This window comes from Lynx canadensis, chromosome E3, assembly GCF_007474595.2.
Source record: "Lynx canadensis isolate LIC74 chromosome E3, mLynCan4.pri.v2, whole genome shotgun sequence".
Taxonomy (NCBI): Eukaryota; Metazoa; Chordata; class Mammalia; order Carnivora; family Felidae; genus Lynx; species Lynx canadensis.
In genome coordinates, this window is record NC_044318.1 from 1,811,591 (window position 1) to 1,877,255 (window position 65,665).

Below are 65,665 nucleotides of genomic sequence, written 5' to 3' on the forward strand. Positions count from 1 at the left end.
TTTTCCTTGCCTGTGGCTTACCAATTAAAAAAAAAAAAAAAAAAAACCTTGGGGCGCCTGGGTGGCTCAGTCGGTTAAGCGGCCGACTTCGGCTCAGGTCACGATCTCGCGGTCCGTGAGTTCGAGCCCCGCGTCGGGCTCTGTGCTGACAGCTCGGAGCCTGGAGTCTGTTTCGGATTCTGTGTCTCCCCCTCTCTCTGCCCCTCCCCTGTTCACGCTCTGTCTCTCCCTGTCTCAAAAATAAATAAAAAACGTTAAAAAAAAAAAATTAAAAAAAAAAAAAACCTTGTCCTTTGAAACGTGAAAGTTTAGTGAAGTCCAGCTTACTGAGGTTTTTTGTGTTTCATGCTTTTTGTGTGCCTAACCCAAGATCACAAAGTTCTTCTGATCAAGAGACAGAGTACCTTCCCATTTACTCACATCTTCCTTAAGTTTTCTAAACTTGACGCTATTTTTTTAACTTTAACGTTTATTATTTTCACACAGAGCAAGAGAGCGAGCGTGAGCAGAGAGAGAGAGAGACAGAGAAGCCCAAGCAGGATACTTGCTCATCACCAGCCTGATGTGGGGCTTGAACTCACAACCTTGAGATCACGACCTGAGCCGAAAGCAAGAGTTGGACACTTAACCGACTGAGCCACCCAGGTGCCCCTTGTGTTTTTGATAAAATAGTTTCTACTTATGTTATTAGTTTTGGTGCTGTTGTGAATGAAGTGGTCTGAATTTCATTTCCAGGTGGTCATGAGCAGGTAGAAAGATCCCGTATTTCTCTTACCGATCTTGTGTCCGGGACCGTCAAACTCACCGGCCAGGTGTGTGCGTGTATCTGGATTCCGTAGGACCCTATCAGCTGTGACTAAGAACGTGTTCGCTTGTTCTCTCCAGTCTGTGTACTACCCCTTTTCTGTTCCTCTCTGTGCCTCACTGCACGCCCAGTACGATGTGGAGTACGGAGGCGAGAGCACACCTCCCTCGCCTGCTCCTGGTGCTGGAGGTGAGCAGTCGGCCCGTCACCATGACTTCTGATGCTCTGACAGGCGGAATGATGCTCTCGAAGATACCCTGTCCTTCCGCCGGAATCCGGACTGTGTCGGGTTACACGGGCAAAGGGAATGGAGGTGCCGATCGGCCTGGATAGTGAGACTAACCTGGGTTTTCCAGATGGACCCAGTGTCACCACAGGGGTCCTTGACGGTGGAGGCGGGGGGGGTCAGGAAGGGCGGGCGTAGGCAGTGAGAGGACCCCAACCACGGGTGGGGAGTAGACAGGGAGGAGGCCAGGAGCCGAGGAACGTGGGCGCCTCCGGCAGTAGGACGCCTCCGGGAGGACGCAGCCCCGCAGGCACTGTGGTCCGGCGTGGCCCGGGTCCGACTCAAGGCTGCCGGCACGAGGTCCGCGAGGAAACTTCGCACGGGTGTCTTTTATCCTGAGGCCAAGGAAGCTGCCTTCCCGTGGTTGGACACCTCTCACCACGAACGTGCCGGGTTTCGTTCCTTGTTTCGCTGCGTCCGTTGAGTTGATCCCGTGCATTTTGTCCTTCATTCCCCTAGGATGGGCCGCGACGTCTGTGGGTTTTCAGGTGTGCGGCTGATGGTGCAAGTGCTGCCGTATTTGGGTTACTGATGCTGTGTTACAAAGTTAACATCTGGGTTCACCAGGGACCCCGACGTCTAGTCTTCTGTCAGGCCCAGGCTTGCGTCGCAAAGGAGCTGGGAAGCGTCCCTCTGTCTTCTGAAAGAGTTTGTGAGTGATGGGTGTTATTGACCGAATGCTCCGTGAAGTCACCAGGCTCTTCCTTTGTGTGAACTTTAGACTTTCTGTGTTAATTCGGTTTCTTATTACAGGTCTGTGGTGTTTTTCTGGTTTTTTCTGAGTCCATTTAAGTGATTTGTGTCTGTAGGAATTCATCGGTGTCGTTCACTCGCATTCCTGGAGAGGCCTTGACGTTTATTTCTGCAGGGTGGGTGGTCCGGTCCCGTCTCCCGCGTGAATTCAGGAACCTGGGTGTTGTATCACTGTGGGTCTGTCAACTTGATGATCTTTTCAGAGAGTTTTGGGTTTACTGTCCGGCTGATTTCCTGTCTTCTTCTTCTTCCTTTGTGTTTCTCTTGCTCTTCTCTAGTTTCCTGAGGTAGAAGCCTTTTCTGTGCAGGTGTAGCAGGCCCTGGGCTTGTCTGTGTCTGACAGACGCTGGTGTCCGCTTTTGCTTATTTTGACCCCCAAGCTTAGAGGTCTGCTACTTCACTTCTAAACGGGGGAGGTTTTCCTCACTTCGTTCCGCCACAGGTAACTAATTCCGCTGGGGTCAGAGGACGTACTTTGTATGCGTTGGCTTCTGGAAACTTAGGACGACTTGTTCCGTGGCCGGAGTTGTGGTCTGTGCCTGAGGCCGCCGCTGCGCGGGCCTTTCTGAACCCAGGCGGGTTCCGTCGAGCAGTCGCGCGCCGTGCTCCTTCCGCGTCCTTGGCGATGGCATCGACGCGGTCTGGCTCTTGCCGAGAATCAAGACCTCTAATCCTTACCGCTACGTTACTTATCTTCCTTGCGATTTCTCAGTTGTACTCTTGCGTACGCTGTACATACGAAGTGTTCTTTGTCCCCAGGGGCTGCCACGCCCACTCAGTGGACAGGAGCCGTTTGCTGCTTCATCAGAGGACTCTTAGAAAGTCAGGGTTCCAGGTGACACATAATTATGACACCTGTCTGAGCTGGCAGCCGGGGAAGGAAGACACAGGATGTGGTGTCCTGCCTCCTCGCCCCCCCCCCTCCCCGCCTACACACACCCACCTGGCCGCGGTGGGACCCCGGATGGGCTTGACCCCCACCTCTGCTAAGGGCTGACCTGTGATGCAGACAGAGCCCCGGCGGCACATGGGCACAGGGTGTCTCGCCGTCTTGATCTGTGGGCCCCATACCAGACCACGTCCCAGGCCTCCCTGCTGCCCCGGCCCAGGATCGGCACCCTGGGGAGACGGACCAAGAGAAGCCTCTGCTTTTATGGTTTCACTGACACGTTGATGATGAAAAGTTCAGGGGGCTACACCACGATGAATGTCCTCAAAGGCCCTGAAACACACACTCGGGTCACTGCTGTGAACCTCACCTGGTACACAGAGACATGTGGTAGGTTCTGATTAGTAAGGCCCGGTCACTGCTAGGACCCCAGCGCCTTCCTAGCTGGAGAGCAGCACCACAGCAGGGCAGACAGACCTCAGCCAGGAAAGCAGGCGCACGGCCCTAGGGAGAGACTTCAGCACTCCTCCCCGGGCCGCGGGGGCCCTGGGCTCGTGCCCGATGGGAGGAGGACGGGCCGCCTCAGAGCCCCTACGTGTCAGGGAAGAGGTGAAGGAGAGAAGCCACGCCAGGCCCCAGCCACACCGCCGTGCCCCGCACCGCACGCTTCGGACAGGCTCCCAGCTTCGCATCCGTGCTCAGAAAGGCGACACCTAGGAGCCCAGGAGGCGGGAGCCGCAGCAAGAGATCGGCGAGCAGGAGGGCACCCCTGACCCCTTCAGGAAATGCTGGAAGGAGGGTGCCTGGCTGGCTCAGTAGGGTGTGAGTTCAAGCCCCACACTGGGTATGGAGATTTAATTCTTGAAAAGAGAGAAGAGAAAATGTTGCAAAGAAAGACGTCTTCCCAAGTGGCTGAAACCCACGGAGGGACAGCCCATAACCGTTTACGAAGGGAGCCGGTGGTGTGAAAAAGTGCACAGAGCGAGCACCAGGCTCCCTGCAGAATCACCTCCTTCGAGCTCCCCACGAGTGAAGAGACCTCCCCCTGCCACCCGCCCCCCCATGTTGCCGTCATTTAGAGGAAGCAGACCGGGCTTGTACAAGGAAGGCCAGAGTGCAGCCGCCGACACACTCACGTAGAGTCGGCCAGACCAGAGGAAAGCGTGTGACGAAGCCCGGTTCCCCTGGGGGTGACTTCGGCCACACTTCTGCGTGTCCTGCCACCTGCCGGCACCCCAGCGTCCCCACCTCACTGTCCCGCTAGCGCGCCCAGCCTCCCGGGTGCTGGCGACTCCCGAGGGCGCGCTTCGGCCTGGACCCGCCCCCCGCCCCAGTGGACACAGCTGGACCCCCCACAACTGCGTGCTCACTGCTCGGCTCACGCTGTGAACCCCTTGGCCTCCCCTGCGGCCCCACACGCACTCGAGATCCCGTGGAGACCTGCCCGCCCCCACCTCCGCACGGCTGCGAGTGGCCCCCAGGGTCCCCCCGCACCCTGTCCAGCGACCCGCCTGCCACCGCTCCCCAGTCGCCTCCCCTCACGCCTCAGCCACACTGGGCTCCCGTCGCGCACTTCTGCCCCAGGGCCTCGGCACTCGCTGGTCTCTCCCAGAGATCAGCAAGGCCCTCTCCCTGAACCTTTGGTTTTTGCTCACGTCACCTCCCTGGCCACAAGGCTTCCCGCTTGCTCCTTGCCCACTTTATTTTCCTTAGTGCTTCCTCAGTCCGAGCTGCCCAGGATGTCCATCTTGTCACTCCGTCCCTCTACCGGGACAGAAATTCGACAAGGGCAGGGCTTTCTGTGTTCACTCAACCCCGAGGGTAGCTCGGCCTCAGCCCCCAGGTGTTTGTCAAACCGGTCACTGGGGTTCAGGACGAGGAGCAGTGCCCCGCTCCCCTCCCCCCACCTCAATACGGGAGACCCACGGGACAAAAGGCCAAGCAGCAAGACCGCAGAAAGTTCACAAAGGAAACGGAGCCCACATGGGGAAAAGGAGGTTCCCTAAACAAAGCTCACTGCGCTCCTTTACGTTCCTGAGCACTGACGTGATCTGAAAAAGATGCCATTTACGACAAGAACAAAGTAGACTGGGACTGACGTTCCCGGAGAACCGACGTCCGGGAAGGAAGCCGTGACACCCGACGTCACCCAGGCAAGTGCTGCGTGGCGTTCTGCCTTCCCCTGGGTTGGGCAAGGAGTCTCTACTTCCTTGGAATTTCCCACATGGTCACAGCAGCCTCAACACACCTGAATTTACCTTAACGCGGTCACTCGAGGGGGACAGTCCTACCAAAAGGACCCACCCGGTGGCAAGAGTTCACTCGCAGGGCCAGGGATGACACAGTGACCCCAGAGCACCTCAACACAGGCTCCCGTGTGCCACAGCGGGCACAGCCCACGTTCCGGGCCCTGTTTGCTTGGCTGTGCCCATTATAATCACACTGCGAAATCATCACGGTGGCACTTCTCTGAGTTCTAGGAGTCATGCTGGTGACCTACGGAAGGTGAGGGGTCAGTGGGAATGCGTGGAAGTCGCCGCCAGTTGGTCAGAAGGGCAGGAGGCCTGGGGGGGGGGGGCAAGCTTACAGCCATCTGAGGGGACAGTCTCCTTGGGGACCGCGAGCCTCCGTCACAGGGCCACGCGGACACTGGCACTACACGAGTTTTAGCAGCAGGAAGAGCAGCAGAGACCCTAATGCCAGTCGGGGGGGCATGTCTATGGCCTGACACTTGTCACAAGTCCAGAAATCCGGTGAACCCTATTCCGGCCCAAACCACAGCCGTCAATACTCTTAACGTTCGTACATACGGGCAAAGGACCAGGTGGGGCCGTGTCCCTTCCTAGAAACGAAGACTTATTCTAAAGCTGTAGTAAGGGGGAATGTGGGGCCTCAGAACGGGTCTGCAGCCCCGGATGCGGGCCCTCGGGCTGGCGGTGCAGATGAGCAGGGGGGACGTAAAGTGCCTCCAGGGAGGCAAACCACTGACCGCCGGCATAACAGCATCTTCACGTGAATTACAAACACGAGTGTCAGAAGCAAGCACGTAACCAGGAGGGCAGCAGAGGACGGAAAGTAGGAGACACGAACTTGACTCCATCAAAGATTTCTTCAATAAGACGACAGGGTGCAGAGCAACCAACTCAAACACGTGTGACCGGAGCACGGCTGACCCTCAACGGGGAAGGTCGGCGAGGAGCAAAGCCAGCAGAACACTGGCCAGAAGCCCGAGGAGAGGCAGCCCGGGGTCGGAAACGCACACGGCCAGCCTCCCCCGTCCCCACCGGTTCTCGTGCAGCCTCCACGGAGCACCCCGCTCGCTTCCCGGGGGGCCGCAGACACCAGCACACGCGAGGCCCGCGGAGCAGCCCCAGGGCGGTCCACACCCTCGTGCGGCGGACAAGACTCCTCCACCGGATGGGCCAACACATTCTCCCGCGTGGAAGTGCCCGTCCTCCACGGCCAGCTGGGGCCCACGTGAGAGCGTTTGAGCCGCGCCACAGCCCAAGGGCCAGTGGGGGTGGCCCAGCGGGTCCCACCACCAAGGACAACACGTGCAAAGGGAGTTGCTATCCGGGGCTCCCGGGGTGGGGAGAGGCCGGGTGCAGGGGCGCGCTTCTGTGTTCGTACGTTTCAGAAACGTTTATTTCTCTTCTTTGGCATCTGAATGTGCAGTCGGTAACACGCAAACTAAGGAAACACATCCCCATGGGGTGGGGGGGGAGGTGGGCTGGGGAGGCGGTGGCCATGGGGTCCCTGGCTACACGCGAACTGCTCACGCACAGGGCCCGGCCGGAGGGGGCACAGCAGAGGGCCACACCAGATACCCGCGCTCTCCGGTACCGACAGGCCTCGCAAAGCACCACGACGCATCCTGAGACGCCCACGCCACTACGCCCAGTTGGTACAGAGCTACAAAATGAAGCATCTAGAAGGACCCACAGAAACCCCATTCCCTGACACACCTGGGGGTGCAGGGGGGCTGAGGCTCCACCTAAGGCATCCTCCTCTTTGGACAAGGGTGACTGCTCCCGGGCCGCACGGCACCGTGGCCACACGGGCAGCTGCGGAGCCAGGACCTGCACAGGTCCTTGGCGACCGGAGGCCGTCTGAGGAGAGTGGCGGGAGACCACCTCAGCTGGACGAGAAGCACTAACCGTGGGCCGTCCAGCAGGAGAGGGTGAGGCAGGCAGGGCCTCGGGCGCCGTGCGTCGCAGGGCAGAGCCGAGCGGAGGAGGTCGGGTCGGAACCGGGAAGACCTCCGGGTGCACACGTGAGCAGCCCGTCCTGCCCCTGGCTGGGCCCCGAGCCTCATCCCTCCCCGTCCCGCCTCTGGGTCCTCCCGCTACCCCCACCTGGGCTGAGGCTCGGTGCAGCCAGAGCCCGCCCCGCTCCCCCAGCCCGGGTCAGGCCTGTGGCGGCTGGCTAAGGAGATGGCCGCTGCCTGGGAGAGCAGCTTTCGGGGTTTCCTCCGGCAAAAGCAGAGGGAACTCAGGGCAAGGACACGCAGGTCAGGGACCCGGCCTCCCCGCACTTCGGCCAGGGGGAAGGTGATGGGGGCCTCTCCCTGCAGGGGGGCCAGATGGATCAAACCTCAGCGGGGGCGGCAAGGTGCCGGCGGTCGCGTCGGAGAGCTCCTTCATCCACACGAGGCACGGTGTCCACGCCTGTCCCTGCGGGCGGCCCAGGACCAGGCACCCAGGGATCGGGGCACCGCGGGGCGGAGGCCCCAAGCACAGAAACGCTGTGTCAACGAACCCTTCGCTGCCCCGGCCCAGGCCGGTGCCCCAGGTGGGGCTGGGGTTCTACTCCACGTCCACACGGAAACGGCTCTGTGAAGAGGACGCCACAGGACCCACCAGAGAAGGAGTGAGGGCGACGCCGTCCCCCAGGAGTCCTGCTCTGGGGGGCACGGGGCGGGGAGGGGGCCCGCTCTCACAGGGCACCATGTGGGGCTCACACGGCGAGGACCAGGGCCCCACCGAAGGCCAGAGAGAACAGAGAGTCCGCAAGCAGAGCATCAGGGAATAATACACTTTCTAGACTTCTCTTATAAATATGCATTAGAACATCTGATAACACGGGCAAAGGGCTCTGAAATTAATTTAAAATTAAGCCAAGATTGAATTTCCTGCACTCCTGGCAGGAAATTCACCTAAAACATCTGAACACCCAAAGTGTGCTTGAAGGCGGCAGCGGCCACGGGCGCCCCAGGCCCTACGGCCACCTCAGTCCCGGGGCACCTTGAAATGGTCCTTCTCTTTGCGGATGGCCCTCATGGTGGTCACCGGGTCCGTCTCGCCGGCATGCTGCTGCACCGTCTTCTCCCTGCGGAAGCCGAAGGCCAGGCTGCAGGCCGCACGTGGTGCCCCCCGGCCCACCGCCCGCCCCAGGGCCCCTGGGGTCCCGGGGCCCCAGGGAAGAAAAGAGCAGGCAGAAGTCGGGACATTCTTCGAAACGAAAGGCCGGCACTAACGGCCAACTCGCGTGTTCCTAACGGTAGAAGGCCTGCTGGCCAAGCCGTCCTGCCAGTGACCCAGAGACGGGGGACACGGACTCCACACGGGCTCCCGGCAGCGCCCCGGTGACAGAGCTCCACGAGATTCCCGGGGACCGTGCCTGCCCACGCGTGGATCCTGACTGCAGTGTCAGAAAGGACCCCACACCCTGGCCACGTGTAAGGAGAGCACCCCTGACAAAGCCGCCTGCTTCCTAGGCTCAGGGCACTTGCTAAGACCCCGTGGCGTCGCCTGAGCCTGAGCTGCAGGGACTGGTGAGCGGGCCCCCGCTGGCGGCACGAGGGCGACCCAGAGGTGCCCACGCCCCTCACCTCACTCTCATGAACGGGTTGTAGGTGAACTCCTCCGCGATGGTGGACGGCACTGTGGGCTCCCCGATACCGTACTTCTCCTGCAGAGGACAGAGGTCACGTGAACACGGAAACGTCTAAAGGAACATTTCAGAGTACTTTCTATTCTTAAAATATCATCCAACTCAGAAGGCAAAGTGAACGGGGTCAGGTCAGTGCAAGGACGGGCCCCTTCCCGCTGTGGACACGCGAGTGTCCCGGCCACCACCGACAAGTTGTCCCTTCTCCCCTTGCTGTCCTGGAAGTGGAGGGGGACGCGAAAACTTTTACGCTGATATGAAGTGTGTGTTTTACATGACAAAATAACCAGCAAAAACGCAGAAAACGCAGAAGAAAACACCACCAGCCCTGCACCAAGACCAGTCATGGGCCACGCACAGCTCACTGCTTGCAAGAGCGAGGTGACAGGTGCCCGTGGTCCCTGCCCTGGGCTCACAGCCCCTCTAGAAGACGGCAAGCTCTCGTCACAGGCTCCCCAGGAGAAAAACCCAGGACAAGCCCTCCGGTCGGGATGGTTTCACTCCTGATCAGCACCATCTGGCCCACTGGTCACTCCTGTACGGACCTGTGCGGGACGTCAGCTGGCAGCTGGGGGTCTCCGCCCTCCCTGCGGCCCCTGCCCTTCTTCTGCCGGGCTGATCTCAAGGGCCACAGGGTCAGAGCTTGGACAGCACCTGTCAGCACCCACACGCAGGGCCCTCAGACCCGAGGGTCCCGGTGCCACCCCCAAACGTGACCAGTGGTGGCAAGAGGTGATCCTTCAACCACTGGTGGGATGCCAAGTAGGGGTCTGGCGGGAGGTCAAGATGAAGGCTTGTCGCTAATCTCTGATCCTCCCCTTCTGGTGAAAACAAGCTGGGTGTTTTAGAATATTCCCTGCTTCCTCCAGTATTCACTCCTCCTGAGAATTCCTTCTCCACCTCCTATGAGGGAAGGAAACAAGTTAATGCTTCTAAGGATAATTCTAAAACACGTCTTGACACGTATAGTCAGAGGACCATACACGGTCATCACCTTGTAGATTATCTATTAAAATGAGTGCTGGGGCGCCTGGTTAAATGTCCGACTTCAGCTCGGGTCATGATCTCACGGTTCATGAGTTCGAGCCCCACATCAGGCTCTGTACTGACAGCTGAGAGCCTGGAGCCTGCTTCGGATGCTGTGTCTCCCTCTCTCTCTCTGCCCCTCTCTCAAAAATAAGTGTCAAAAAAAAATTTTTTTTTAATGTTTTTTGAACTTGGGTAAAGCAAATATTTCTTAGATAAGAGATAAAAAGTATGAACCATAAAAAAGTTAATATGCTGGACTTGATTATCAAAATTAAAACTGTTTGCTCTTCAAAAAACATTGTCAAAAAAATAAAAGGCAATCCACAGAACGAGAGAAACCAGCCGACAGAGGACTTGCGTCCAGCATATACTTACAAAATTCTCTTGTGATCGAAAATTAGACCGTTCAAATTTTTAAATGGCCAAAAGATTTGAACACACAGTTCACAAAATGGCCAATAAGCACATAAAAAGACGCTCAACGTTTTGAGACACTAGGGAAATGCAAGCTAAAACCACAATGCGACTGCACTACGTACCCATTAGAATGACTAAAACCACAACAAGTGACGATGCCGAGGGCTGGCGAGCTTGTGGAACGAGTGGAACTCTCACACTCGGCTGACACGAATGTAAAATGACAGCCACTTAGGAAGCCAACTCGGCACTTTCTTTACAAGTCAAACATACACCGCTACCACCTACCCGTTTCACTCCTAGGTATTTACTCGAGAGAAACGAAAGGGTGTGTCACACACGGATTTGTGCGCAGAGGTTCACAGCAGCCAACGCCCGGAAACAGCACAAACATCTAAGGACGGGGGAACGGATAAACCCAACAATGGAATACTGCTCGGCGGTGAAAAGGAATCAACTCCTGACACGCAGCAGCGGGGGTGCACCTCCGAATCCTGCTGCTGAGTGAACAGGAGACCGTGCATAAGGTACCTTCCGTTTACATGAAATTCTAAAAACCGCAACGGCTCTAGGGCACCCAGCAGATCGGTAGGTGTCCGGAGCCGCGAAGACAGTGAGGCGTGAAGAAGCCTTTTGGGGGTGGTGGAACGTTCTGTATCTTCATCATAATGGTCGTCGTTTCAGTGGTGTCAGTTTATCTGTCAGAATTCACTCGGCCCTTCACTTGAAACTGATGCGGTTTATCACATGTGAACTGTACCACCACAAAGTTGACACTCGAGAAAGACAGCATGAAAACCGTCAACAAATTTGAAAACCTTGACAAAATGTACACAGTTCCTTGAAAGACAGAAGCTGCTAACAAAATGGACTCAAGAAGATGCAAACATCTAGGAGCCCTACACAAAAGACAGACACCACTTCTGACAACGACGACGACATCTTTCCACAAAGAGAATTCAACGTCCAGATGGTTCCAATGGTGAATTCTAACATTAAAGGAAAAAAATAGTATCACAGAAAGATTCTTTCAGAAAATACGAGGAAACACCTTCCGAGTCACTTAATGAGGCCAGCTCTGCCCCAGTACTAAGACCAAACACGTTACAAGAAAATAAAACTACAGGCCAATATCCCTTGTGAACACAGACACAGAGGGACTGTGGCAGCGTAACACAGCATGACAAAATCTGTCCAGAAAGCAAGGTGGGTTTAACATTTGAAACCAACTGAGGGGGCACCCGGGGGGCTCAGCCGGTTAAGCACCCGAATCTCGGTTTCTCAGGTCATGGTCTCACAGCCGTGGGATCAGGCCCCGCATCAGCACGGAGCCTCTCTCTGCCTCTCTGTCCAAAGAAATTAAAAAAAAAATGAAACCAATCGATGTACCCCGCCATATTAACAGTAAAAACAAAATATGGTTACACACTAGAGAAAAAGTCAGTTTGCAGAATTCAACACCCACTCGTGATTAAAACTCTGAGAAAACCAGGAATGGAAGGGAACGCCCTTAACCTAAGAAAGATCACAAAAAACTTGCAGCTAACGTACGGGTGACACACCGAATGCTTCCCCGCCGAGACCGGGAACAAAGCAGAGGTGTCCGCTCCCACCGTCTCTATTCGGCATCGTACCGGACACCGCAGCCAGTGTGATTAGGCCAACAAAGTAAATAAAAGGCACATCAATCGGAAAAGAAGGAAGAAAAGTGTCTCTTTAGCCGATGACGTGATTGTGTGCTAAGGAATCTACAAAAAAGACGCTAGAGTAAGGGAGCTTAGCAAGGTCACGATACAAGATCAAACAAGTATCATTTGTGTTGCTGAAGACTTCAACAATCATTTTCAGCCAAATACAAAAATGTGAAGTACTTAAGGATACATTTAACAACCTGCACAGCTTCTTTGGCAACGAAGATTATAAAAGACTGCCGAGAGGAACTGATGACCTCAGTAAATGGAAAGCGACGGTATATTCATGAAAAGACTCAATACTGTGAAGATCTCAGTTCTCCAAATCTTTTGTTGCAGCACAGTCCCAATCAAAAGCCAAGCTGACTTTTTTGTAAAAATTAACAAGATCCTAAAATTTCTATGGAAATGCAAAGCGCTTCAAAGAGCCAAAACCAATTTTTAAAAAAAAGACCACAGTTGGAGGATTCATACAGCCTGATTCCCAGACTTACCACAAGCTACGGTAACGGAGACCATCTGCTATTGATGGAGGAGAAGCCCAGAGACCCACGGAACAGCGAGGAAGGTCCAGAGGTGACTCACGCCTGCACTGTCCGTTTTACTTAGCAAAGACGCCAAGGTAATCCAACAAGGAAAGGACGATCTTTCCAACAAATGGTGCTGTGCAGTAGGATGTCAACTGGCAAAAGCAAATGCACTCGCACCCCGACCTCACACGGACACCGACGTCGATACGAGCAGGATCACGGGCCTAAGTATAAATCTGAATGACCGTAAGAGCTAAGACCATACAACTTTCAGGAGAAAACACAGCACAGAGTCTTGGCGGCAAGGGGTGTGCAAAAATTTCTTAGGACACAAAGGGTGTAAAGAGAAAATATCAACAAACTGAACTTCATCAAAAGTGTAAACTTTTATTCCAGAAAAGACACTTAAGAAAATAAAAGGGCAGGCCACAGACCGGGTGAAAATATTTGAGATATGTATCTGGTAAAGACGTGTTTGCAGAATACATAAGGAATTCTTGCAACGGAGTTCAGTTTTTCAAATGGACCAAAGATTTGAACAGACATTTCACAAAAGAGGGCCTGTAAGAGGCCGACAGCCACCAGAGCAACGGAAACTTTAAAACCACAGGGAGACACGGCTACACGCCTGTTAGAACGGCTGAAATTGAAAACGTCGGCGATACCTATGCACGGGGAGCCCCTGGGGCTTACACGTCCCCAGAGGGCGGGCCAAGAGGCTCGGGAGCTTCTTCAAAGTTAAACGTACACTTCAGGCGGCCGGGCCCCGCTGCCCCAGGTCTGTACCCACACACCAGGAAACCTGTGTTCACACAAAGACGTGCGCACAGAGGTTCACGGCAACTTTGTTTACAATAGCAAAACGCTGGAAACGACCCAAGAGTCCATCCACCGCGGATAAACAAATTGCAGTACAGCGCACCGCTCAGAAACCAAGAACGGGAATGAATCTCCAGTGACGTTGAGCTGAAGAGCCAGACACGGCCAGTGTTCTACGGCTCTGTTTCTGAGACTCCAGAACAGAGTGACCTACGTGACAGCCGATCTGCAGCTGGGGGGTGAAAGCAGAGTGACCAGGGAAACTCTGAATCTCGACTGGGGGTGGGGGGCTCACACAGGGGCACATACTGTCAAAAGTCATCAAACCGTGTACTGCTCACTCAACACAGGTATGTTTTATCAAATGGAAAGTATCCTCAGTTAAGATTAGTTTTTTAGAAGTAGATAACTATGAAGCAAATTAGTGCAATGTGCACGGGGGCGCCTGGGGGGCTCAGTGAAGCTCAGGTCATGACCTGAGCCCCACGTAGGTTGGAGGCCCGCGTCGGGCTCCGTGCTGACCGCTCAGCGCCTGGAGCTGCTTCAGATTCTGTGTCTCCCTCTCTCTCTGCCCCTCCCCCACTCGCACTCTGTCTCTCTCACTCTCAAAAATAAACACTTAAAAAAATTTTTAATAAAAGTAGGTAACTACGAAGCGAATTAGTTCAGTATGAATAGATTGCTATGGAAAAAGCAGCAGGACCCATTACTAAATGAAAGGGAACAGTACGTGTGGTACATACACAGGGTGAGTTCATGGAGATCACTAAAATACTCGCCTACGTGCACTGTGAAAAAAAAGGGATAATGTTGACCAAGTGATAGAGGTAGTGTCTCAAGTCTTACAGGTGTTATTTTGTGAGCCCGTGCCCAAAACCTGATAAAGATGCTCAAAAAAAACAGGTGATATATTAAGAAACAAAACTCCAGGGGCGCCTGGGTGGCGCAGTCGGTTAAGCGTCCGACTTCAGCCAGGTCACGATCTCGCGGTCCGTGAGTTCGAGCCCCGCGTCGGGCTCTGGGCTGACGGCTCGGAGCCTGGAGCCTGCTTCCGATTCTGTGTCTCCCTCTCTCTCTGCCCCTCCCCCGTTCATGCTCTGTCTCTCTCTGTCCCAAAAATAAATAAACGTTGAAAAAAAAAATTAAAAAAAAAAAAAAAAAAAGAAACAAAACTCCAAAGTAGCACTGGTCACGAACGGAGCAGAAGGCCCAGCGGCACCTGAGGCCTCCAGCTGTGGCTTACTGACACCCGTCAGCCACCGGATGGGGAAGGGCCCCCAAGTCCAGGGGCACCTCCCTCAGCCCACCCGCCTGCAGCAGCATTTGCAGACGCCCCACTGAAGACGCCTCCGGGACAGGAGGCCACCCCTGCGGCCACACCTCTGAGCACCCCTAGGGGTCGCCACGGAAATCAATGCCTTCCGGACTAGCAGGCTCTGGGGCAAATCCCGCCGCTGGCCGGCAGGTGCGCTTTCCCCAAACGGGAGGCGGAGGTGCTCACTCACGGTCCCCCCTACCCCGTGCTCAGGACGTGGGGCACAGATCAGGGACCCGCGGCGCCAGCCTCACCCGGGCACCTGCTGGAAATGCGGACTCCCAGGCCCAACCCGGCCCCACTGTGTCAGAAAGGACGTTAACCAGAGAACTGGGCCTTCCTCGCGGAGTTCCAGGAGGGCCGCTCCGAGACCAGACTGGCTTGCCCGCCAGGAGGAGCGCCCTCTGCCCACACTGGACACCGCGCCCTGACAGCGCTGCTCCCAGAGAGGCACTTCGGGATCATGGACCCTCGGACCCACCCCCGCCCGGGGCACCCCACTCACCTTGGCCCAGGCCAGTTTCTCCTGAATGGCAGTATTGTTGGGCTCCACGTGACGCGCGAACTTGAGGTTGTTGATTGTATATTCGTGGCCGCAGTACACTCTCTGAGGAGAACACCAAACTGTGAGTTCAGAGAATCTCCGTGATCTGTCCTCAAAGCCCTCGCAGACACGCATGCGGGGCTCTGGGCCAGGTACTTTTCGCGACACGCACCGAGGTGTCCCTGAGGACAACGGGCATTTCTCGCGTGTACGTTAAACAGCAATAAATAGTACAAGAAAAGCCACGCTTCCAGAGGAAATGCCTCTGCCTTCCCACTCTTCCCAACACGGGGGACAGGACGGGTGGGAGGTGAGGACCTCGCTCCGTGGGGCCCCACCTACCGTGTCTGGAGGGAGCCGGCCCAGGATCTCAAGCAGGGCTTTGTACATCTCGTCCGCTGTCCCTTCGTAGAACTTCCCACAGCCAGCCACGAACAAGGTGTCGCCTGCAAAACGGGACAGCCACGGAGCAGTGGGGGGCTGCCGGCAGGACACCCCCTGAGGGGCTGGTGGCCAGCTCCTGAGCTACACTGGACACCAAGCGTTCATGGCTGTACCCACAGCCGGCCTCTACCAGACCCCCGATGGGCCACCCCCAACTGCCACGTTGGACTCAGAGAGACACCCAGCTCTCGGCTCCCGTGCCCCAACCTCTCCGGTCAAGTCTTGCTAACTGGCACTACCAGTCCCGCCAACAGCGGCTCAAACCCACCCCTTAGGGTCTCCCGACTCCTCCCTTCACTGTCCTAGCCTGTCCCCATAGCGCCAAGACCCCCCACCAGCCCTTGTCCCCACCCACCCAGCAGCCCTCCCAGGCCCACCTCCCTAAGGCGCCTCTTTTTTCTTTTTACTTTTTTTTTTTTTTTCAACGTTTATTCATTTTTGGGACAGAGAGAGACAGAGCATGAACGGGCGAGGGGCAGAGAGAGAGGGAGACACAGAATCGGAAACAGGCTCCAGGCTCTGAGCCATCAGCCCAGAGCCCGACGCGGGGCTCGAACTCACGGACCGCGAGATCGTGACCTGGCTGGAGTCGGACGCTTAACCGACTGCGCCACCCAGGCGCCCCATCTTTTTACTTCTTTATAATTGTGTTGGGGGTTGTTTTTTCTTTTCTTAAGTAATCTCTGCACCCAATGTAGAGCTCGACTCACAACCCCGAGACCGAGAGTCACGTGCCCCACGGACTGAGCCAGCCAGGGCCCCTCCCCAAGTCTCCTCTCATCCTGGGCGGCAGTGCCAGCCCATAGACCCCCGGGATCCCACCGGCCACCACCCGGGCCCTCAAGACCCGAGCCTGCCGCCTCACAGACCGCCTTCCTGCCTCAGCCCTTTAGAGGGGCGTCCCCTCCTCCTGACATCCCTGTTCCTGACCCACCTCCACCCTCTTCCTGACTCCCCTCCTGGCTCTCCAGACACCCCTGCTCCTGACCCTCCTCCTTCTGACCCTTCTCCAGACACCCCTGCTCCTGACCCTCCTCCTGACACCCCTCCTCCAGATACCCCTCCTCCTGGCCCTCCTCCTGACACCTCTCCTCCTGATCCCCACTGAGGCTCTGTGGGCTGCTGCTTCCCGCCCTGGGTCCTCCCTGAGAAGGGCTCCGTGCCAAGCGGGGGCTCAGGCACCGTTGTTCTCCAGGCCCCGGTGGCGGGGAGTCCTCCTCCATCAGTGCAGGCCAGACTCTTCCCCGAGGTGGGGGTGGGGGGGCCGCTGGGACCACAACCCAGGACCAGGGTGCCACCGTGGGGCCATCACGGTGTGGTGCAGCACTGTCCCCACAAGACGACAGGACATCCTAGTGGGGTCAGGACTGGGCTGTGCCCCTGAACAGCCCCACCAGGGAGGGTGAGTCAGAACCAGCTAGAAGCCAGAGAGACCACAGAGGAGGCCGGGGTGCACACAGGAACAGGAGACTCGGGGGCCCGGCCTTCCCCTATTTCCACACCGGGACCTGCCGGACGTCCCGGTTCCCACACATTGAGTCCTCACCGTCCGTGCCGCGGACACCTGAGCTGCGCCGCGAGGGCACACGTGACTTGGCACGTACAACGCGCCCCCGCCGGCCGTGGTCTCATGGAGGACACACGTACCGCATGGGCCTGGGCTCAGACCGGGGTCTCTGTGCAGGCAGACCCGCCTTCCAAGGCGGGGACACGTCTTCTCCCCCTCTGTGCCGTCCCGAGGGACCCGCCTCACTCCAACCCCCAAGAGCCCACCCGGCAGATGCGCAGACTGACGTCCAAGGACCCACCCGACGCAGCAATGACAGGGGCGCAGACTCTCCCGGGCCCAGTGCCCACCTGCCCCCGCACAGGCGGGCGAGGCCCAGAGCGAGCTCAGGGCTGCACAGCCCGAACTCGGGGTCACCCCAGGGACCACACCTCCTGCTGCTGCACCACCGAAGACACTGAGAACGGCTGCAGTCTTTAAAGTCGGCTTCGACGGGGGAAGAGGGGCTCACGAGCGCTGTGGAGGTCCCAGAGGCCCCGTGCACCCCACGCTCCGTCTGTGGTTTCCCCGAGTTAACGTCTCATGTCACCCGCGCCGCACTTGGCTGTTGACTGAGCCCCGCCGCAGAGCCGACATGGGTCCCCACCCGGATCCCCACACGCACCCGCCCGGCTGCAGAGCCGCTCTGGGCCCCCACGCTGCCTCTGGCCGCCGCAGGGCCTGCTCGAGGCTGGGGCTGATACGCTCTGCCGCTCCGGTCCGCACCGGCTCCCCCATCAGCAGCAACATTCTCTCACTTTCTCTCCGAAGGGAAAAGCCCCTTGGACTGCTGGAAAGGCCTACCTGCCGGCCACTCACGCAGGCCGAGGCCGGGGGTGCATCCAAACAGCGGCCTTCCCGTGCTCTGCCCCCAGGGCTGCAGGCCCCCTGCGGCCCCCTGCCACAGCCCTGCTCGGGAAGCCCGGCCGCAAACGCTCGGCTTCTCTGCCCCGAGCTCTCGGACAACCCTAAGTCACGGGGGTCTTTTAAAGTGCACCCCGCCCCAGCACGCACATCAGAACACTCCTCACCTGTGAACACAGCAGGAGGCTCAGAGCTCCCGGGCTTGCTCACGAAGTAGCAGATGTGGCCGGAAGTGTGGCACGGTGTCGACAGGCACTTGACGTTGAGAGACCCCACCTTAAACGAAGCACGCACTGGCATGGGCTCCCGGCACGCCGCGAACTCGCCCACGGGCTCCCAGGAGGTGGACCACCGATCCCACGGACTCCCCCTCAGACCCTCAACGCCCCAAGGAGAGCGCGGCTTCCATCGCCACTGCTCCACTGAGCAGGACACAGATCTCGCCGGTGACCGTGGGACCCCGACCTCGAGGGCGCCCCAGAGGCGAGGCGCACCCTGCAACCTGGTATTGCTGGTGTGCAAAAGCAAAGGGGCTTCTTTTGCTTTCTTCCTCAACATCGGGCCAAATTTGAACCAGGTGTCATGCTAGAAAAGCTAGCTTTCCTTCTTAAGTACTTGACCTTCCGTTTGCTTTTCCTTCTCTGTCTCCCACTGCCCCCCTGCCAACTTTAAAAAAAAACTTTCAAACCTACCAAAAAACTGAAAAAAAGAGGAACTTCTGTGACCTCTACCCGGTCACCAAATGCTAACGGTGCGCCCGTCCGCAGCGTGTCCTGTGCACACACACCTGGAGTCGCGCACGCGCTGACGTATCGCCCCTAAAGGCTCCAGCTGAGTCTCCTAGGAGAGGGACGTCCCCTCGCTTAACCGCACATCGTCATCACTTCCAAGAGACGTGACGCTGATGTGAGAACCTGATGCGTGCATGCTCTGTTTTTCCACTTCCCCAACGGTCTCAAAACCCTGCCTGGCAGCCTCTCCCCGAAGCCGGGACCATCGGCCTACTGACGTGCCTGTGGTGCTCCTGACACTGGGGACCGTGCAGGCCTAGGCGGCCCCGAGAGGCCCTCCACCCATTCGCAGGTTATGCTGCCTCCGATCCCAAGCCCTCGAGGTCCTCTCTGGGCCCCTGGGTAGGGGAGGGAACTGCCAGGAGCAGGGCAAGTGTCCCTGCCACACCCCGCCCCCTTAAGGCCCAGAGGCCAACCATGTTCGAGTGCTTTCCATTCGTTCGCTGCTCACCTGCAGTGTGGACAGATGCGCGACCTTGTGAGTCAGTGCCCCGATCCGGTCATCGCCCCCACACACCTTCAACCCAGGCTCCAACTTGACCAGCTTCTCGTTCCCACCAGCGTGGTCCCTGGAAGTTGGAAAGGAGACCTGGGCTCCTGCTCATGGGAGAGGCCCGCTTGCTTTTGAACCCCGACCGGATGTTCTTTCCTGGTTACCTTCTCAGAAGCGGGAACGCATCTCCCAACACAGGAAACTGGCCTCAGTGTCATTTGGCTTCACTGAAAAGAACGCTCTCAGATACGCCATTCCCAAATGAGGCACTTCTGTGCCCCTGCCCTGTTGCGGGAGAAGCTTCTGGAGCGACCGACCCAAATCGCAAACACCTGGATAATCCCCAAGCCCCCAGCTCCCAAGCTTTGGGCACATAGGAGTCTCCAGAGGATCTGTAAGAAGCACCAAGTCCTGGCTCCTGCCCCACTCCTGACGCCGTCGGCCGGGGGGCGGCTGGCACAGCGGGAGTTTCAAAGGCCCCCTCGTCCCAGTTTGGGACCCGCCGCTCTGAGCACACAGGCCCATCTACAGTTACACCCAAAAGAATAAGATATCCAGGAATAAACCTAGCCAAGGAGATGAAAGGCCTGTGCTCTGAGAACTATAATACACTGAACAAAAAGCGTTTGCAAGAAGTGGAGTAGAAAAACAAAATCGCTAAAATTTCGATACTACCCGAAGCAATCTACACGTTTAATTCAATCCCTATCAAAATAACACCAGCATCCTTCACAGAGCTAGAACAAACGATCCTAAAATCTGTATGGATCCACAAAAGACCCCAAATAACCAAAGCAACCCTGAAGAGGAAAGCCAAAACTTCAAGCTGTATCACAAAGCTGTCCTCATCAAGACAGTAGGGTACTGGCACAAGAACAGACACTCAGATCAATGGGACAGGACAGAGAACCCAGAAATGGACCCACAAACAGATGGCCGACTCCTCTTTGACCACGCAGGAAAGAATATCCAATGGAATAAAGACAGTCTCTTCAGCAAGTGGTGCTGGGAAAACTGGACAGCAAACATGAAGAAAAATGAACCCGGACCAATTTCTTACACCAGACACAAAAATAAACTCAAAATGGATGAGAGGCCTAAATGAAGACAGGAAGCCATCAAAATCCTCGAGGAGAACACAGGCGGTAACTTCTTTGACGTCAATCAGAGCAACTTCTTACTACACACACCTCTGGAGGCAAGGCAAACGAAAGCAAAAATTGGGACCTCATCAAGATAAAAAGCTTCTGCACAGCGAAGGAAACAATCAACAAAACTAAAAGGCAACTGACAGAATGGGAGAAGATATTTGCAAATGACATATGAGATAAAGGGTTGATGGTTTCCAAAATCTATAAAGAACTTATCGAACTGATGTGCCTGTGATGCTCCTGACATAGGGGACCGTCCAGGCCAAAACACAAATAATCCAGTGAAGAAATGGGCAAAAGACACAAATAGACACTTCCCCAAAGAGGACATCCAGATAGCCAACCGACACATGAAAAAATGCTCGACATCATTCATCATCAGGGAAATGCAAATCAAAACCACAATGACGTATCGCCTCACACCTGTCAGAATGGCTCACGTGAACAACTCAGGCAACAAGAGACATTGGCGAGGATGCGGAGAAAGGGGAACCCTTTTTGGTGGGAATGCAAACCGGTGCAGCCATTCTGAAGAAAAGTATGGAGGTCCCTAAAAAATTAAAAACAGAACTACCCTACGGCCCAGCAGTTGCACTGCCAGGTATCTATCCAAGGGATACAAGAACACCCCAATGTTTATAGCAGCATTATCTACGACAGCCAAGGTAAGGAAGCAGCCCAAGTGTCCTCTGACTGATAAATGAATAAAGAAAATGCGATATATTTATGTGCATACACACACACAACGGAACATTAGTCATAAAAAAGTATGAACTCTTGCCGTTTGCAACGACACAGATAGGTCTAGAAAGTACAATGCTAAGCAAAATAAGTCAGAGAAAGACAAATACCGTGTGATCTCACTCATATGTGGAATTTAAGAAACAAAACAAACGAGCAAAGGGAAAAACAAATCGGGGTGGGGGGGCAAGCCAAGAGACACACTCTTAACTACAGAGAACACACTGATGGTCACCAGAGGGGGCGGGGGAAACAGGATGGGGATTAAGAGTGCGCTTGTCGTGACGACCTCCAGGTGACGTATGGAATTGCTGAATCACTGTACCGTACACGTGAAGCTAACGTAACACTGTACGTTAACTGGAGTCAAAATTAACACTTTAGGGGTGCCTGGGGGGCTCAGTCAGTTAAGCACCCGACTCAGGCTCATCAGGTCATGGTCTCACGGTCATGGGATTGAACCCCTTGTGGGGCTCTGCATAGGATTCTCTCTCTCTTCTCTCTCTCTCTCTCTCTCCCTCCCTCCCTCCCTCTGCCCTCTTCCTCACTCATGCTCTCTCTAAAATAAAATGTTAAAAATTAAAATATTAAAAACTTTAAAACACAAACACTTATATCTAAACAAACAAATAGACACACACACACACAAATGGGCAGAGGCAGAGGGCGAGCTGGGGCCAGGCCAGCCCTGGACACACGCCCCCCACCCACCCCCACCCTGCAAGGGATTCTAACCTCAGCCAGGACGCTCCTCCAGGGCTCCCAGCGCTCAATGGGGGCAGCCTGACCTGCGCTTCAGAAACAGGAAAAGAGTTCCACCCCTGGCCTTGTGGGGCTGGAACCACGCCAGCGTGAGCCCAGGGCCCTGACCTCGGAGCAGGGCTAGTGTCCCAACACCAGATCAGCCTTCCCAGGACAAGGCGAGGGCTGTGGATGGCCAGAGAGCGCCTGCTCCTCACCACACATTTATCTGCGGAGTCCTCCGGGGGCCCAGACACGGCAGAGCCCAGAGATAACGGGGGCGGGCCCTTCCCCCACCCCCAGGTCAGCTCCATGCAGGCCAGCATCCCAGCACTGTCCCCCACTGACCTGCAGAAACACCTCCGCCTCCACCGAGGAGAGCGAGGACAGTGAGAGAGGGAGGCGCCTATGCCCTGGGGCTCAGCCTGGGACCCAGTTTGGGATCTTGTGTTCCAACACAAACGCGTGAAAAACCTCAAAGCATCGCAACATCAGCAAAGTGACGTGGTGGTTACTTGGCGCAGGAGACCGCAGCCCACGGGGCACCTTCCAGAAAGAGCAGCTGGCTGGGCAGCGGCCAAGGGCACGGCAGTAAACCCATCCGTCAGCACCAGGAATTAACACCTGACACCCCCATAGACTCTCATCGGCTTAGTTACATCGACCGAGAAGGTGCCACCACGGAGCAAACTGGCCGACCCACGTGCCAGGACACTCCCACGGGGAAGACGCCCCACGCAGACTCAAGCGCAGCGGCAGCCTCGGGGACGGGCTGTCAGGGGCTGGCTGCCCTCAGGCACTTAATTAGAAAAGAAAATGAGCCAAATAAAGATTTTTTCCAGCTGAGAAGAGACTCAAAAGTTTCAGAAACCCCACAGGAGGGTCTAAAACCCAAACACAAGTGCTCCTTTCATCCTTTTCCCTTCAAATTTCAAAAACCACAACCTCTCCAAATACACCTGCTTGATTTTTAAAAACACTGACGTCTAGACTAGTTTCTTCCCCCACATCAAAGCCGGTCTCCCATCACACAAGCCCAAGAGCCTTCAAAGATGCGGCTGGAGGTCCTCCCCACAGAGCCCCGGAGTTAGCAGAGCCCGTGGCCGGGACGAAGGTCGAGGGGCAGCAGCCCGGAGGCTGGCGCCCTCGAGTCCTCTCACAGTCCCGCCGGGGCCAGCCCTCGGCTGCGCAGAGGATACAGCTGGGAGGGGACGGCTTCCGGGGACAGCTGGGAGGGGACGGCTTCCGGGGACCCCGACGCCCCAGGCCTCCGCCTGTGGGAGGGTCCAGGGAGCCTGAAGGTGCCGACCCCCGCGGACGCCAGCCTGGGGCGTACAGGCCCAGGCAGCTCGACTGACGTGGAGGTAGCTCGGGCTCCAGAGCTTACCAGTGGTGGTGGGTGGTGAGCACTGTGGTCAGCTTCACGCCGTGCTTTCTCACCGTTTCTACGACCTGCAGCCAAACGTGAGACAAGACATGGGCCGTGGCCACGCCCCCAGCACTGGCTCCAAAGCCCGCGGCGGTGCCCAGCGGGACCCGGGGTTTGCCGGGAGGGGCTGGGCCCTGACCTGACCCTGCCGACCTGTGCCCCCCCGCCCCCCAACACCCCTCCAGCAGCGCAGGGCAAAGGTGGCCTTTTTCTCTCATGCAGCAAGTGGCAGCTCCGTGCCAGCCACAACCTGAGCCCCTCCAGACGATGTCGCCGCCCCCAGAGGCAGTGCGGAGGGACAGCAAGCCTCGTGGAAGGGCGGGCAGGCTGAGGGGGCTCCTGCTCCCCGCCCCCCACCAGGGACCTTACAGACAGAAACCCACTTCTCTCCACGCCCCAGCCTTTGCCGGCCCCACCCCTCCCTGGCCTTCCGCCCCACAGCAGAGTGGCCGGACACTAGTTGAGTTGTTTTTCAAAACCAAATGGATCAATTTCGGTTTAGCTTCGGCCAAGCCGCGAGGACACTGCAGATAGGAACCCCGGCGGGGGGACAAACACGCGGCGCTGGGGCCTCCCACCTTCTGAGGCTGCACCGGGTCCACGATGGCGGCCTCCTTGGTCTCGCCGTCGATGATCAGGTACATGTAGTTGTCGGTCAGCGCGGGCAGCAACTCGACCCTCAGGGTTCCCTGGTCCATGGTGGAGCTCTTCCTACAGTCCGTGTGATGGAGAAGGACGCCCAGCAGGGCCGGACCTGAAGACAAAGGGCAGCCCCGGTCAGCGTCCACAGGAGGCCGCGCCAGGCTGACACGGCACAGGAGCCCTGGCGTCCTGATGCCACGACCTGGGGAAGTGACAGCGAGCAACAGAGCGTGAGGCTCGCCGTGTCTGCTTCTCTGAGTTCCTTTGGTAAAGAAGAAAATATCCTCACTTTACCATATCCGCAAGGAAAACACAGAAAATTACTCATGTGCATATTCACAAATCATTTCTCTCAGACCATGATCCTTATTTTCTTTCCCGCGGGTTCCAAGAGGACAGAAGGACCAGCTTGTGGCTGTGATCAAATCACCGTCAGCTGTGACCGCCGCTCTTTCTGGGTGCTCACACCTGACTCAGACCAGGAAGAGAGGAAGCCCCAAGGGCACATGCCCAGCGGGACTACGTTTCAGTGCCCCGCGGCCCAGCTAACAGAGCCTCAGTCACACGGGCTCACCGCCCCTCCCAGGCCTCCAGCCAGAGAAGAGAACGATATCCGCTTTCAAAGGGCAGAACTGGAAGTGTGGATAACCCCCAAAACCCACCAGGGGCCACCAGGGTTCCAGATTCAAGTGCGTAGGAGACGGAATCACCATCTGTTGAGCCACAGGACCCCGCCAGGGCAAGAGCCAAAAGCATCCTCCACCAAGGAGTCAGGTGCCAAGAGATTTTCAACAAACTTATTCGACCTAAAAATTCACAGAGGCGCCAACAATACTCTAAGTCTTAACGCAAAAAAAGATCAGCACCACTGAAGGTGACAGGACCCGGCCGTGAAATTCTGGGGTCGGTACCGGGATGGGGGGGCCTCTCCCGGAAGGGATCCAAAACGCAGGCAGCACCAGCTGACTGACGGACCGCGGCCCCAGGGGCGGTGGCGTGCTCATGGGGAAACTGGCCGAACCGCAGCTTTAAAGAGGACACCAAGTATCCAATTCCCCTTTCCTCTGACAAGCGGCTGGCATTTCCCCGGCCCTTCTCGCCCACGGCAAAACAAACATTTCTGTATCATCCAGTTTCTGTGATATTCCACCTCTGCTAAAGTCCAGTGCTATCAGGGCCCAGGAAGGACTGCAGAGCAGAGTGGGGTGGGGGTGGGGGGGGTGACAGGATTAAAGGATTAAAGCAAGACTCTGCAGGCTGGGAGAGGAGCGCTACCAGTGAAGGAACACTATCTACAACCTGTGCTGAGGCTTCTCCTGGGGAGCCTGGGGAACTCACAATTATTTCTGCAGGCACCACCAGAAACATTAGTCCTTTTCCAAAAATTATATGCCTGAGAAATGCTTCCAGCTCACTGGTTTGCAACCAGTTTGCTTGTGTATAAGCAGAGGGCACAGGACTGCAGCCTGTAGTCGGGGCCAAGTCCTGAGACCTGTTTTGAGTGGCTTCTCTCTCTCTCTCTCTCTCTCTCTCTTTTTAACATATGGATTTTTTTTTCAGTTTATTTATTTTGAGGGAAAAAGAAAGCACGAACAGGGGGAGGGGCAGAGAGAGGGAGGGAGAGAAGCCCAAGCAGGCTGCACCCGGTCAGCACAGAGGCTGCCCGGGGCTTGAACTCACAAACCATGAGATCATGACCTGAGCCGAAACCAAGCCCCAGACAGGCGATCTGCCAGAGGCCCTGACAGTCGGTGAGGGTCTCCGGGGGCCCTTCCCTTAGCAAGGGCAACAGCTCACCCACTCCAGACCCCTGAGAGCGCTCGCTGAGATTTGCAGGGGCTGGCTTCCTGTCCCTAACAGCTGTGTGGTCATTCGGGTAACGACTAACCATCTCCAAAGGCTCAGGTTAACCTACTGCCCCTGCCGCTACACCAGCCACAAGAGACGTCAGGAATAAGGAAAAAGAGATTTCAAGATCAAGGTCAAAACATTCCCTCAAGGCGGGAGGGAACACGGTGACTGTGACAGCTGCAGGAGCAGGCCCCTGGGCCGGCGCGTCCCACGCCTCTCAGTCTGGAGGGCTGGGTGGTGAGGAAGAGAGGCTGGTGGGGGGGGGGGGGGGGTGGTCAAGGTTCCCACGGCTCCCGGGACCCGCGCCGGGTCTGTGCCCTTTGTCTACACCTCGGAATAGTGCGGCCCGGGTTTCTCCTGGAGGAGAAGACGGGAACGCGCTCCCCGGGGCTATGGGCCCGCAGGGGCGGGGAGGCGGCGCGAGGCTCCTTACCGGGCACAGTTCCTGCAGCAACCCCCAGCTGACCAGTGACCCCGCTGTCTTCAGCCCCCGCCAAGCCTGACTCAAGCGCCGCGGCGCCTTTTCCCGACCCCAGGCGGCCTGCCTGCGCGGGGGTTACGAGCCTGTGTCGACAGAAAACAGCGTCAGCCCGCGGCGGACCGGCGCCTCCCGGCCGTCCCCGGCGCCCCGGCCCCCCTCGGGCGGGCGCGGCGGCCTAACCGCCGTTACCCGGCCGCGACGCCGGCGGAATCCCCTCCGCGGGCCGGTCCCCGCGCCCCTGACCCCTGTCAGGCGCGCGCCTCGTCAGACCCCGGCCAGCCCCGGCCCACGTACCCAGGCCGCGGCGGGCGCAGGCGGCTCCCAGTGCGGAGACGCTCCGGAGGCCGAGCAGCCCGCGGCCGAGCACCATGACCCGGGGCGGCGGCGGCGGCGGCGGCGGCGGCGGCGACACGAGGGGCGGGCGGACTGCACACGCCGAAGGCGCGCCGCGGCCAATCGGCGCCCGCTGCCCCGCCCCCCAGCCAATCGGCGCACGTCTCGCGCCCCCGCCCCAGGCCCCGACCAATCGGCGCTCGCGTCCAAACCCGTGCCCGCTCGCGGCCCGGCAGCGGCGGACCTGAGCTCCGGCCGGGAGGCGGCAGGAGGCGGCTGAGGCGGCGACCGGAGCGCAGCGTCAGGGCCTCCGCCGCTCTCCAGGGACCAGACCGGTGGCCGAGGCAGCTGCTGGACAGCGGCTCCCAGGAGTTCGAGCGCTGCGACTCCCGAGCGCCCGGTAGAGCGCAGAGCGGAACTGGCCGTAGCCGACGGGACGGCGCTCAGAGGTAGTTGGTTCTCTCCCGGGCGCCGTAGGCATCAGGTGACCGGGTTCCTGCGGAGTCACGTGACTTCGGGGTCGCCCGGCCGGGACATGGCAGCCCCCAGGCCGTTGTCCCGCTTCTGGGAGTGGGGGAAGAACATCGTGTGCGTGGGCAGGAACTACGCGGAGCACGCCAGGGAGATGCAGAGCGCCGTGCCGAGCGAGCCGGTGCTCTTCCTGAAGCCGTCCACCGCCTACGCCCCCGAGGGCTCGGCCATCCTCATGCCGGCCTACAGCCGCAACCTGCACCACGAGCTCGAGCTGGGCGTGGTAATGGGCAGGCGCGGCCGCGCGGTGCCCGAGGCCGCGGCCATGGACTACGTGGCCGGCTATGCCCTGTGCCTGGACATGACCGCCAGAGACGTGCAGGACGAGTGCAAGAAGAAGGGGCTGCCCTGGACCCTCGCCAAGAGCTTCACGGCCTCCTGCCCCGTCAGCGCGTTCGTGCCCAAAGAGAAGATCCCCGACCCTCACAACCTGAAGCTCTGGCTCAAGGTCAACGGCGAACTAAGGCAGGAGGGTGACACGTCCTCCATGATCTTTTCCATCCCCTACATTATCAGCTACGTTTCTAAGATAATGACCTTGGAAGAAGGAGATATTATCTTGACCGGGACGCCAAAGGGAGTCGGACCCGTTAAAGAAAACGATGAGATCCAGGCCGGCATACACGGGGTCGTCAGTATGAGATTTAAGGTCGAAAGGCCAGAGTACTGAGTCTGTACAAAGCACCCGGACTTCTTAAGTTTCAGGAGAGAAGGGAGGTGGACAGAAGAAGCAAGCAAAATTGTTAAATGCAACGATGCTTGAATAATAATTTTTAAATATGACTTAATTGGGTTGTTATGACTTAAGGAAGACGGACTCTTCCAGGAAAACGTGATCGAAAAGCTGGGCCAGAAATGGAAAGAACGATTGTCTTTTAGGAAAAAAAACAAAAACAAAAAACAAAGTTTTCGTGAAGCTTCCAAAGAGGAGAATTTATCAAACTAAATGTTCAGAGGCCTTACTTTCCTTTCCTAAAACCAGACTGGATAAGACTTTTCCGTGAGTCATTCTGGGATCAGGAATTCAACACTGAAAATCTGCAAAGGAAGTTGAAAATCATGTTTTCTAAAATTCCTTGATCACGATAACCATCTGGAGGTATTGTAAAAATAAAAAATTCCCACCTTACTGACACATACCAGGCCCACCATATTAATTGGCAGAATTAATCTCCAGCATTCCAAGTGATTCTTATCACGGAACTGGGGAAAACCACTGCTCCCGTAATCAGTTAATTTAAGATTGTAATAAGTGACCAGTTAATGATGAGCTCACCCATCTGTGCCATGGCCCGTAGATTCTGAATTTGGGAGATCATTTTGAAACGATTATTTTCCAAATAAATATGCTATCTTTTGTTTGGCCTTAAAGTGTACTTTTTCTCCTCCAGTAGTGGCTAGGAAGGACGCTTTCGCATGAAGGGGCTTCAAACCTTGATCATTGCTCTTTGGCCTCTGGAGCACTGTGCTCTACTAACAGAGTTAATCAGCAGCTCCACCTCCAGCCGGACACAGGAGGCTTCGGGGAAGTTGAATGGCCTGGCAGAGCTACTCTTGTTCTTGCCTGCCCTCCTCGGACGGAGAGTCTCGGCAGGACGCACAGTGCCAGCGTCCGCCGGCCCCTCCCAGAAAGCTGAGGACATCTCATTTAATAATAGCTCACATTTATTGAACCCTTAGTACTGCTAGGCACCGTGCCAAGAGCTTTCCGCGTATTACTGAACCCTCAGCAAAGCTGTGAGATTGCTCTGCCTGCCGTCCCTGTCACACAGGAAGATGTGGATTCAGAGGCTAGCTGGCCTGGCTCCACAGTCACTCAGCTGAGGGAGAGAACCGTGCTCTAACCCAGCTTTCCTAAGACCAGAACTTGAAGTCTTGACCATAAGGCAGGCTGCATCTTGTAAGCAGATCTACAAGAAGACTCAGACGTTAGGTATTAGGCAACCCCCACATTTAATTCCACACTTACTGTGAGGTGCCGGGATTGGACTTGTTTACTGAATGTCACACTATCTTAACTTCTTTTCTAATCAGGTTTCTTATTGTAACTGCGTAAGCAGTATACGCTTATTACAGAAGAGGTAGGGAACATGAATAAGCAAAACACCCAAAATTTCTTTCACCCAGAGCCAGCTACAGTGAAGCATGCAGTCTACCTGCTTCCAAACCTGTGGATGACATTGTAATTTTTAATTTTTTTAAACATTTATTTATTTTTAAGAGACAGGGCGAGACAGAGCACAAGCAGGGGAGGGGCGGACGCAATCCAAAAGCAGGCTCCAGGACGCAATCCAAAAGCAGGCTCCAGGCTCCGAGCTGTCAGCACAGAGCCCAACATGGGGCTGGAACTCACAGACCGCTAGATCGTGACCTGAGCCAAAGTCAAGCGACTGCGCCAGCCAGGCGCCCCTGTGATTTTTTAAAAGAAGATCTGCTCATAACACAATTTTCTAACCTGTTTTTCTCACCGTACATTGTGACTGTGCTATGTCGGTTGGCACATTTCTGCAGTCCTGATTTCAGTGACGGCGTAAGACTCTCAAGTCCGTCCCCCCCATTGTTGGCAATTGAAATCGTTTCTCATTACTTGCTAGTAGAGTGAGCACGTTTGCAGTTATTTCATCCGGCTGGTTCTCCTAAGGGGAAGAGCTGACTCAAGGGCCCGCTGGTATTGAAAGTGTGTCAGTCTAACTAGGTTAGGATACAAGGTTCAACTGAGACGAGTCCATCGAGCTGACAGACCTTCAAAGCCAAAAGGTAGGAGGCAGGAGCAGTGCTCACATGCAGCGCCCAGTGGCACAAGCCAGCTCCCAGGGAGCGCAGGGTGCCCCTGAGGTCAGCGTCCACCGCAGCGGTGGCATGGGCTTTGTCACAAACGGCTGACAACAGCATTGCACGTATAGCACAGAAAGTCCTTGGCTGGGAGAATAAAACACGGAGAGACACCAATTCCCACAATTCCTGCTCTTGCTAAAATCACTGTAAGCCCAGGAGGCATATTCCCCCTAACTTTTTATTTTGAATAAACTAAACCTACCAAAAAGTTGAAAGACTAATACAATGAGCTCCGTACACCCTTCGTTAGATTCGGTAATTGTCAATATTGGCTATGTTTGCTCTCCCCCTCTCCCCTCCACACAGACATATGCCTAAGCGCACTTGCATTGGAAAACTGCAAACTGCAGAAACCCTCTACCCTTCCAGTGCGCATCTCGTACGGACAGGGACCTTCTACACACAATACCGTCAGCACCCTGAAGGGAACAATCCCATGCGGTAGTAGTTCCTGTAGAACCTATGGTTCACATTTGTTCTTTTGCGCTTGTTCTTTAGTGTTTCTTGAGCTTTTATAAAAAATGAATACTCTACATCCACTTGATAGACTATGAAACATCATTCCAGGTCAGTGAATACACATTTCGTAATCCCTTTCTCTGGCTGGTACTATGGCAGAGCTGAGTGGGGTTCTTGTTCAGGTGACTTACTGAAGGACCACCCTCAGGAGAAAACTCAAGAGGAACCGCAAAAGGCAGAGAGCAAGCTAAGAAAGAACGTGGTGGGCTCAGAGCTAGAGGCGAGCTTCAGTGCACTGGCCGTCCCAAGGGGAAGTCACTGCTGGGACCTGCCCCCACCCTTCCCATGACTTCCCCACGTGGTTCTCCGCCTCCCAGGGAAGCTGAGGGTTGGAGATGTCTAGCTGAACGTGAAGGGACCTGGCTGAGGCCCAGCAGCCCCGGCAGGCTGCAAACGTTTCAAATGTTTTGTTACTGGAAACACAGTACTTGAGTAAATCGGATACTATAGGTAAAGTGTTTGTTACAATGTGTCACGTAGAAAGCACTCGATAATGTCAGCTATTGGTATTACTGTAGCAATTTAATGTCCGGAAACTCATCCCAAGGAAATAAGAATGTGGACACTTAGCTATAGCTGGTGTTTACAACAGCAAAAGCTGGGGAGCACCTAACATGTCTAGCAGTACTGGGGAGATGACACTCAGCACCCTACACTCCTGTGATGAGAGGATATGCGGCCATTGAAGTTGTGTCCAGTAGTAAGTGATCACAAAGTTCCCAGTGTGGAAGCAGATTATAATGTAACCTGCGTTTGCAAATTGTATGTTTTCACAAAGAAAGACAGATACGTGACAGGAAAGACGTACAGGAAAATGAAAAGTGCTTGTACATGCACGTCTGTAACAGCGCTGACTGGCTGACCACAAGAGCCAACGGTGGGAACAGCCCAAGCGTCCGTCGACAGATGAGCAGATTAGCCTCCCTTCCATCCACACGGCGGAAACTACTCAACCATAAAAAGGAATGAGACTGACACACGCTGTAACATAGGTGAACCGTGAAAACATGATGCTCGGAGAAAAAGCCAGACACACAAGGTCACACAGTGTATGAAGCCCCTGGAAGAGGCAAGCTCACAGAGATGAGGTAGATTAGAGGTGCCCAGGGGCTGGGGGTGCAGAAATGGGAGTTCTAGTCTAATGGGGGCAGAGTTTCCGTTCGGGATGGTGACCACCATCTGGAAATGAATGGTGGTGACAGCAGCACAACATTGTGAATGTATTTAATGCCACTGAACTGTAAGCCTAAAAATGGCTAAAATGGTGAATGTTATGTGATGTATATTTTACCACAAAAAACAACAGCAAAAACACACACACAAGAAAAGAATGCATCACACACTAGGGAAGGACTTCGGGGGCGGGAGGTTAGGGCTTTCCCCGTTTGTTATCTAGTATTTTCTAATTTTTCTACAATAAACACGTCAAACTTTATAACAAAATATAGTTAAAAAGCAGAAACCACCCCAGGGTTCCTCAAGATGAGTGACAGACGGACACACGGACACCGTGTTTCTGCCACGTGCACAGTATCAGGCAAATAAACTCACCGGCGCAGCATTAGCAGAGGAGGATCTTCCCGAAATGAACCACTAGTGGATCGGGAAGAATCGTACAGCCGCCATGCGACTGTGGACAGCCAGAGCAAAGCTGCAGGTCCGAGGACGCAGAGACCAGGCAGAGCAGCTCCTGGAGAGCAGCGGGGGAGTGCAGGTCCCGGACAAGGGCCTGTGTATTTTGTGGGACGGAGTAGCTTCTTTACCTGTTAGTGTGTGAATTCTGGCCAATCTACAACCAAACTTAGGTACCAACCAATTTGTCATCTTCATTTCATAAAGGTGTGAGTTACAGTTTGTGGCGCCCCTATGATTCGCTGTGGCCTGACCCCTGGCCCTATAGACTTCCTGTGTCATCAGGTGAAATAAAATGTCAATACTACCCAAAGCTATCTATGCATTCAATGCAATCCCCATCAAAATTGCACCAGCATTCTTCTCGAAGCTAGAACAAGCAGTCCTAAAATTTGTATTTTAGGCAGGAAACCATTTGTATTTTAGACAGGAAACCATCAAAACCCTAGAGGAGAAAGCAGGAAAAAACCTCTCTGACCTCAGCCGCAGCAATTTCTTACTTGACACATCTCCAAAGGCAAGGGAATTAAAAGCAAAAATGAACTACTGGGACCTCATGAAGATAGAAAGCTTCTGCACTCCAAAGGAAACAATCAACAAAACCAAAAGGCAACCGACAGAGTGGGAAAAGATATTTGCAAATGACATATCAGACAAAGGGCTAGTATCCAAAATCTATAAAGACCCCACCAAACTCCACACCTGAAAAACAAATAATCCAGTGAAGAAGTGGGCAGAAAAGATGAATAGACACTTACTTCTCTAAAGAAGATATCCAGATGGCCAACAGGCACATGAAAAGATGCTCAACATTACTCCTCATCAGGGAAATACAAATCAAAACCACACTGAGATATCACCTCACGCCAGTCAGAGTGGCTAAAAGGAACAAATCAGGAGACTACAGATGCTGGAGAGGATGTGGAGAAATGGGAACCCTCTTGCACTGTTGGTGGTAATTCAAACTGGTGCAGCGGCTCTGGAAAACAGGGTGGAGGTTCCTCAAAAAATTAAAAATAGACCTACCCTATGACCCAGCAGTAGCACTGTTAGGAATTGACCCAAGGGATACAGGAGTGCTGATGCACAAGGGCACTTGTACCCCAGTGTCTATAGCAGCACTTTCAACAATAGCGAAATTATGGAAAGAGGCGAAATGTCCATCAACTGATGAATGGATAAAGAAGTTGTGGTTTATGTATACAATGGAATACTACTTGGCAATGAGAAAGAATGAAATCTGGCCATTTGTAGCAACGTGGATGGAACTGGAGAGTGTTCTGCTAAGTGCAATAAGTCATACAGAGAAAGACAGATACCGTATGTTTTCACTCTTATGTGGATCCTGAGAAACTTAACAGAAGACCATGGGGGAGGGGAAGGGGGAAAAAAAAGGTTAGAGAGGGAGGGAGCCAAAACATAAGAGACTCTTAAAAACTGAGAACAAACTGAGGATTGATGGGGGGTGGGTGATGGGTATTGAGGAGGGCACCTGTTGGGATGAGTACTGGGTGTTGCATGGAAACCAATTTGACAATAAATTTCATATTAAAATTAATACATAAATAAAAATTTAAAAAAGAAATGCACAGTCAGGGCATCCCTCCAGTGACAGGTACGGGGTCTTCTTAAGTAAATGCTGGTGGACTCACAGGTCACCAAGGCAGCTGCGCGGAGGCCATTCAGAGCCCTCTGCCACCTTGCTAGGGTCCTCAGGCTGTGGCTAGAGAACACGGAGTGTGAAACACAGCCCAATTTCAGAATGCCCGTGTTCGGCGTCTGTATGAGGCTGCTGAAGCCAGTGGCAAAACAGAGCAGCTGAGGCCCATGGACCGTAAGAGCCCACACCTGGTCCTGGCACCTGTGGTCCAGGCCTTGGTCTGGGGGACCCGCTGCTAGAGGTCAGGGCACCAGGGGGCCGGGCACGGCAGGTCGGGACACACCATCAGGGCCCGGTGTCCTGCCTCGTCTCCTGGGCTCCTGGACACCCACTCTTGCTTAACCAACAGAGAGTGTGAATGTGGACACCAGGCGGGCACCCTCAACTTCCCTCTCCTCCCCACCCTGAACCTGCCCGCTCCAATGGGAAGGGCATGACCACCGCCCCCCCTCCACCACCACCACCCTCCTCCTTCCTTCCCTGCCTGTCGTCTGGATGGACACCTGTACCCTGCTTCATCGGGCACACTCCCTGCCTGCCCAACTCGGGCAAGTCCTCCATCATCTTGTTTCTTACCACGGTCTGGACACACCAGGTCCACCCACGGCTGCCCACGGTAAAAGCAAACACCACACTGCTGACAAATTTATGTCCCAACACCTGCTTTCTAAGAGTTTCATATACTTACCTTTTGTTTTTCACTCCGGGCGTGGGGGACGGAAAGGCCAAACCTCCCAGACTGCGGGCCAGTGTTGACTGTGCTGGTGGGTCTATGCAGCAAGTGTGGAACGGCCGGGGCTGAGCAGGACGCCCCGGGGCTTTGAGCAGGACAGCCGGGGTGGGGGCGGCGTCCTGCCGGGACACCCTCATCCTTCCAGGCCCCAGGCTGGCGCCGCCCCTAAGAACTTCTGAGGCTGGTCTCCTCCCAGCTGAGTCGGGCTCACACCTGTCAGCCCTGAGTCAGCCAGCCTCAAAAAGCGTTGAGCGGCTTCATGTGTCATCACAGGAGAGGATCAGAGAAGCTCTTGAGCGTTCAAAGCCACTGCCCAGCACTGACCCCGGTTTCTACTGTTCCCGCCCCTCCCCAGCTCCTGGAGAGCAGTCAGCCCCTGCCAAGCTCCAGGGACATCATTTTCGGAAGTTCTGATCCTTCTCCATGGAAACAAGGCAAAGAGGAAAGGGGCTTAAAGAAATTATTCATATATACCAACAACGAAGCAACAGAGAAATCAAGGAATCGATCCCATTTACAACTGCACCAAAACCCATAAAACACCTAGGAATAAATCTAACCAAAGAGGTGAGAAATCTATACACCTAAAACTATAGAAAGCTTATGAAAGAAATTGAAGAAGGCACAAAAAAAAAAATGGGAAAAGATTCCATGCTCCTGGATAGGAAGAATAAATATTGTTAAAATGTCAATACTACCCAAAGCAATCTACAGATTCAATGCGATCCCTATCCAAATAACACCAGCATTCTTCACAGAGCTAGAACAAATGATCCTAAAATTTGTATGGAGCCAGAAAAGACCCAGAATAGCCAAAGCAATCTTGAAAAAGAAAACCAAAGCAGGAGGCATCAAAATCCCAGACTTCAAGCTACACTGCAAAGCTGTAATTATCAAGACAGTATTGTAGTGGCACAAGAACAGACACTCAGATCAATGGAACAGAATAGAGAACCCAGAAATGAACCCACAAATGTATGGCCAACTCATCTTTGACCAAGCAGGAAAGAATATCCAATGGAATAAAGACAGTCTCTTCAGCAAGTGGTGCTGGGAAAACTGGACAGCGACATGCAGAAGAATGAACCTGGACCACTTTCTTACACCAGACACAAAAATAAACTCGAAATGGATGACAGACCTAAATGTAAGACAGGAAGCCATCAAAATCTTCGAGGAGAAAGCAGGCAAAAACCTCTTTGATCTCAGCTGCAGCAACTTCTTACGCAACACATCTCCAGAGGCAAGGGAAACAAAAGCCAAAATGAACTACTGGGACCTCATCAAAATAAAAAGCTTCTGCACAGTGAAGGAGTCAGTCAGCAAAACTAAAAGGCAACCGACAGAATGGGAGAAGATACTTGCAAATGACATATCAGATAAAGGGGTTAGTATCCGGGGCGCCTGGGTGGCACAGTCGGTTAAGCGTCAGACTTCAGCCAGGTCACGATCTCACGGTCCGTGAGTTCGAGCCCCGCGTCAGGCTCCGGGCTGATGGCTCGGAGCCTGGAGCCTGTTTCCGATTCTGTGTCTCCCTCTCTCTCTGCCCCTCCCCCGTTCATGCTCTGTCTCTCTCTGTCCCAAAAATAAAATAAACATTGGAAAAAAAAAAAAAGGGGGTTAGTATCCAAAATCTATAAAGAACTTATTAAACCCAACACCCAAAAAACAAATAATCCAGTGAAGAAATGGGCAAAAGACACAAATAGACACTTCTCCAAAGAAGACATCCAGATGGCCAACCGACACATGAAAAAATGTGCAACATCAGTCATCAGGGAAATACAAATCAAAACCACAGTGAGATACCACCTCACACCTGTCAGAGTGGCTAAAATGAACAACTCAGGCAACAACAGATGTTGGCTAGGATGCGGAGAAAGAGGATCTCTTTTGCATTGTTGGTGGCAATGCAAGCTGGTGCAGCCGCTCTGGAAAACAGTATGGAGGTTCCTCAAAAAACTAAAAATAGAACTACCGTACGACTTAGCAGTGGCACTACGAGGCATTTATCCACGGGATACAGGTGTGCTGTTTCGAAGAGACACATGCACCCCTACGTTGACAGCAGCACTATCAACAACAGCCAACGTATGGAAAGAGCCCAAATGTCCATCGATGGATGAATGGATAAAGAAGATGGGGTATATTTATACGATGGAGTATTATCGATACTCATATATCAATACACTCGTATATTGGCAATGAAAAAGAATGATATCTTGCCATTTTCAACTACGTGGATGGAACTGGAAGGTATTATGCTAAGTGAAATTAGTCAGACAAAGACAGATAGCATAGGACTTCACTCATGTGAGGACTTTAAGACACAAAACAGGGGCACCTGGGTGGCTCAGTCGGTTAAGCGGCCGACTTCGGCTCAGGTCATGATCTCGCGGTCCGTGAGTTCGAGCCCCGCGTCGGGCTCTGTGCTGACCGCTCAGAGCCTGGAGCCTGCTTCAGATTCTGTGTCTCCCTCTCTCTGTGACCCTCCCTCGTTCATGCTCTGTCTCTCTCTGTCTCAAAAATAAATAAACGTTAAAAAAAATTTTTAAAAAGACACAAAACAGATTAACATAAGAGAAGGGAAGCAAAAATAATATCAAAACAGGGAGGGGACAAAAGAGAAGAGACTCTTAAATATGGAAAACAAACAGAGGGTTACTGGAGGGGTTGGGGGGGGATGGGCTAAATGGGGAAGGGGCACCAAGGAATCTACTCCTGAAATCATTGTTGCACTACATGCTAACTAACTTGGATGTAAATTAAAAAAAAAAAAAAAAAAAAAGAAATCATTCATATCTGTGGGGAAGATTAAACTTGTTTATTAATTCATGCAAACGTTTTCCAACTTGGGCAAAGCTGGAAGAAAAGGACTTCTGACAAAGGAGCTGGGTTGTATGAGAGATTTTAAGATTCACCCCTCTCAACCAACTCCAGAAGGTAACATAATAACAATTTATAGAAACATTTTTACCACATTTGAACAAAATACAATTTCATCCATAATCTTCAAACTCGTTTTCCACTTTCCAGGGAGTCCAAGCTCATATCCTTGTTCAGAGTTTAAAACACCCTGTTTTAAGTATTTCCTTGTCCAGACAAGTTCTTGCTTGCCTCAGTAGGGTCTGCAAGCTTACACGAGAGCACGCTAACTCTCAGTCCACCCCTTGCTCTATGTGATAAAAAGAACTGCAGGGAGAAAAGAGAGAGAGAGAGAGAGGGAGTTAACTTTAAAAACCACCACGTATAGGGGCGCCTGGGTGGCTCGGTCGGTTAAGCGTCCGACTTCGGCTCAGGTCACGACCTCACGGTCCGTGAGTTCGAGCCCCGCGTCCGGCTCTGTGCTGACGGCTCAGAGCCTGGAGCCTGTTTCGGATTCTGTGTCTCCCCCTCTCTCTGCCCCTCCCCTGTTCATGCTCTGTCTCTCTCTGTCTCAAAAATAAATAAACATTAAAAAAAATTAAAAAATAATAATAAAAAAAATAAAAACCACCACGTATATAAAGTTGAAAACCAGTGAGCACAAGAGAGCCACGACGAGCTGTTCTGCAGGTGTGAGCATACACCTGAGAGAGTCCCGGTCTCAGGGCCAGTTTGGAGAGAAATTACAGATGTGGCTCCTGATGCTGATTTTGTAAAAATCTATGTTATTTGTTTCATGGCATTTCTCTTTGGTAGGAAAATTGGAGTTTCAAATCCAGTACTTAACAAAAAGAAGGGTTTAAAGTGTCTTCAAGGGGCACCCGGCTGGCTCAGTCAGTGGAGCATGTACCTCTTGATCTCAGTGTCATGAGTTCAAGCCCCACATTGGGTGCAGAGGTTACATGCGTACAATCATGCATAAAATAAAGTGTGTCAAGCCAGCAGCTGTGACAGATGTTAACCCGTGGTGGCGACCTAATCTGTCAGGCTATGGGGACGTGGTGATGTGCTTTATTGATAACAACGTCTCCCTTCTGACAATAAAGCACCTTCACCAACATTTTATTTAACGCAGGGCAGAAGGGCACATCAGCTAGCTGGTTTACTTTCAAAGACTACTAGGAAAAGACTCCTGGCAGGAAACACTGCGAGACTGAACTGGGCAACGAAGCTCCGTGGGCACCTTCCCATGGAGCGTCCCCACCCCCCTCCCCCAGTCAGGGTGCGGCTGGCCGGAGCGCTGGAGCTGCCTCATTCGGCAGCAATTTTCAGGGCCTTGATGGAGCGGTTTTTAAGTTGCAGGAAACAGATAGTGAAGCAAATAGTGGTCCCGCTCGGAGAAATCCAGATAAGCTCCATCTGGGTGAGGACTCGACCACTCTGCCCTGCAGAAGGACCACTCTGCAGGTGCACAGAAGCCCGCTTCAGCACTGCTGGTAGCCTGCCTTTATGCCTCTTCTCCCGGTTCTCCTCTGAATTCATTCAGGGAGGACACATTCCTGGTTTCTTCACTAACTAATGAAATTGAATTAAATCTTTGATGTGTTCATTTTATTTTTGTATGACAGTCATGGCTTTACCCTTTTTGGAAATCATTTGACACTAACATCAGACTTAAAAGGACCTGTAGTAATATCACCATGTGTTTTAAAACATTAAAATACCTTCTTTTGAAATCCCTCCAACTAAACCATTTGAAGTAGCCATAGTTTTGTTTGTTTGTTTTGAAGGAGAGAGAGAGAGAGAGAGAGAGAGAGAGGCAGGGGCAGAGGGACAGAGAGAATCCCAAGCAGGCGCCACACTCAGCGCGGAAGCCAGTGTGTGGGGCCCGATCTCACGAACCATGAGCTCATGACCTGAGCCAAAATCAAGAGTTGGACATTCAACCGACTAAGCCCCCGCAGGCACCCCTATTTTTAATTGAAATATGCATATACAAAATATCCCATCTGTACAACAATACTTTTTGTCATTTTTTAACTGATTTAAAATAATTGATAAATTGTATTTGATTCTCAAGATCTTTATTACATTTTTTTTAGTTTTTTTTTAATGTTTATTTATTTTTGAGACAGAGAGAGACAGAGCATGAACGAGGGAGGGTCACAGAGAGAGGGAGACACAGAATCTGAAGCAGGCTCCAGGCTCTGAGCGGTCAGCACAGAGCCCGACGCGGGGCTCGAACTCACGGACCGTGAGATCATGACCTGAGCCGAAGTCGGCCGCTTAACCGACTGAGCCATCCAGGCACCCCAAGATCTTTATTACATTTTGTATTATGATCATTTTAACTTTTTAGTTTATTTCTGAGAGACAGACAGAGAGTGAGCAGGGAAGGGGCAGAGAGAGGGGGAGACACAGAATCCCAAGCAGGCTCCAGGTTCTGAGCTGTCAGCACAGAGATCAACACGGGACTTGAACTCACAGACCATGAGATCACGACCTGAGCCAAAATGGGCCACCTAACTGACTGAACCACCCAGGTGGCCCTGTGATATGACCATTTTATATCTGCTTAAAATCTTTGTTCAATCTGACTTAAATACTTTTTAAAAATATTCTTTGGGAAGGTACAATATTTACTTGAGAGCAATTTATTGGTATGTTTGAATTGAGTTAGGAAAACTGCAAGTAACTTGCCATGAATTTAAGTTGATCAAATTCATTAGCAACTTGCACCTCATATTTGGAGGGAAAACAAAGTCGGTCATAGATCTGAGTATATTCTGAGTTGGGAACGGACAGTATTCACATGGACCCATGCTAATGGTGGAAGAGACACAGCATGTCCTTGCAATTTCCCCCTTAGGCCTAGCAATGAAGAAGTCTCAAAGCAAGGTCCTAGAAATATCAGTGAGACCATAGGTAACTCCATGTCGGTAACCCACTCGGATATGCTTGAGGCCACAAGGAAAGAAGCCACTGGAAAATGGGAACACCTGCTTCTGAGGCTGGGCTGGTGGAGATGCAGTGTTCTCAAAGACTATTTTAGAGTCTCTGTGAGATCACAACTACTTCCGTGATTATACTAAGACGCGGTTGGCCTTTTTATTCTCATTCTTCCACAGAACACACGGTGGTTTTCCAGAGGCTATGGAACATGAGATGACGACATTGCAGACTGTTAAAGGAATGTGTGCTCATGAACGTGTTTTAGGTTGTTCTCGATGTTACGTCCTCGTGCAGTAAATACAGACAGATATAATTCTCTGAAAGAGGAGCTTAAAAACTTTGAAGAGTGTGAAGGAGAAAACTTTTCAGACTGGCAGAAGGAGAGGAGTCACGTAGGCTGCAGCCCTATCTCACCTGTGACCTGGCACAAGTAGCAGTATTTCTTGGTCCCATTTCCCGCATTTGCAAAACAACAGGAGTTTGTCTCAGTCCCCTTTCCCCTTTAATACTAAGATTCTGTGACACCACCCCCTCCCCCCAATGCTGCGGCCCTGCTCTGGTTAGAGCAGCAGGACCACAGCGTTTTAGAGGGTCACAGAGGCTGAGTGGCGGGATTAGAGTTCAAACCCGGAGACTGTGTAGCCCCCCGCACCCACACATGTGACCGTGCCATCCAGTTCTGCTTACTGAATTGAGGGGCACTGCCACAGAGGTGGGGCAGGGCGAGGACCAGCTTTGACAGCCCAGCGCACTGCCTTGGAGTTAACCTTACATATAGTGTCTTTGTTGGTCTATTTCTTTCTCTCTTTCTTTTAAAGATCCTATTTTTAAGTAATCTCTACACCCAACGCGGGCCTTGAACTCACAACCCTGAGATGAAGAATCCCACCCTCCACCGACTGGGCCAGCCAGGCACCCCTTGCTGGTCTATTTCTTTGGTGTCCTGTGGAGTCCCTTTATACTTTACGGGGAAAAACAAAACAAAACAAAACAACAGATGACTTGCATTGTTTCCACAGTAGCCAAGTCCTTCTGCACATGTGGAATTGGGCATTAAAAATAACAAATTCCCGAACTTTCTAGGTCTTACTCTAGGATTTTCTTATTACTTGAATATACAGAGTAACATAGTACTGTAAAATATACTAACTTTTAAGTAAAGTTTGCTTCTCTCCAGAAGAAACTGCCACTTCAGCGCTGTTTTCTGTTCATCCGTCATTGTAAGAAACTCATTCACCTGGTTAAAACGATCAAACACACATTTCCGAAGTCTGTATAAATAACTCATCTTGACAGCAATGTGGAGCTTCACTTTGCTCACTTGACTGGGATTTTATTCACACAAGTGACAGCTCAATTCTAAATGGAGGAGAGGTCAGAAAGGCTCTGAAGGAAACCCCTGAAGGGAGTCAGGTGGCTCAGTCCAGAAAACTCCCCTTCACAAACTAGAAACTGCTTGGGGCCGAGGTTTAATGGTAAACTTCAGGAGCGGGTTCTCACCATAAAAAACACATGCCTGTCATCAAGCCCACACGCCCCTAAGTATCTGCTGCCGTCCCGATGGAGGCCACCGTGTGCGCTGACTGCATCTGGCTCACTTTGCGCAGCTGGTCGTGGCGCGTCGCCAAACCCTCCTTCTGTCTCACCACCGATCGGCACCCCCCAATGCGCTGTTCTGCCCACTGTGACTACAGACAGAGAAGGTCTTTCTCCACTGCAGCCAACAGCCTCCAACACTATTCCCACCAGCGAGATTAGCGGTGATTGGCAAACGTGCAATTATTTCTTCACTAAAGCAATGTGTGTTTCCATCAAGACTGATTTTTTCCCCCCAGACCTCTTTATTAATGACTTAATTTCTATCAAATGTCCACTGAAATAACCTATGTTTGGGGGAAGAGAATTCAATCTGGAATTATTTCTAAACACATGTTCCTTTCTGCTACTTACCGTGCAGCCTAAAGTCTCCTCTGCAACACCTCCCGTGAGGCTGCAGGCATGGAGGGTGCCTGTGTGGTCAGTGACATCAATTAGCAAGTGGAAGCTGAGAAAAACAGATTTAAGTTCCAAAGAATCTCGGTGGCAAGTAGGGCAGGTGCCGGATGCTTCCTTCATAACGTATCCACAGCCCGAGCTGAAAAGAAACAAAGACAGTGATAACAGGTGAGGGCGTAAATGACCAACCTGATCTCTAGCTGAAGAACCACGTTCCCTTAAAAGTCTAAACCAGAGTAAGGACTTCCGGAGCCCTTAGAGCAGTGCAATGCCAGACGGACGGGCGAAGCAGGCAACGCCACAATTTGCGGTCAATCCTATTTTCCACTGCCCTGCATCCCCCTGCTGGGGCTCCTTCACCCCCTCCCTTCTGCAGACAGCGGCAGGACCGGCTCTCAGCCCTGGAAATCTGTCACGGCCTATTCCTTGACACTGCAGGTACGTCCGTCTAGTCTCCCTGGCTCAGGGCGCTGAGGGCAAGGATCATGCCCTGTCCCCGGAAAGCCGGGGTTCGACAAATGCTCACATGATGCTTCTGTACTAGGCTTCCACATGTTGACAGAAAAATCCTAGGGGTGGTCAAGTTCACACCCTGAATGCTGTTAGTACTGCCAGGAGCCCACTCTTCTCTCTTTAGGGGAATTACATGCTGTTCCATATGTTTGGAGCAGTCTGCTTTAGCCACGTGGAACAGAAAGACCGACTCAAGTTTCTCAAGTGGAGGGGCGATCTGAAGACGGTGCTTTCTTGTCTGGGCACGTATCACTTTTAAGCTAAATTTCAGATGCTTTTCCTCACGTATCAATATTAAAGATGTAGGAAAAAATGAGAAAGACATTAAAATTTTCAAAAAGTTTTTGAAAAATATTTTTCAAAAAGTAAACACCTGACATACATTGCCACCTCCACACTGGTTTTTTTTCAACTTTAATACCAAATCATAAAATGTTTTTAAAATCCATAGATCAGTATCCTGACTGTGGTGGTAGATACACAAAGCTACACATGTAATAAAACCACATAGAACTTCACACACACACACACACACACACACACACACACACACACACACACAAATGACTGCATGTCAATCTGGTGAAATTTGAATAAAAATCATCAGATTGAATTAATATCAATACCCTGGCTACGATGTAATACTATAGTTTCATAAAATGTTACCATCGGAGGGAAGTGGAGAAAGTATCCATGGATTCTCTTTATTAGTTCTTACAACTCCATGTGAGTCTACAACTATCTCAATAAAATTTTCAATTACAAAAATTCATAGTAACGTCCTAGATGTTTCTTGCTAAGCATCTTTTGGCTAAGATTATTAAATCTACTGGGGTTTGCTTTTGTACGATAACTTTGACCTAGGAGAGGCTAGAAATCATATTTACCATGTGGCTGAAAATAATTTTTTTTTTATTTTTTTTTTATTTTTATTTTTTTTTTTATTTTTTTTTTAATTTTTTTTTCAACGTTTATTTATTTTTGGGACAGAGAGAGACAGAGCATGAACAGTGGAGGGGCAGAGAGAGAGGGAGACACAGAATCGGAAACAGGCTCCAGGCTCTGAGCCATCAGCCCAGAGCCCGACGCGGGGCTCGAACTCACGGACCGCGAGATCGTGACCTGGCTGAAGTCGGACGCTTAACCGACTGCGCCACCCAGGCGCCCCTGAAAATAATTTTTTTTAAGAGAGAGAGACGAGGGAGGGCAGAAAGGAGAGAGGGAGGGAGAGGGAGGGAGAGGGAGAGGGAGAGAGAGAGAGAGAGAGAGAGAGAGAGAGAGAGAGAGAGAGAGAGAGAGAGGGAGAGAGAGAGAGAGAGAGAGAGAGATACCACAAGGAGCAGACACACAGAGAAGTAGGGCTGGAGCTCATGAACCATGAGATCATGACCTGAGCTGAAGTCAGATGCTTAACCGACTGAGCCACTCAGGCGCCCACAGCTGAAAAGAATTTTTTTTTTAAATGCTAAGGGCGTCTGAGTGGCACCGTCTGTTGAGTGTCTGACTCTTGATCTAGACTCAGGTTGTGACCTCATGGTTTGTGACTTTGAGTCCCAAGTCGGGCTCTGTGCTGAGGGTGTGGAGCCTGCTTGGGATTCTGTCTCTCCTTTGCCCTGCCCTCCCCCATTTGTGGGTATGCACATGTGCTCTCTCTCTCTCAAAAATAAACAAGGAAAAATTTTAAATGCTGTCACTTGTCATCTCAGTTCGAAGTTTCTGGCAGTATTATATCTTTTTATTTTGTGACTACAGAAACACAGCAAATCAAATTTTACCTTAAAAGACAATTATAGGGGCACCTGAGTGGCTCAGTCGGTTAAGCAGCTGACTCTTGATTTTGGCTTGGTCATGATCTCATGGTCATGAATGGAGCCCCACATCACACTGAGCATGGAGCCTGCTGGATTCTCTCTCCCTCTCTCCCTGCCTCTCTCCCTTGCTCTCTCTCTCTCTCTCTCTCTCAAAATAAATAAACATTAAAAAAGAGAGAGAGAGAGAAAGCTTGGGCGCCTGGGTGGCTGGGTTGGTTGAGCGGTCTGACTTCAGCTCAGGTCATGATCTCACAGTTTGCGGGTCTGCGCCCCGTGTTGGGCTGAGCTCTCAGCACAGAGCCCGCTTTGGAGCCTCTGCCCTCCCCTCTCTGCTCCGCCTCCATTTTTGCATGCTCTACCTCTCTCTCAAAAATAAATATTTTAAAAAAAGGAAATTTTTGCCCGGCTAGCTCAGTCGGTAGAGCCTGAGACTCTTAAAAAAAAGGAACTTTTTGTTTAAAGGCAGTTATAGGGGCACCTGGCTGGCTCAGTTAGTGGAGTGTGCGACTCTTGACCTCAGGATTATGGGTTTGAGCCCCACACTGGGTATAGGGATTACTTAAAATCTTTTTTTAAAGGCAATTATTGGGGCACGTGGGTGGCTCAGTTGGTTAAGCATCCGACTTCAGATGAGGTCATGATCTCGCGGCTTGTGAGTTCGAGCCCCACGTCAGGCACTGTGCTCAGAGCCTGGAGCCTGCTTGGGATTCTGTGTCTCCCTCTCTCTCTGCCCCCCACTCATTCTCTCTCTCTCTCTCTCTCTCTCTCTCTCTCTCTCTCTCTCCAAAGTAAATAAACATTAAAAAAATTTAAGGCAATTATAATCTTTCAATCTAAGTAGTCTGTCTTGGAAATTTAAGTATGGGTTATTCATTTATACCTTTCGTTCAAATATATAACCACTGTTATTTCAAAGAATATCTTTAACTTTCATAGGGCTTAAAATTTATTGACGTTAGTTGGTCTTTATTTCTTACAAGAATGACTTTGCTGACAGTAATAGGTCTGCTTACCATCGGCGTCGAACGACAGTTGTGGTTGCACCATCAATGTTCAGTGTAGAAATGTGAGCATAAAGAATCCCGTAGAAAGGGTCAGCTTTCCCTTCATTCTTCAAAGCTTTTACCTTTAATTGTTCAACTGTATAGACATCAACTATTGCATTTACTAAAAATAAAAAGTAATTAACAGCTCTCTATGTATTCGAAGAACTCCAAAAGATTATATCCAAATAGAAAAACTATAAAGTTCAAATGAGAACGTGTAACAGGCTCAGTTAAGTAACAGAAAAATTATTATATCTGCTATATTAAACCTGATTATATAAATGGACATAACAACAAAAAAAAAGCAAAAAAAAAAAAAAAGGAAAAGAATGGGAATTTTAATTCATTTTATTTCATTGAAGACTTTCTGGTCATCAGAAGACACCAGTAAAAGCGTGGGAAGGCAAGCCTCAGAGTGGGGCATGCTAGCAATCTTAGAGGATAAAAAGGACTCCTATCTACATACATAAATAATTCTTAAAAGTAAGAAAAAGACAGTCAACTCAAGTTTGTAGCTCCCATGAGATTGGCAAAAGGTTTTAGAAACCTCTAAAAGTTTTATACAACCTTTGAGAAAGTGGAAATATAGCAGTTACAGAATAAGAATATGGTATCTTTTACTATGTAAAACAAAGTACTTCCTTTTAAAAATCCAAATAACATTTAAAGGTCGCTTACAATTTATGGAATCTTTCAGATAACTGTCGATTTCACCATCCAGAGGATTTGTTTCTTTATTCTCTCTTATAAAATTCAACAGGATGTTAGCTTCTGGTGTATCTTAAATCAAAAATGCACAATAAATGAAAAACAATGGATCACTTTTTAGATAACTGCAAGTGATCCAAAATGATTTTCAATAAGTAAAGGCATATGAAAACATAAATAGGATATTGTGCAGCCATCAGCAGTCTATTCAGTGAAGAGATGTAGACCAAACATTGTTAAAGGGCAGCTTACAAAACTATGTGGAACAATTTCCTTTAAATTAAATACACACACACACACACACAGATATGCAAGGTTATCTGGAAGAGTATGTATCAAAGAAATGATTCTCTTGTAAAATAGTAGGAGTATAGGTGTCGTTTTCCCTTTTTGCTTTTAGTATTTTCTGAATTTTATATGCATTTCTTTTCTGATCAGAAAAAAATTTTTAAGTTTATTTGAAAGTCTTGTTCCTCGACTTGGAATACAAGTATTCTCAGGAATAGTCAGAATGTGTACCAGAAGGTTTCCATGTGACCCGACACCTTCAGCCCAAGCCCCCAACCTCCAACACCTGACGGCCTTTCGGCCCTCCCTGACCGACTCCAACACTCTGTAGACCTGCCATTGCGGGGGCCCCTCCCCACTGAGCCCCGGGGCAGAGGCAGGCACTTCTCCTTCGTTCCTGTTCAACCAGGAGTCCTATCACTGAGCTTTCACAAAACCATCCTGAAATTCCTTGTGAGCAGGGCTTCTGCCTTTCCAGCCCTGAGGCTCTCATACCCAGTACAGTGACTGTCCTTTCACTCATCTGACCATCCATCCATCGTGTCCGGCCTTGTTCCAGAAAGGACTCACATCATCTCAGTGCTTGGCAAATAAAAGGCATTCAACAGATATTTGTAAGTGAGTGAGTGAATGAATGCATGTTTCAGAACCACGGACGGAACTGTGGCACTGGAGACAGGGGCAGGGGCTGGACCGAGGTCACAGAAATCCAACCACGCCCCCCACCCCCACCCCCTGCAGGTGCGGCTATGAAGATCCCTGCCGACGACAAGGTTCTCAGGCCTGTGTGGTGGACACTCACAGGGCAGAGAAAGCCATAAGCAAAGCTAGGATGACAGTTTAAGCCAGTAGAGGTTTTTAATTTCTACTTGGCTGGTAGAGCCCAGGAAATTAGAAATAAGGGTGATTAAATATGCACATGAGGCGCGCCTGGGTGGCTGAGTTGGTTAAGTGACCGACTTCAGCCCAGGTCATGATCTTGTGGTTCGTGGGTTCGAGCCCTGCGTCGGGCTCTGTGCTGACAGCTCAGAGCCTGGAGCCTGCTTCGGATTCTGTGTCTCCCTCTCTCTCTGCCCCTCCCTTGCTCATGTTCTATCTGTCTCAAAACAAACATTGAAATTTTTTTGAAATATGCACGTGAAAATTCACACACCCTCCTGAGTACTGACTGTCCTTTTCTCTTTGAGAAAGCAGGTGTCTATTCTAGTGATGCTGGCATTGCTCAAACACTTTGACATTTCACCTTTGCATCTGTTTTCAGAACCAAATAGACAACATCCATTGAATATGTGTCTCATTAACTTAGCTTTGAGTTTTGTCCTAGTGAGCTTGATAACCTTTTCCAACAGACAAACCCAAATGTCTTTTAGAAATTTTCCCAGGCCTAATTTACCCTTAAAGGATGGAGATTTCTTAATCATTGACATTACTCTATATAATACTATTAAAACTATTAATATTGATAAATTATTAAAAAATAATAAACCATAGTATTCCTCTCAAGGAAAGAAATGGAAAGAAAAGGAACCAGAGTGCAGTCTTGTCTTAAATGTTGAGAATAGATCACAGTTGTGCCACCATCGGTTTATAAAAAGCAGCTAGAGCGATCCTTTTAGTTCATAGAAAAGGCCACCCTCTGCTCCAAATCCTGACCTGGTTCCCCTTCCCTATGACCTCTCATTAGCCTATAAAGCCTTCTTGAGACCCACCCTCCCCTCTGACCTTGACACCTCCTCCTGCCTGCGCTCCGTCAGCTGCAGCCACACTGGCCTCCTTGCTGTTCTACCCACAAGCAGGCTCCGTCCAGCCTCTGGGCCTTTGCACTGGCTGCTCCTTGGCCTGGCGCTCTTTCCTGTGGTTAACCCTCTCACTGCCTCACCACGTCTCTGCTCAAATGTCACCTTCCCAAGGAGGCCAACCTTCCCTATACCCCCCATGTCATTCTGGCCCCTCCTGACCCCATTCCTCTTTTTCTTCTTAAATACTTCATAACCCACAGATGTGTTATCTTTGTTGTTTCTTATCTCTCTCTCCTGCTAGACCGTGAGCATCACGCGGGCAGAGACATTTGTGTTTTGTCACTGGACCCCAGGAGAATTCCTGGCACACAGCGTGTGCACAGCAGATGAGATCTCAACGAAGGCAAGCCAGGGCACATCACGTCACCTTCCACGACACCACTTTCAGGGACACGGCGTCCCTGGGCAGATGTGCAAGGTCCAGTGCACTTACGGAGACAACAGAGTCTTGTCGCTTTAGGTCATACTTTAAAAAATTCTGCTAATGGTTTGCTCAAAGACAGAAAATTGCTTTGTAATTCCCGGTCAGTGTCGATGCTCTGTTAGTGGCCGGCAGAGTGAGCTGCTGTTCGAGAGGGAAGGCTGTCGTATTCACATCTTCCTGAGATTGTGAAGGGTCATTCCGGCTCTGGTGCCAGGCTAAGCATTCTATCTGCAGTACAGAGTGCTCTGAGGGTCCTTAAAGGCACCAACCCCTCACGTCTCCCCAGATCCCGCTCCCCAGACTGCATGCTGGAATAAACTGTGACTGCTTTCAACATCCACGCCCGTGGGCCTTAGGGGTATTTCATTCATGCTGTGAACTAATGATACTATGTATATGTTCTCAGTACTCCAGTATGAAATTATTTGAATATAGTAAAACTGAATTTATTTTTAAAACAGAAATTTAGGTAATCCAATCAATAGCATTGATCTCTCAGAAATGATTACAAGGGACGATGCTCTAAAAATGAATCTAGTTTTCACATTTCTTTAGTAAAGACAGCAAAGAGACAGCTTGCTGCAAATTTAAGAAATATAGATGGAAAGCAGATAAAGCAGTTTTCACTTTTAATTCAAATGAAATCCAAGCACTGTTTTCATTCTTAAATATACTGCACAAATACTGAAATGTGTCAGACAGACATTTCCAAAGGGATAAGAAATTTCAGATAGCCTTTTACCTGGATTAGTTGTAATAATGGTTTTTGAGATTACTGTTGCTGTCATGCAGTTCCGAAATTTGTCAAAACTTATTCTTACATCTGAGGCAAATATTACTGTTTAGGGGGAAAAAGCCATTTTAAAATTATTATGTGTGGGGGGGGGTATAAAAAATGACAAACAGTGAACACAAGCATCACAGTATCATACCTGTTTCTCGTGGCATCCAGCTCTGTGCAACTAGAATAGATTCATTATCCCAACTGCATATTTTTAAAAAGAAGCAAAAGTCAAATACATTAGGGAAAACTGGCAGTGACCACTTTCTTTACCAAAAAAAGAATGTCCTAATGGCTGGAGTTAACGATTCCCCAAGTTATCAAGGCACAAGTTAAGGATGCTGGCTTCTCCTGCATTTTGCAGGACACACGGTCTATTTCACAAAGCATTTAACAACTGCGTGATAAATCATTCCTTTGATACTATTCATCTTTAACAACTTCTGCCCCATCGATTCCATCTTTGCCCACTACTTAGGTCACTCCAGGCGAGTTAGAACTGAGTGACTACAAATTGAAAGCCTTTAAAGTCTCTCTGTCAGACCATTAAGAGGGGGCTCCCACATTGGATAAACTGTTCAGGAGACCTGATGGGTTGAAGGCCTGTTTCACATTAATGGTTTTTGTGGGTTGTTTTTTTTTTTTGATTTTTTTTTTTGGTGCCCTGGCTTCTGGAGTCTAGATAATGCCACGTCCTACCCTACGGTGCCCCAGGTGCAGCCTGGGACAACACTTGCTTTTCTACCATCTTCCCACAGCCTGACTCCAGGACGCTACCCAGGCAATCAGGGAAAATCTGGCTGGTTTATTACCAATGGGACCAAATAAATCATTGTTTGTTATAAAGCAGAGAACAAGAATGAACCAGTCACAGTGGAGTCCATCTAAACAATTCCGTGCTGCCTACAGATCTCATTTTAAGTTAATCTTACAGCACAGAGTGTAACAAGTCAATGTACAAGAGCAAAGTCTCCAATAATTATTTCTCTCCAGTCATTACCCCTCTCCTACTATGAAATCCATCATCTTTTTGGTGAAACAAAAGCATTCTGTCTTGGTGATAACAGCAGGGATTTCAGTTTGGAACAGAGGTGGGAGGTTACCATGTCATTGTAAAAGAAGACTCCGTCTCATCATAGAGTTTCACCTCACACCTCTGGCCTTTTCTTCGGTCTGAAGTTGTAAAGTATTTTGGTTCTCCAACCTTAGGAATTGAAGGAAATGATTACTCTTCACCTATAGTTGTAGAGGTACTTAAATGTTTGTTAATGGAAGTACTCAAATCTTTATCTTTTAAATATCAAATTAAAATATCAAAATAGAAAGAATCACTACTATATACTTGGTGATTTTAAAAGAATCTTCTATCTAGGGGTCATCTGAATGGCTCAGTGCAGCCTGCTTGGGATTCTCTCTCTCTCTGTCTGTCTCTGTCTCTCTCTCTCACACACATACACACACACACACACACACACACATTTTTAGAAAGCATCTTCTGGGGTGCCTGGGTGGCTCAGTCAGTTAAACGTCCGGCTTCGGTTCAGGTCATGATCTCACCGTTCAGGAGTTTGAGCCCCACATCAGGCTCCGTGCTGACAGCTCAGAGCCTGGAGCCTGCTTCAGATTCTGAGTCTCCCGCTCTCTGCCCCTCCCTCTCCCCCCGCTCTCAAAAATAAGCAAACATTAAAAAAATTTTTTTTAACATCTTTTATCTAAACTAGGTATATTTAGCTGAAGTTATAAGTTACACACTTTGATTAAAGAGAGACACAGAAATATGTGCTTTAAGACTATGGGATGTTTTCAACATGTCAAAAACCATGCTCCAAGACAAGCCCCTGGGTGGCATCTAGGTGGACTCACTGAGGATAGAAAGTATATTTTCAACACCCTGTGATCCCTGTGGCTTGGCTCAGAGCCTGGCATGGAGTATAAGTGACTGAATGAGCTCAGTCTTCCAAGGATTCAGCAACCTCTTCTTGCTAGCACAGGTATGGTATCAATGCCTTCTTTGCCGCCTCCATAGGGATAAAGTGGTGAGGACCAAATGAGGGACGTATGGGAGGGCACTTTGACCCCCATCTCGCTTGACCCACATTGCGGAGAAGAAGATCACGGAAGTGGAGGTAACCTCAGGGGCCCTTCTGTCCCCCCAGGGAGTTCTCAAATTTAAGAGCAGGCCCCTCTGACAGCCGCACAGCAGTGGCCCAAGCATGGGCGGCCAGCCGGCTGCTCCTTAAGCTACTGTCACCACTGCATCTCCGGGCAGGGCTGAGCTCCGGGGGAAGGAGCTGAGGAAAGACACAGCTGCCAGCAATAGAGCAGGATCTAGAAGGAAAGTTGGAGGAAAGCACAGCCCGAGGAGGACAGAGGTCTGCCGCACCACAGGACACGAGAGAATTGCAGGAAAAGGCCTCTAAAGTGAAGAGAAAGAGGTAAGAGAGAAGAGAGAAAGGGTTAAACAAAAATGTGAAGAAAAGGAAATGAAAGAGGGATGGAAGCAAAATGGCAGAAGAAAGAATGGGAAAACAAAGAGGTAACATCATCCCAGAAAAGAGAGTACCAGACCCACGGCGGTTAAGCAGGAAAAGCTGTTGCAGGCTTCTGTTTATACTCGATACTGAGTTTTAGAGAATTCTTACTACATTGTAATATAATGGCATTATATGGAATTGCAGGGAAATTGAGATCATATTTCGCCTTTACCTAAGAAGCTAAAATTGCCCAGGGCGCCTGGGTGGCTCAATTGGTTAAAGGTCTGACTTAGGCTCAGGTCATGATCTCAGGGTTCATAAGTTCAAGCCCTGTGTTGGGCTCTGCGCTGACAGCTCGGAGCCTGGAGCCTGCTTCAGATTCTGTGTCTCCCTCTCTCTGTCTGTCTGTCTCTCTCTCTCAAAAATAAGTAAACATTGAAAAAAAATTTTTTTTAACAAGATAAATTGCCCAGAAAGGGATCTCTCCAATTTAAAAAAAATTTTTAAATGTTTATTTGTTTTTGAGAGAGAGAGACAGAGCATGAGTGGGGCAGGGGCAGGGGCAGGGGCAGAGAGAGGGAGACAGAATCGAAAGCAGGCTCCAGGCTCTGAGCTGTCAGCACAGAGCCTGACGCGGGGCTTGAACTCAGGAGCTGTGAGATCATGACCTGAGCCAAAGTCGGATGCTTAACTGACTGAGCCACCAAGGCACCGCTTCTGTTTTTCAATATTTTCATATAGGGTATTTATTCCTCTGATCTGAATTATATCGAGGGCTCACTATGTGGCAGGCACTGTGCTAGGCTGGGGCTAAGGTGGACAGCAAAGCAGACGTGGCTTCACCATCACAGGTCTGTCAACAGGGAGAATCAACCCTGTCATTTAATACAGAAAAGCAATGAGCAATTACTTACAACATTATCTACATTATCTTCAATACCCAGGTACCCAGGGCTATTTCATATATATACATATATATATATATATATGGTCTTTGACTATCATCACTATATATACTGAGGAATTGGTCTTGCTCCTTTCATCTTCTTCATGAGCTTTTTTTAGTGAAACTTTTTTTTTTTTTTGGTAGGCTTCACACCCAGCACAGAGTAGCTTAAACTCATGACCCTGAGATTATGACCTGAGCTGAGATCAAGAGTCAGATGCTTAACTCACTGAGCCACCCAGGGGCCCTGAAACCTTACTTTTGAGATCTCTCTCTAAATGCCTGCCAAGTGACTAGTCTGACCAACAGTTTGAAACTCACTGCAGCAACTGTGAGAGAGAGAGATGATGATGTGCCATTGGTGAGGGGCTCCGCAGCACCCCACGATGCCTGCATTAGGTCACAGACCGGCCACACAGTGGATATTCTCACCCCCATCTCAGGATATCACGAGCACACACACGAATGGACGACATGAGTTTTCCAACTTCCACTCCTTCAGGAGACTTCCTGCAGATCTTCAAGTCAATGAATTTACCCTTTCCATTCGTGTCTTTATTTAACCCAAGTATGAAAAGCTCTCGTACAGTTAGTAGATCATTTATGAGTGTGCTGCATTTCACACTCAAATATGATTTTCTTTTGCTACTCACTCACAGATAAAATGCTACTTTGATGTTGATGAGAACTTGTACCATTTTCTGAATTCAAGTGACTATGGATCAAGAAAATTTACTCCAACTGGTTAATACTTTCCAAACAGAAATGCAGTGATAGGACTCCCTGCCAAAGAGAGGTTGGCTTTGTTGAGGCTTTAACTCACCGACCTCACAGCTGCAAGCACGTTAATAATCTTTCCATCCAGACTGTGTCCATTTGCAACAATATCACCCAGTGAATAGTAATCACGAGAGTCTTTAATAGGTAAGTATATCAGAGCAAGGAGCTTGGTGTCCACTTCATAACTGGAACAAACTTTTACGGTGGAGTGATTCTCACTGAGCAATAGTTTACAGTTGCTAAATTGTAAACACACAAATAGTTAAAATCAAGTGACTTTCTAGTAGAAAAATATTTCCAGGTTCACATTAAATTATCTTTTTGCTTGTGACTTAGACTATATCAAGACAATTTATACCCTCAGAAACAGTGAAAAATGTTGTACAATATTTTTTGTCTAAAATGTATTTTCATTAAGAAAATGTTCTGATGACCAATCCGTGCCCGAGTTGTAAGCATACGAGTTTCTGACCTTGCCCAAAACTCTGAGCTTCTGTTTTGTTCCCTGTGAAACAGGGGCATAAAAGTACTGTGAAATGTCGGTGGGGGTGTCCCATCATTGCCATCTCTTGACACCCCCTGCCCTGCCTGCATCAGGACCGTGCACAGACTTCCTCCAATGATGCTCTCTGTGGAATAGATGCCCAACATCTACATACTGAACTTGAATTGAGGTGCGCTCCCCGTGCAGCCAATCAACTCCTAAGTCCCTTCCGGGAGCCTCTGTCCAGCCCTCTAACCCAGGCCCTCTTCCCATACCCCCCCTACTTCTGCAGGGTTTTATCTTATCACTTCTCGCCCCAACTACTGCTTTGTCTCCTAAGCTTCCTTCCCCGCTCAGGTAGCTGAAGTGATGTTCCTCCACCACAAATATGAACATATTCTTTCCCAGCTCAAAGACCTTCTGGGCTAGCCATCGCCAGAGAATGAAGTTGGTAGGCAGGCAGGCAGAGCTGCCTGTGAGGTTTCTCTGCTCTTCTCTCCAGCTTTCCCTCCCACTGCTCCCTGCCCTTGCCCTGTATTCCAGCCACATCAGATACTAGATGATGAGAGTGACACGTACACCTGCACCCGCACTAGTTTTTAGACCAAATATAGTCAAATAGCAACAGTTTCCTATGCTTCAACCTACTATTAATTGTTCTGGAAAATGCCAGGAGGTTTCATGCTTGTTCCCTCTACCAGAAATGCTCTTCCTCCTGACCCTCCCTCCATCCATTCATCCGTTCATTCCATAAATATCTGCCGAGAGCTATTATGTGCCAAACCCTAGTCTAGGCAGAGGGAATACAGTGGTAAGAAGACGGACAAGACCTTTGATCTCATGGAGCTCACAGGTATGAGTGGGGGACAGACAGCAATGAAATCATTTCAGATCGCAGGTTATGATGATAAGGGCAAAGGGCGAGGTCCCAGCGAGGGACTGGCAGGGCCACTAACACAAAGTAAATGGAGAAGGCCTAAGGAGGTGGCGTTCAAGTGGACACTTCACTGAGGAGAAGGAGCAAGCGTCCAAAGCAGATGAGAGGAGACTGCTCTGTGCAGAGGGAAGTGAAATGCATGTGGTGTCGGTGCACAGAGCCCAGTGTGTTCAGAAAGCGGAAAGAGAAACGAGAACTGGGGTCTGGTATATGGCGAGGACAGCATGGAAGGGGGGAGGGTATGTGTGTAGTGGGACAGAGTCCCACTGACAGCCCTGTACCAGCCTCACCTTTCTCTGGAGAACCGTCCTCCATCAGAAATGCCAGCAGCGGGGAATGGAACGCCGCCAGTGGCCTGCGAACACGGGGCCCGAAGCCCACTGCCCTTCCTTCAGGGGTGCCACTCACGTTCCAGAGCTCCCTCCTGGCTCCGGTCGAGCCGCCTCTCTGCTCTACCCTGACCCTAGTGTTACAGGCGGCCCCTGACAGCCACCACCTGCACACAAAAGCTCCTCCTGGCTCTGCTTCCAGACAACACGAACTAAGAGAGTAAGGCATGTAGCCAGAGTACCTTTTGGCTATGACACATATACTGGACTTACAAGATTTAGCTCTCCTTCCTGTTGCTCAGCTTTAATGTGACTAGAGTCAAATTTGTCTAAATCTAAGCACGAGAATAAAGGTAACAAAGCCAGTTTTCATGTACTCCTGTACCAACGTCCATTACTTCACAATCAAAGGTAAATACTGTGAGGAAGAACTAAACTTCTAATTTTCAGGCTGAAGCCTCTACCCTCAGTAAGCCCTCTGCTAACCTGACACACAGGCACTTCACAGTGACGGTCACTCTCGCACAAAGGTGTTGACTCTGTGCTGGAATATTTACCCAGGAGTTGCCGGGCTGAACTTTTCTTCTCTTTCTAATTCCTTTCGTTGGATGAGAGGATTTTCAATGATCACTACAAGAGGAGGAAAAAATACTATCACAGAAGAGTAACTAGATAAATAAAGAACAGGTGTTCCTAACAATGAACATTACAATGTTATTTCTAACTTGAGTCAGTGTTACACATCCTTCATGGTCCTTTTCTTACGGCACGGTGAGGCACAGAAGCCCAGGGTTTGACCATCAATTTGATCCCAGATGACATTTCTTATGTTTTGGGTTTCAATCCCAACTGATGACCTGCTTTAACATTGCTTTGTTGACTAGTCACACTCAACATGTGATCTGGTCATGACTTGCCCTTCCATAAATCCTATACTTTAAGTGAACTTCACCCCATTCACTGTCGCCTTGGGAAACGAGAGCCTTGGGGCAGAAAGAGCGATACAAAATCCACCTCCTGATTTCAGTTCCACAACTCATCAGCTTTATGACTTAACATTTTAGGGCTTCTGTTTCCTCATTATGGTCTACATGAGACCTCTCTGTGCCGTTTTGCGAATTCCTCACGCAACCACTCCATGATGATCCCTTTTTACAAATAAAGAAGTCACAGAGGTTAAATAACTTTCTTAGGTTTTATATCTAGAAAGTAGTAGAGCTAGACTTACACTTGTTGATCCAAAATTTGTAATCTTTTCACTCCACCACACTGAGATCCTACTTAGCTTTATCATTATCGTCAACCTTAATGCTTTCAGAATCCCTTATCTCATTCACCCTCACACCCATCCACATATGGTTTAAAACCAAAATATATCTTGAGCTCCACATAACTAACGTACTGGCATTCATCCGAGAAATGTTTCTCACTGTCCTGGGCCCTGTGAAGTTTGCACAGTTTTCTGCCTTCAGAGTCCACATGTTATCACTCAGTTACAGAGACACTACAAACAACGCTGCCAGCTCACAAGACAAGGGAATAAATGTACGAGTAGGTGCTAAGCCACAGGAACACGTAGTACCCTGCTGGATGCCGCAGCGCTGGAGAGGAATAGTTCAATTATGTGCGCTACTCTTCCCCTTTTTTTCCTACCACGAAAGAGGGCTGGTGTACGTGTTGTCTCCCGCACGAGGCTGGAGCTGGCACCCAGCGGATGACAAAGTTCTGCACTGACACCAGGCGCACAACCTCATTTAACACTCACGAGAATCTACAGGGCGCTAATGCATAGTTGAGGCTCAACAAGGTTAAGAAATTTCCTCAAAGCCATGATGTAAATAAGTGTTGGAACCAGGATTTGAACCCAGATCTGTTTCCAGAGTCCTTGTTTTTTAGTACAGTACACTGGCCCATCAGAGGGATCCTGGGATGGGCAAAGGATACCAAAGACTTGGTATTTGAATCTGAAAGCAAAGCTTCTTAAAGTCCCATTAAAATTCAAACATTATGTTTTATCAAAAGCTACCTGGCAGCCTTATCATGTTTGCGGAAAGACAAGTGGCTATCGCTACAACAGGTATTGATGCAAACTCAAAAAGGAAAGAAACCAAAGATCGTAAAGCTACCTGGTAAAAATACGGGAGTATCACATTAATGGATTTCAAGCAATGAAAAGCTGCACGCCTTCCTTCTGATAAGGTTCTTGAGAATTAGGAACCGTGTTTTATTTTGACTCCCTCAAATACATCACAGGAGTAACAGTCTAACAGAAACAGTTTAAGAACCAATGCCCACTTACCACACTCTCCAATCCTAAAGCTGTCAGAAAGAGATCTGATATAGCCTTCGCTGCCCCAGGACGCTGCATTTACAAAATGGGCTGGTGAGTCCCGAATGGTAAAACTGAAAGTGTACCTCTCGGATCCAACATCTAAGGGAAACCAATGCTTTCATGTTTCAAATGAAAACTCTTAAGTTTGAATAAACAGGATTATTATGATAACAAACATACTCAAACACATGGTAAAAATATTATTTCAGATACAAATTCTACGATGTTATGCCTGTATGAATCTCAAAGCTGCCAGTCGGTAACTCCCTTCATGACTGACCCCTCTGTTCTCTTTCCCCAGTTATCTGTGGATTTCGAGGGAAATGACACATAGGCTTGAACCATACAGATAGTAGCTTAGGTTCTGCAATTTCTCTCTTACTGATATTATTTTAAACTAAGTCGTAATTCAGATCTGAATTACTTCAAATAAATAAATGTGTGCTACCAAATGCGCCACTAGGGGTCAGCAGGAACATCTTTTCCCCCTGAAATAAAATTTCTTCCCTGCTTTTTTGCTGATTAAAAAAGCAATACAACCATGGGATGCCTGGGTGGCTCCGGACGGTAGAGTAACCAATTCTTGATTTTGGCTCAGGTCAAGATCCCAGGGTTGTGGGATAGAGCCCCGCGTCAGGCTGTGGAACCTGCCTGGGATTTTCTCTCTGTCCCTCTCCTAAACTCACTCTCACTAAAACAATTTTTTTTTTAATTTTTTTTTAAAAAAGTGGGGCACCTGGGTGGCTCAGTCAGTTAAGCAACTGACTTTGGCTCAGGTCACGGTCTCATGGTTGGTTCGTTGAGTTCCAGCTCCATGTCAAGCCGTGTGCTGACAATTTGGAGCCTGGAGCCTGCTTCAGATTCTATCTCCCTCTCTCTCTGCCCAACACCCACGCCCCCCCAAAAAATAAACATTAAAAAAAATGTTTTTAAATACAACCTAACATTCATGTATAAATTACAGGTATCTACCAAACTGTTATTAGCGTTTACCTTCGGGAAGGAGACTAGGTTCAGAAGAGCTGGGGGCTGAATTAAAAAGTTCATTTTTCAACTATATAACCTTCTGTAACTGCTTGAATTTTTAGTGAAAACATATTAATACATGTGTAATGTTTCCTTAAAGTCAGTAAGCACGCCTTGTCTCCAAAAGGAGTTTTGTGCATATACGCATAAAAAGTAGTCAAACACCACAGGAACAGCTCTCTACCCTCACAGTCTGATAGGTAAAAATTGTATTTCACTGTTGTGATTTTAGCAAATGTTTAAATACTGACATTTTTCTAATTCATGTATTTTAAGTTATTCCTTTTAGAGCTTAGAAAACAAATATATGGATTTGCTCAAACTATTCAAATGATAATTCTATCTAATTAATCATGATGAAATAAGTGAAGGTGTAAGCAAGCATGGGTGCAAAATGACATCTTCATTATTTACATCAAACTTAAGAATACCGCATGAAATACGGGTGCCTGAGTGGCTCAGTCGGTTGAGCGTCTGACTTCGGCTCAGGTCAGATCTCACAGTCTGCAAGTTCGAGCCCCTCCTCGGGCTGTGAGCTGAGCGCTCGGAGCCTGGAGCCTGCTTCCGATTCTGTGTCTCCCTCTTTCTCTGTCCCTCCCCCACTCACGCTCTGTCTCTCTCCCCGTCTCAAATATAAATAAATGTTAAAAAAAATTTTTTTTTAATTCCATGAAATAAAAGAAAGCTACCGTGAGTCAAAAAAAGATAGGCATAATTACTCAGGTGATTCAAACAAAATTTGTGTCTAATGAGAGCTCTGACCTCCCTCCAGCGGTCCAGAAGCACTCAGACCGCAACCTTTAACACGCAGCACTGACGTTTGAAAAGCTAACAGTAATGCGTCGCTAGTTTTGGCGTTTTATATGGTATTGTTCTGTGTCACCTACAATAGTTTGAAAACGAGTTGATTTTGAAAATCTAATTTTAGTCTTGGATTATGTTTTCATAGTCCTAAAAGCTTTACACAGGTCAAACAACTCAGTGAGAACCACTAAAACCAAAGGTAACTGTATTTTCCGCATACAAAAAATGGATTTTTTTCCACTGGGTGGTCTGGTTGAATAAACATGCAGATGTGCTGCTGGACTTCTCTCCCTCAACACGACTCTATCATGACACATCCGTGCTCAAAACCCCTGTCCTTTGTCATGTTCTGTCTTAGCTGTACCTGTGTATGTGCACCTCTGAGGCTGAGAGTGATCGTTAAGGTAGAGTCCTTACTATGGCCACACAGCTGTACATGTCATTAAAAATGATTTTAACGTCCTTCCACATATGGCCTTAAATCAAGTACTTTACCATACAATAGAGAGCATGGCCATTGCCCTCAAGGAGTTCAATGGGCATGAGAGGTTCAATAACTTAAATATACTTTGTTGCAGTCATAAGCCACACTTGATGAAAAATGAAGCAAAGAGTCAACCAGAACTCAGCTTTTTCTGTCTGGAAAGCCTTTGACATCTGTTTTCCCAATAACTATACCAATTATTTTCTGAAAAACAAAAGGGTTATAGAAGACAAATATTAAACACAGATGTAGATGGTAAATTTAATTTCATGGACTTGTTATATTTTACTGGCTCTAACAAACATTTTTGACTAGGAGCCATTTAAATAGATTTACTCCAGACAAACATCTAAAAGAACTTCATAAATGTTCAATTCCACGAGGAATAGTACGAAGCAATAAGACAGTTAACTGCCACTGCAAATATAATCATTTAATACTTAGTAAGTTTCTACTTTACTTTCAATCACTAGGTGGAGCGCAGTCGCTGCGCATTGCTATCCATTCTTACTGAATTCATTCAAAACACATGTATATACAGTTTTATTTGCCACGGTCTTCAAAGCTTTCCTTAATATAGGACTTTCTAACAAGCCACATAAAATTGCTTAGCTTTGTAATCCAAACACGCTAAACGGTAATATAAATTTGATTGTAACAAAACTTGTATATTAATGCTAATAAATCTATGCTCTGAAGTCGTAGATCTTAACCTTAAAGATATTAACATCTCCCTAAACATTTTAACGTTCTCTTTAGTGACTACCAAAGAAAAATTGAAAAAGTACTTTAAGAAATAAAAATGTTTTCCTGAAAAGATAAATCTAAACTTACATTACTAATTCTAGCAGCTGATTTTAACCCTGCAATAATCTGTTACATTTAAAATATGTTCAAACTTTCAAGACTACCACACTCTAGCTGAGCTACTAACTAGTCTCACTACATTTAGACACACTGCTATTTCTTAAATTCCATATGCATGTAGATCTCACCAAATTTTGTTGTAAAAATACACCTAATGGAAATATCGAGTACAACTTTCTAACCGATGAGGAAATTAACAAATAGCTTACCTTTCAAGAAACACTATAACAGCAACAATTATTTTTTAACATTAACAAACTTCTCATTACACATTATTACAGTTACAAGTAAATTTAATCCCATTTTAAGAAACCGGGTTTGTAAATGCCAGATATAAACAACAGATTTGCTAGGGCAGGGAAGGTAAGGGGGTGTGACTACCTTACGATAATAGGATTCCATCTAGATTTTGTTTGACTAAATAAGTCTTCGTATATTTGAAATGATGGACTCCCCCTGCAGCCTTTCACTAAAAAATGAATTTTCACGTAATATTTCACAACTATATCTGTCGTGTACCTTTAGGTCATAAAAGGAGCCTACTGATAAGTATTTAAATGTATAACTTAAGTACAGTTTGGTCAGAGAATAGATCTTGCTGAGTAAAAATGTTTTAATTTTATTATGCTAAATTGGAGCTGTTAGTAAATATTTAATTAAAACAATACAACTAAACTTGATTATTTTGAACCATTGCTAATCATACCTACAATGTCCTACCCTCTGACCAAAAGAGAGACTAATTTTCATGTCGCTGACATAAATTCAAAGCGGTTTCGGGGTACCTAATATCTAATAATGGTACTGATGCAGTGAGTATCTTGTCAATTATATAAGCACGTGTCAAGTCAATAATGTTGATGGAATATAATGTTACCAAATAGTTTCATTAGAGACCCAAACCACTAGATCTTAAAACCTACCAGGTTAGCCATATTTGGATACAGATCTGCAAGTGCCGTGAAGGTCTTTGATGCAAAGGAGTTGGCCATTCTTTTACCTACATTTTAGAAAACATAACTTGAATGCATAAATTAAATAACTGAAAAAACCATGAAAAGTGCCAAGATTTTAAAAAATCGTCTAGGAAAGCCTCAGATATTTTATTCAGTCTTTGGGAAAAGTTTCTATTTTAACAGCGATACATAAGTCAGTACAGATCAAACCTGTAAAAAACAGGTTTCAAAAAGTCCTTTAACAGTTTTGAATGATATAGTTAGGTTGTAATTTTTAACTTTCACTTCCCCGAAACATGTAAATTTAGCAATTTTTGAGCACCCTGCAAGTTTAGAGTTTCAGGTAAAGATGATTCAATGGGACACTTGCAGACTTAAATATTTATTAGCATAAATCCTACTTTTGGAAATACAGCAAACTGTTGGTAAATACCTCAAATCTGGTTACACTGTGTGTGGGAGAGGTAGTGTTTTACCCGCATCTCTAGATGGGAAGCTCCATGAGGGAAGGATGGCACCTCAGAGATTTTCATGAGTGTATTTCAAGGCTACCTTGCACATAAAAAGCACTCAATATCAAATGGATGATATCAAAATATCGGATGGTGGCCCCGCCCTCAGGGTCATCACTCACTGTACTGTAAGAGGTTTCAGTGTAGCAACCTTTGTCAGCTGCACCAAACTGGTAGATTTATTCGATTTCACTTATTTACTCAACACGTGCAGGTTGTGTCTGATCTGCCACAGGCCCTGCATCAGGACGGGCAGGGCTGGGAGCTGGTCCCTCACCCAGGAGCCTCAGAGCAGCAGTGAAAACAGAGGGTCAGATGCAGGCCTGGATGTGTACAGCCTCAGGGCCACGGATCCAGATCCCTGGCAAGGGTAGAGGGAACACGGTGGCAATGCCACGGGGAACAGCTGTGGAGCGCCTGCTCCGAGCTGGCTCTACGCTACGGACATCAGACACAGCATGACAATCTCGGGCTGCCCTACCCCCCATCTCCCAAATTCCCCTTCCTGAGCTCTGGGCCCTCCTCCCACTTTCAAAGGGCAACCTTCTGGGGCGCCTGGCTGGTTCAGGCAGTAGAACATGCGAATCCTGGTCTTGGCGTTGTGAGCTCAAGCCCCATGTTGGGTATAGAGATTACTTTTAAAAAATAAAAAGGCAAACTCGGTCAATGAAAGATGATTTCTAAAAACAAAATCGTCGGGGTGCCTGGGGGGCTCAGTCAGTTGAGCCTCTGACTTCGGCTCGGGTCATGATCTCGCAGTTCGTGAGTTCGAGCCCCGCGTCGGGCTGACAGCTCAGAGCCTGGAGCCTGCTTCCGAGTCTGTCTCCCTCTCTCCCTGCCCCTCCCCCACTCATGCTCTGTCTGTGTCTCCCTCAAAAATAAACATTTGAAAATTAACAATAAATAAACAAAAGCAACTAGGAAAAATAAAAGGCAACCTCCCTCCGGCCCCTTGTTTCAGGCCTGGTGAGGGCATGGCTGGGCCCTGGGCCCCACTGCTGGCTCTAAGGCGTCTGGCTCACAGCCGGACCCTCAGGACAAACCCTACCAACCCTCTGAATTTGAGGCCATCGTCCCCAATTCTGAGCAGGCCACAGTCAGCCGATTTGAGGCCTAGGATGACAGTCAGGAGCAGAGGGAGGGACGGGCCCTTGCCACACACTCCGCTGACTTTTTTCTCCGGAGCCCAGAAGGGGTGTGTTACTCGGGAAGCCTGGGTGCCAGGGGCGGTCCGGTGGAGCCGGCCTCAGACTCGGCCGGCCGCCACCAAATCCTGTCCTTCGAGGCACTGATCCCAAACCGCCCTGGCCAGCCCTGCGCATTCTCCCAACTGCCTCCTGAATCCGCTGGCTTCCGCCACCCCCCTGACCTCCGTACCCCTCTCTGCCTCCCCGCCCTCCTCCATCCCCCTGACCTCCGTACCCCGCTCTGCCTCCCCCATCCCTCCCACACCCTGCCCTGCGCCACGACCCTGACCTCCCTGACCTCCGTACCCCTCTCTGCTTCCCCCTCCCTCCCCCGCCCTCCTCCATCCCCCTGACCTCCTTACTCCTCCCTACCTCCACCTTTGCCTCCCCCTGACCTCCTTACCCCTCTCTGCCTCCCCCATCCCTCCCACGCCCTGCCCTGCGCCACGACCCTGACCTCCCTGACCTCCGTACCCCTCTCTGCCTCCCCCTCCCTCCCCCACCCTCCTCCATCCCCCTGACCTCCTTACTCCTCCCTACCTCCACCTTTGCCTCCCCCCGACCTCCTTACCCCTGTCTGCCTCCCCCATCCCTCCCACGCCCTGCCCTGCGCCACGACCCTGACCTCCCTGACCTCCGTACCCCTCTCTGCCTCCCCCGCCCTCCTCCATCCCCCTGACCTCCTTACTCCTCCCTACCTCCACCTTTGCCTCCCCCTGACCTCCTTACCCCTGTCTGCCTCCCCCATCCCTCCCACGCCCTGCCCTGCACCACGACCCTGACCTCCCTGACCTCCGTACCCCTCTCTGCCTCCCCCGCCCTCCTCCATCCCCCTGACCTCCTTACTCCTCCCTACCTCCACCTTTGCCTCCCCCTGACCTCCTTACCCCTCTCTGCCTCCCCCATCCCTCCCACGCCCTGCCCTGCACCACGACCCTGACCTCCCTGACCTCCGTACCCCTCTCTGCCTCCCCCTCCCTCCCCCGCCCTCCTCCATCCCCCTGACCTCCTTACTCCTCCCTACCTCCACCTTTGCCTCCCCCTCCCTCCCCTCTCCACACCACAGAGAACTCCTTCAACACTTCGCTCGGTCGCACGCACGGAGTTCCGTCCCAACGCGGAGGTGCGGCCCTGGAACGTCCAGCTCATGCGGCCTCTGCCAGACCACGCCCCCCAAAACCGCTCAGTCCCCCCGACGCGACCCCGGCCCCCCGAGGAGCCCCCACAGCCCCCCGGTTCTTCCCGAGACGGGCTCCGCACATCCTGCCGGTCTCCAGAGAACACCGCTCCCGCCGCCCTGCCCGCGTCCCCGCCCGCCCTCGGCGTCCCTCTTCGGCTCCGCGACGCCGGCGCCGCGCTCAGCTCGCCCGGCCGCGTCCCCACAGCGCCTCTCGGCTCGGCTGCGGGGCACAGGTGCACGGCGCCGACCAGCGAGCCCCGGGGCCAACGTAAGTGGTGCCGCCGCCGCCGCGGTCCGCCGCACCCCCGCCCCGCCGCCGGCCACCCTCCGTGACACGCGGCCACGGAATCCCCTCGCCGCGACGACAGCGCTTCCGGCCAGCTGGCTTCGCGAACCCCGCTTCGGAAGGCCGCGCCCCGCACGCAGGGGGAAGCAAAGGAAAGGAGAGCCGCGCGACTCGAACCCCGACTCGCCCCGCGCGACGCGTCGCCGCAGGCCCCTCGCGCGCGCGCCCCTCACAGACCGCGCCGGTCCGCGCGCTCGGGGTCCCAAGGAGTGCCCTGCGTCCCCGGCCCCACGCGCCCGGGCCAGGCCGGCCGGGGCGCGACCGCGGCTTTCACCTCAGCCGCCGCGCCCCGCGGCTCTTCGCGCCCGCCCTGCCCTCGCTCCGCCGCCTCTCCACAGCGCGCGGCGCCGCCCGCCCGCCGCGAGACCCTCAGCGCAGGCCCCGCCCCTAACGGCCTTCTCCCCGCCCTACGCCCCGCCCTCCCTCGCTCCGCGCCTCGCCTGGCCGCGCCCTCC

At 50.7% G+C, this 65,665-nt stretch overlaps 3 protein-coding genes and 1 long non-coding RNA gene across 7 annotated transcripts; 2 read left to right on the forward strand and 2 right to left on the reverse strand.

Moving 5' to 3' along the window:
* Positions 1-602: 602 nt before the first annotated feature.
* On the forward strand, positions 603-4,972 carry LOC115503762. Its single transcript, XR_004343068.1, has 2 exons — positions 603-645; positions 736-4,972. It is a non-coding gene; the product is annotated as an uncharacterized LOC115503762 (long non-coding RNA).
* Positions 4,973-7,756: 2,784 nt separating this feature from the next.
* On the reverse strand, positions 7,757-26,796 carry HAGH (hydroxyacylglutathione hydrolase). 4 transcript variants are annotated; one of them, XM_030300130.1, is made up of 10 exons: positions 26,436-26,507; positions 26,094-26,224; positions 23,746-23,921; positions 23,126-23,190; positions 19,064-19,181; positions 17,989-18,097; positions 15,310-15,413; positions 14,929-15,030; positions 8,564-8,643; positions 7,757-8,061 (listed from the first exon to the last, which is right to left on the reverse strand). In XM_030300130.1, the coding sequence occupies exons 3-10, from the start codon at positions 23,863-23,865 to the stop codon at positions 7,962-7,964; spliced, it is 798 nt and encodes a 265-aa protein (XP_030155990.1). In that variant the 5' UTR covers positions 23,866-23,921; positions 26,094-26,224; positions 26,436-26,507; the 3' UTR covers positions 7,757-7,961. The 4 variants fall into 4 exon arrangements, with proteins under 4 accessions (XP_030155990.1, XP_030155992.1, XP_030155989.1 ...); XM_030300132.1 differs by lacking the exons at positions 26,094-26,224; positions 26,436-26,507 and adding an exon at positions 26,719-26,796; XM_030300129.1 differs by lacking the exon at positions 26,094-26,224 and having other exon boundaries at positions 26,436-26,513.
* Positions 26,797-26,803: 7 nt separating this feature from the next.
* On the forward strand, positions 26,804-28,370 carry FAHD1 (fumarylacetoacetate hydrolase domain containing 1). The gene has a single exon (XM_030300133.1). It carries the CDS (start codon positions 27,010-27,012, stop codon positions 27,673-27,675), a length of 666 nt encoding a protein of 221 aa, XP_030155993.1. The 5' UTR covers positions 26,804-27,009; the 3' UTR covers positions 27,676-28,370.
* Positions 28,371-37,197: 8,827 nt separating this feature from the next.
* On the reverse strand, positions 37,198-63,138 carry MEIOB (meiosis specific with OB-fold). The gene is made up of 13 exons (XM_032591642.1): positions 61,953-63,138; positions 60,309-60,366; positions 57,816-57,947; positions 56,074-56,146; positions 53,810-54,005; positions 50,670-50,770; positions 49,718-49,770; positions 49,528-49,623; positions 46,245-46,346; positions 45,534-45,687; positions 42,152-42,335; positions 41,352-41,438; positions 37,198-37,576 (listed from the first exon to the last, which is right to left on the reverse strand). Exons 1-13 carry the CDS (start codon positions 62,019-62,021, stop codon positions 37,466-37,468), a joined length of 1,416 nt encoding a protein of 471 aa, XP_032447533.1. The 5' UTR covers positions 62,022-63,138; the 3' UTR covers positions 37,198-37,465.
* Between the last annotated feature and the right edge of the window lie 2,527 nt (positions 63,139-65,665).

Excerpts from the sequence above, each read along its gene's own strand:
- HAGH (XM_030300128.1), bottom strand. The coding sequence starts at position 22,064 with ATGCTGGCCTGCATGGAGCTGACCTGGGGGTGGGGGAAGGGCCCGCCC. Across the intron at positions 19,182-21,732 it reads GGAGGAGCGTCCTGGCTGAG|GGACCACGCTGGTGGGAACG; the intron begins GTTAGAATCCCT and ends TCCAACTTCCAG. Across the intron at positions 8,644-14,928 it reads AGAAACTGGCCTGGGCCAAG|GAGAAGTACGGTATCGGGGA; the intron begins GTGAGTGGGGTG and ends TGTCCTCTGCAG.
- FAHD1 (XM_030300133.1), top strand. The coding sequence starts at position 27,010 with ATGGCAGCCCCCAGGCCGTTGTCCCGCTTCTGGGAGTGGGGGAAGAAC.
- MEIOB (XM_032591642.1), bottom strand. The coding sequence starts at position 62,021 with ATGGCCAACTCCTTTGCATCAAAGACCTTCACGGCACTTGCAGATCTG. Across the intron at positions 50,771-53,809 it reads TGCTTGCAGCTGTGAGGTCG|GTTGGAGAACCAAAATACTT; the intron begins GTGAGTTAAAGC and ends TCAATTCCTAAG. Across the intron at positions 42,336-45,533 it reads ACTGTCGTTCGACGCCGATG|CTCGGGCTGTGGATACGTTA; the intron begins GTAAGCAGACCT and ends GTTTCTTTTCAG.